This window comes from Heterocephalus glaber, unplaced genomic scaffold, assembly GCF_053883595.1.
Source record: "Heterocephalus glaber isolate CG9 unplaced genomic scaffold, H.glaber_assembly_v1.0 deba00000896, whole genome shotgun sequence".
NCBI classification, from domain to species: Eukaryota; Metazoa; Chordata; class Mammalia; order Rodentia; family Bathyergidae; genus Heterocephalus; species Heterocephalus glaber.
The window spans coordinates 2,108,182-2,180,270 of record NW_028258170.1 but is presented as its reverse complement, the minus strand read 5'-3'; the positions used below and the strand labels follow the sequence as shown (position 1 = coordinate 2,180,270).

The following is a 72,089-nucleotide window of genomic DNA, read 5'->3' as shown; positions in this document are numbered from 1 at the left end:
GGGGGCACTGGCTCCCTAGTGAGAAATGGCTTTAGAGTCCCATAGATAGAAACATGTGGGGGCTTTCTCTTCTACTCTATCTACCTCATTAGAGATGCTGAATTTGGCTCTCAGCAAGGCCCCTGCTGAAGTGCTGTTCCTCCTGGTTCTCTGAAGGCCCATGAAGAGGAGACTTCTGAGATGGTTGCTGACCCCAGGCTGTCCCTATCCAGAGAAAAATACTGGGAATTGAAAGTATTGCCCCTGCTCATGGGACTGAACTCCAGGCTCTGTTCTTGTAGCCATAGTTCTCTGTCCTGTCATTAAGTCAGCACTCAAAGAATGTGCTGAAGTGTCTCTGGTGGGGATGGAGGATGGAACTCTCCCTCCCCACACCAAGCAAATCTTCATTCATTGCCATGGATTCCTTCTGCTACTTTACTCATCTTTCTAAATGCCAATAGATCTAGGTTTGACCTGGTTGCTGCTCACCCAAGATACAATGCAGTGACTTCTTTTGGTTCCTTTATCTGCTGAAGGAGCTGTGTATTTGTGGTGTGCACAAATGTCCTGGAATTCATGGTGTCTCTTATGTGAATGACACTTTGTGTAAATAATTTAATGAAGATAATGATTTAGAGATGGTAGGAAATAGGAAGGTAGTTTTGAAGGGGGAGGGGAGCTCAGGAATAGAAGAGCAGAGAGGCCTAAGAGGAGAGAGGTGATTAAAAATGTCCAAGAACAACATGTGCATGTACCGATCCCCCAACTTGAACGTAATCATTTGCATCATATGCACAAATGAATAAAATCTGTTTTAAATGTTCTAGGAGAGCTTGTGAGTGCTGCCTGCCTGTGGTCTGGCATTTTTAAGTCCCTGTCATCTAAAATTTTACAAAATGAATTTTCATGATCCATGAGTTAAACTCTCTTTGACAGTTTTATTTTCACTGGCAGAAACTTTAGAATGATTGTGGAAGGATTCCTCTCTTATCAGAGTAATAATCCACACTGACATAGTTTATTAGGTAGTGGATAATTACATTAATATTTTACATGTATTAATTCATGTAATTTCTGTGGTAACATCTCTAACAAAATATGTTATTTCCTTTCATCACAACTGACAAAACTGTCCAAAAGTTTAAGTACAGATAATTTGCTCAATGGCACATAGCTCTTCCCAATGAGACCTGAATCTGATCTTAAATTGTGATTGTGCAGAGCTCCTACTTTTAAGCTTGCTATGCATGCAAAAATGCCAGAGTTTCTTGATATTTTTCAAATACCAATTTTATTATTCAATTTCCATAAAAAGTAGAAAGCATTGATGACCTTCATAAAGTCAGTGGTAGAAATCAAAGAGCAAAAAAGAACATACGAAAAGGCTTCGAAGGAATGATTTCTCCTGCATCTGGTAATTGCTTCCATTCCTTTAGACATGTAGTAACAGATTTGGTGCTTGAGTTTCTAATAAGACAAAGTCATAAAAAGAAAGAAAAATGAAAGGAAGAATAAATCAAGGCAGGAGTGAAGAAACAATGCCATAGCCTGAGAGCAGCCTAGTTGGGCACAGTTTAAACTGCACTGATGGTGAGGCACCCTCACACTTCAGAAGTGCAGCAGATGCTCCCCCACTGTTACATGTGAAGTTGTCTGTAAGAGAGAGCTCAGCTATGGTTAGGATTTAAAGGAGTGAAGAATTTCCCTTTCCACATAGAATGTGAAAAGCTGCAGTGAACCTTCCACTCCCCTGTTTTTTAAAAAATCCTGTTAAACTAGAAATCATACACTTTTTTCTGAGTCTTTCCCAGGTCTGAGTTCATATTCATCAACAATTCCAATTCCAAAGACAAGAGAAAAAGGACCATGAGGAACACATGGAATACCTCACTCTGACAAAGGATGGAGAAAGGAATAACCATGACAAGCACGTGGGGAGGTCAGCAACACATTCAGACATGGTAAACACCCTGGGCAGGTGGAAAGAGCAGAGAATCCAGAAATGAAGGAAGTAACATTTAATCCCAGAGTTTTCTTGGCTCCTGTAATATCAAGCATATATGAGCATGATAAATAAAAATTTGATCAAATACAGGCATTCCTGTTAAATTCATCTAGAGGTCTTCATAATAGCTTCAATAAGAAGTATAATAAAGACAAAACAGCATGCAAGAATATGCCAGAATTGTCATTAGGTATACGGACACTATAAAATTTATCCAGTAATATAGTTTTGGAAACATTAGCCACAGCAATTAAACAAGAGAAAGAAATAAAAGGAATAAAGATAGGAAATGAAGAAGTCAAATTGTTACTATTTGCAGATGACATGATACTGTGTATCAAAGACCAGAAAAACTACACCAAAGGTCTTTTAGACTTAACCAAATTCAGTAATGTAGCTGCATACAAAGTCACACATAAAAATCAATAGCTTTCCTCTATATGAACAACAGACTCACTGAGAGAGAAATAGGGCAAATAATTCCTTTCACAATACCATCCAAAAAACTGAAATACCTAGGAATCAACCTAACAAAAGAAATCAAAGACCTTTTCTGTGAAAACTACAGTACTTTGTAAAAGTAGATTGAAGATGATATCAGAAAATGTAAAGACATCCATTGGTCCTGGGTAGGAAGGATAAACATAGTGAAAATGGCCATGCTTCCAAAATTTCTATATAGATTCAATGCAATCACAATTGAAATCCCAACAGCACACTTCATGGACCTTGAGAAAACAAACCAAAAATTCATTTGGAACAAGAAGAGACCCAGAATAGCAAAAGAATTCTGAGTAACAGAGACATGGCATGGGGTATTACAATCCCCAACTTGCAACTATACTATAAAGCTACTGTGATAAAAATAGCATGGTACTGGCAAAGAAACAGACCTGAAGACCACTGGAACAGATTAGAAGATGCTGAAACAACTCAAGACACACTCAGCCACCTCATCTTCAATAAAGCAGCCAAACACGCTCACTAGAGGAAAGATAGCCTCTTTAATAAATGGTGCTGGAGAAATTGGGTTTCAACTTGCCAAATACTAAAACTAGACCTATATCTCTCACCATGTACTAAACTAAAATCTAAATGGATTAAAGATCTAAGTATTAAAACAGAAATGCTGAACTGAGTGGAACAGAGGTTAGGTAGGACTCTTGAAGACATTGGTGAAGGAAAAGACTTTATGAACAAAACATGAGTTGCCTGTGAATTAGCACAATCAACAAGCGGGATCTCTTCTTACTAAAAAGGTTCTGCATAGCAAGAGAAACCACCAGTAGTGTGAAAAGATGACCCACAATGTGGCAAAAAATCTTCACCTGCTGTTCCTCAGACAAAGGTCTACTATCTCGAATCTATATAGAACTTAAAAAAAAAAATCAGACCTCCCAAATTTAAAGACCCAATCCAAAAATGGGCATCTGAAATGAACAGACATTTCTCAGACAAAGAAGTAAAAATGGCAAGTAAACATATGAAAAAATGTTCAATATCACTGGTAATTCAAGAGATGCAAATGAAAACAATGCTGAGATTCCACCTCACTCCAGAAAGAATGGCTGCTGTCATGAAATCAACCAATAACAAATTCTAGTGAGGCTGTGGGGAAAGAGGTACCCTTCTCCACTGCTGGTGTGGGAGTGCAGATTGGTGCAACTTCTGTGGAAATCAGTATGGAGATACCTCAAAGAACTAGTATTGGAAGGGACTAGGTCCCATTTGATGCCACTATTCCCCTGCTGGATATCTTCCCCAAAGAGTTAAAAGAATCATACCACTGTGATATATGTGCACCCATGTTCAAAACATCACAGTTTGTAATAGCTAAAGCTTGGAAACAGCCCAGATGCCCAACAACTGTAGACTGGATCAAGAAGATATGGACTGGGGATTTAGCTCAGTGGTTTCGCCACATGCTGCACAAGTGCAAGGACCTGACTTTGATCCCTGCTACCTAAAAAATAAAAAAGAAGATTTTTTATATAAAATGGAGTACTACTCAGCCATCAAAATGAGAAATTAGAGACATTTATTGCTAAATGGATGCACATTGAGCTGATACTTTTAAGTGAAATAAATAGGATACACATGTGTAAATATTGAATAGTTCCTCTAGTGTGTGAAACTGAAAGTGTAAATAAGGACTAAAAGGTATAATAGATAATGTGAAATAGGAAGAAAATAAACGGGCAAAGGGGAAGTGGAAGTGGGAGGGGTAGGGGAAAGGAAAGAAGGGAATGTAATTAATATGAGAAAATGAAAAAAGAAAAGAAAGTCTTTGTAAATAGGGAGGGATGGAGGGTCTGAAGGGAGGGCAGGAGAAGGGGAAAAAAATAAGAACCAGGAGAGTATGTAAATGTGCATATCTCCAATGATGAATGCCATTATATTGTACACCTAAAACATACCATTAAAAGGATATACCAAAAAAATTGTCCAGTAAAATATAGGAAATACACATGTGTGCACACACACACACACTCATAAAATCAGATACATAGACTTGTTTTCATAAAGTGACCAAAGAATTTCCATAAAATGAAAAGAGAAAGGACAACTTTATTTATTATCACTGTTATTTTCACAGAATGTAGTCCTCTCTCTTCTGCAGGACTCTAACAGCAGCATTTTTCACTTCCTTGTGTCTGAGACTGTAAATGACAGGGATCAGCATGGGGATCACAATCCTGTAAAACACAGAAGCCACATAATCCCTTCCCAAGGAGTAGGATGTCTTCGGTTTTAAACGAGTAAAGATCATAGTGCCATAAAAATGGTGACTCCCAGGAGATGGAAGGCATAGGTGGAGAAGGCTTTGTTCTTTCCAGCAGTGGAATTTATTTTTAGGATAGTGGAGAGGATGGACACATGGGATCCAATATGGCGAGGAGGGACAGCAATAGGGTGGAGCCAGCAAAAATGAATATTGTGATTTCAAGGTCATGTATATCCGTGCAAGACAGTGATAAAACTGGGAATGTGTCACAGAAAAAGTGATGGATTACATTAGACTTGCAAAAGTGCGGTATTCTCATGTAAACCACATTGACAGAGGAATCTATAAACCCAAACATATAAATTCACAGGACACAGTGCTGTGGCCATAATTACTGGATAGTGTAGGGGGCTGCAGATAGCTACATAGTGATCATAGGCCATCAAGGAGAGAATGAAACATTCTGCAGCACCAGACTATAAAAGTACATCTGGGTGAAGCAGCCCAGGAAAGAGATGCTCTTGGTGGAAGTCAGTAAGTTCTGTAAGGTTTTAGGGGTGATGATACTTGAGAAGCTGAGGTTGAGATATGACAGGTGAGTGAGAAAAAGTACATGTGGGTGTGAAGCTGGTTATCCGGGCAAATGATCAGTATCATCCCTGAGTTCCTCAGCACCATGACCAAGTAAATCAGGAGAAAGATCATGGAGAGGACCAGCTAAGTCTCAGCAGAGTCTGTCAGCCCCATGAGGATGAAGCCAGGCACACTGGTGGAATTCCATCTTCCCAAGGTGTCTTTTGCACTTATCTGGTGAATAATCATATCTGATACTTACCCTGAGTTACTGCAATAGAATTTCAGTGTGTGAATAACAAAACTGCCATTAATAAAGTTTAATATTTCTAGAAATTATAAGAATTCTAGTGAGTAGAATGAAAATGTAATTTCCATATATGGATATGGATATAAATTGACATTTGCTGCTAATATTTTAAAATATTACAGGCTAGGTAATTAGAATGAACCTGTTAAATTGTAAATGCATTGATTATTTAACACAATCAATCCATGTGAAGATAATGTGCTCTAATCACTAGTACATATCTGTATAATCTATATCAGAGCAAAGGCACAGAAAGCAACATCTGAAATATGAGCCATTTCACATTCACAGTGTGCTGCCAACCAGATACTTTTATTGCAAAGAAAACTTTGACAGCCTTAGAAAATTTTCTTTCTGCTTGTAAGATTTTTTTTTTTTACCAAATCAGAGGATATGTAATAAAGTAGTTTTAAAACAGTTTAAATGTGTTAGCAAATGTGCCTTATTTTTCAAAGCTCTTCGATATTAATTACAAATTAAATTTACTACTAGAGACCTAAGTCTGTCATATTAAGATTACATCCATACATTATAATTGTTTAAAATAGCAAAACTGGAATGAATTTTTGAACATCAGGGTTTTGTAAAGGTGAGCTGCTTCTCCAGCATCCTCCTGCAGAGAGCAGCCCTCTGAACCCCTGCAGCTCCTCCTCTCAGAGAAGTCAGACAGAGGTCCTGCTGTCCAGGAAGACATCGAGTCCCTCTGTGCAGGGCACCCAGGGCTGCAGGGAGGTCAGCATCTGCTGTAATCTGGACATGGGAGGGAGGGAGCCCAGAAGGATCTGGTGTCACAGCCCCTGTGACCCTGAGCACAGGAAGGTCCAGGTCAGAGATGCTAAGAGCCCCCACCCATCTCCTTCACAGTAGCTGTGAATAAACCCTTGTCTTTCCACCAAAAGAAATTTCCTGCCACTTTTTGTGGGACAAGGGGCAATACAGACCTGCAGCTCTGTTAAAACAGTATCTTCTCCCAACTTGATCAAACTCAAATTTACTTTAAAAATAAATTTTCAAATTATGTACATGTGCTGAAGACTTTGATTCTATCCACTCTATGTTTAGTTTCACAAATCTTAATGTTACTCAAGGTAAGGCCTAAGTGATACACATATGCCAAATTTCCTGGCAAAATTTCCATTTCATTTTATATAATCTAATCCCCTCTACTTTGAAGAATGATACTTCTGTGAGACAAAGTGGCTGAAAACAATTTTTTCCAGTGTTATCTCTATAGAATCTTGTTGGTTTCAAATTATTCTCAGAAATAAAATACTTAAAAAAATAAGCAACTGAAAATTTCTAATAGATTTGCTTCTTGATGTAATTGATTTTTATGCTTTTGTGCATTCATTTTTCTATTCTGAGGTAAATTATATTCAGTTCAGCTCTTGATGAAATGCAAACTCTATGAGGAGGTTTTATCCAGAGAGCTTCTGAGGGCAGACACATATATATGAACATGACAGTGTGCTCCTTCCTTCCCGCTAATAACTCCAGGTGCTCACATAATGGACACTCAGAGTAATGTGACATTGGTCATTCTTGGGGTATAATTTCCAGGGAAGGTTGCTTGGCCTGATTCCAAGGACAAAAGTTCAAGGACTAAATTCACATAAGATGTTTTGTTCCCTTGGAAGACCCATAAACAATTCATCTCTTTTTTTAATCCTTGAAACTGTTGCTGAAAATCATTTTTCCTTTTCAAAGTGACAAATAATATATAGATTTACAGAGAATAGCATTTGCATTCAAGTGATCAGTCAGGAATTTTTGACTAAGTTGCTGGAGAAGATATTTCCAGAGGTATATTTATGACTAGCAATATAAAGAATGCAATATAAAAATCTCACCAGGAAACATTCTATACTTAAAAGTATGACTGGACCATAGAAGTAAGTCATCATTATTTTAAAAAATAGAAAATAATTCAAGGAAAAACATGAAACAATTCAATACTCCTTAATATTTTGCTTACACAATAATTTCTCCAAAGTATTTGCCTTTGTGCCTGTCAAGATTATTTGGATACATAATTCTATATTTACCTAATTATTATAATCCTGTGTCTTCAATGTCATCCTAATTAAATAGCTGAAATATCATGATATCCCATGTCTATAGTAGGCTGACATCTTATTAACCAACACATTCATGTGTTACATATTCTATGGTGTCCTATCCCTCATTGAGTAAACTGAGTGCTCCTAGCTGATAAATTGACATCTTAAGGTGTCACTGAAATGGGTCAGAATTTCCATCCAGGTTTGTCTGTGTCACCTGATCCATCTATATAGTCCATGCTGTGCAATGCAGGTTATTGTCCTAGTGTGTTTTGCTTTGTTTCTATTTTGTAAAAGGAAAGTGAACAGAAAGAGTCAATCAGCCCTGAAGCTAACATAAAATTTTTCAATGAGTTAAGTAGACAAACACTTTTTTTATTGAAATAGGTTAAATGACTTACAAAGAATAAGAAGAAATAATAGTGAAGCTGAAATGTTTCATTCAGCATTATTTATCTTAAAAGAGGAAGCAAAGAGTCAATAAAATAAGGCACAGTTTGAATCTGAGAAAAATTATTGTGAATTTTGCATTAATTTATGAACAAATATATATTAGAATCTCCCAGGAAAATGTGCTCATGCCTAGAAGTATGCGGTGGTGTATAAGGAGTATTTCTGGCAAGTATTATATTCCCAATGTTTTTATTTAGACAAAACTCTATTCATTGATATTTTAGATTCTACTGAGACAGGTAGATTTAGAAGTTTAGAAGTCAGTATCACACTATGTGCCTACCACACAACGTTGGCATTTAATCCAAATGAAAGACTAAGGGTGAATTTCTATGCCAATAACACCTCAGTATGCATGCAATTGAAAGATGCCATGAGATAGGTTTTCTTATGCAAGATTTTCAATCATTGAAACACATTTGGGCCATGTGTTGAGCTATTTATGATGTGAGAGAAGTACTTGTAACAACTGTTTCACAATAGCAACCAAAGTGAACCCAGGGTTGTATAATCCCTTTCAGTTTAAACCATGATATATTTTAGCTACTTAGTCATCATGTTTTTTTCCAGATTTTATTTTCTTAGTAGGAAATATGGACATAGATCTTTTACAAATGGGAGAGAGTTATCATATTTTAAATTATTCCTTCTTTAAACTCTTTTTTCTCTTTCCCTTCTTACACTGTCTCCTGGATTATTCTTACTATATATTTTTTCTCATTCATCTTTGGTTGATTAAATATTTGAACATTCTTTTTATTTTCTTTATTTTTAAATGACATAATAGTTACACAGCTTTATGAAGCAAAGTTTGACATTTTGATTCATGCATATAAGCAGCAATCAATTCAGATTAATTAGCTAGTCCAACAAGGTTGAAACTTACACCTTTGTAATTTCTTCATGATGAATACATTGGTTATCTTCAGTCTTTGACAGGTGCTATTTTAAAAAGTTGTAATAGAGCCAGGAATTTAGCTCAGCAGTACCTCACCTACATTGCAAGCACAAGATTTTGAATTTCATACCCAGTAACAATAAATAAATAAGTAAATAAAAATGAAAAATAAGGTTATAATACTTTGATTGCTCTATTTTATCTTGTTTACATAACTTTATTCAGTTTAATTAACTTTTCTCTCTCACATTTAGTAGTAGTAGCTACTTATCTTACATTTTCTCCATTCAATCACACTGAAATGTAATATTTGCATTTGTCTTGTGTCATTTTATTTTTCACTCGGATATATTGTTCTGGAATATTACTATTCTTGTATATCTTATAGATAATCTTTTTCTAACAATATTCTAAAATGTTTTATTTTAAAGATATTAGTTAACAGCTGGTGTTTTAGTTTTTAAATATTAATTTCATAGTCCATTATACTGTGATCAGAAAATAAAATAGGACTTCTTTTAATTAAATTTAGTAAACTTATAGAAATGCATTGAACATTTATAATCAAGTACAATAACTCATAGAATCTGAGGATGATGAAGAAGTAGATGTGGGTATCTGAGTGTAACAACTGTAGATTATGCATACCCATCAAGGAAAAAGAAAACTAAAAAACTAAGTGGTATGACAATATATTGTCATAAAATGGACTCTAAATGAGGAAATAGTTGGAAAAGAACACAGTCAATGGAGGCTCAGTAGTTGGAGGTGGAGGCAGCAATGAGAAATCATGTGGTCAAGGTCAACTTCAATAAAACTATGGCTATGAAGCAGAGACTTGAAGGAGGAGGGCTATAGGAACTTGGGAGGAGTCTGCTCTAGGCAGTGGCCCACCAGGGGAAAACCATGTACAGATGCAAGTGTGCAGAGTTTGATTAAGATCAAGGAGGTCCACAGAGTGCAAGTACAGTTCTTTGGTGGTGTTGGGGGTGAGGAGGCTGATTGTGTTGCCAACGAAACTAGGGGTCCTTTGGTCAAATTAAGATGGAAATTCTGAACTGGCAAAAGAACTTCTGCTTGCTGTTCTGCCGGCACATGATGACACCAGATAATGCTGGCTGGTGCAATGTGACCTAGGGACTGCCTCTCAGGCCTGCTGTTGGCCATCACCATCCACTGAAGACTTGTTCTGACCATTGTCATCCACCTGGGTGCTAGTCTTAGCTGCTGCTTTCCTCCTTGTGTGCCAGCTCTGGCTCAACAAGGTTCGGTGGGTGACTCTATCAAGTGCTGGCTCCTACAGCTGCCAGTCATTGCCTTCCAGAGCTGGTTTGTGCCAAACACTGTCTGTGAACACTGCTGGGTGCTGGTCTCCACTGCTGAGATTTGTTTGCTGCTGTTTTCTGCAGCCCCCCACCCCAGAGCTAACTTCCCCTACTGCTTTTGCTCTTTGGACTCCACCCCTCTGGATACCCTACTCATGAACATGAGTTCTGAGCAGACAGACAGGAATTCTTGAGGCCACATTATGCAAAAGATAAACCAGGAGCTTCTTTACAGGACCACCAAAGCCAGTCTAATTTATGGGGAGCTGTGCTATAGCACAGCTGTTCAGTCCACTGGAGGAGCCTCCTAGACTGACCCAGGAAGTGGTGGGCAGTGCTGGTTATATAGCAACTGAAGGCCTGTGATTGGTAAGTACCTGGCTCCACAGAGCATCTGGATTCACAGCTGTGATCCAGTGAGGAGGCCTTGCTGAAACCAGTGAATCTTCTGTAAGTCCATCCCTGGGACTGGATGTTAGCAGTGGGCCCAGGACTCTCCCTCTCTGTTCTCAGCTATATCATGTGGCTCTGCCAACCTCCACAACACAGCACCAGCTTCTCAAGGGGAGGGTGCCACACTGACAGGAGAGTTGTGGGCTTGTTGGTGTCTGTTGGTGGATGATGCCTTGTAAAAGAATGAACGGCACAGTTATCTTTACTTTCTTCTTCCCTGTCTCCTTCTCAGCCTCTGCTCAAATACAAGAAGTATTTTAGGTGCATCTGGAGCTGAGCTCTGCCCTCCATGGTGACTTCTGTCCTCTGCCAGGTTTACCCAGTCAGGGGAATTAAAATGATCAGTATGCAGTATGTAGATATACTGACTCCCCAAAACAAATGTAACAATTTTGAATGGTGAACATATGTGGATTTTTTTAATATCATGAAATATTTTGTGGGTGTTTCCTCTTGTCTGCCATTTTTCAGCCCTCCTGTATGTAAAATTTTATCGAATAAATTTTCATGTTCATTCTAGGTAAACTCTCTTTGCCTGTTTTATTTTCACTGGCAGAAAACCTAGAATTGTTAAGGAAATATTCTTCCCATGCAAAAGTAATAACATGCATTTATAAGAAGCTTATTAGGTACATGACAATTGTGCTAATACTTTACATATTTTAATGTATCTCTTTACTGTATTAACATCTCCAAGAAATTACTATACTATTTCCTTTTGTCACAGATAAGAAAACTGTACAAAAGTTTTAAATACTTTGCTCTTTTTTTTTTTTTTTTTTTTTGAGTCAGGGTCTCACTATGCACTTCTAACTGGCCTAAAATCACTACTTAACCAAACCTGGCCTTGAACTGAATGTTAACTATGAGCACATAGAAGAAGTGGAGAATGTGGAGCTTGTTTAATCTCAAAGTCTTCTTTTCAGGTCACTGTCAAAAACATATCAGAATAACTAATAAAGTTAGCTAATTCAAATACTGCCATTCCTGTAGTATTTGTCTACAGACATCCACAGTGGCTTGAAAAACAATTTTCCTGGAGAAGATAAACAATAAATGTATGAATATACCAGTATTATCACTATGGAAGCTGCCAGAGCCCAGTGAAATAGGGAAATACACACATCCAGGAGACAGGAGAAGGGCCTCTGGCTGGGAAGAAAGGCATGTCAGGATCCCAGAGTCTACACAGCACCTCACTCTCAGGACCTTCTATGTAGAAGTCCTCAGAGATTCCCATCAGGTATGGGTGGCATAAAAGCACACAGCCATGGTGTCTGCCCTTCATTCCTCAGGGTGTAAGTTTTCTTCCTTCTGTTATTCAGCCCAAGTTCTCTGTGTACAGCCCATGTCTCCTTATCATTCACTTTTACTTCTTCAAACAAACATTGTCACCAGTTGTGCTTGTCTTCTTCCATGCATTGCTCCAAACTAGGAGAAGCTAGACACCTGCTCCAGAAGAAGACTCCAGGCTCCAGAAGCCACTCCCCCTCCCCCCCACACACAAGTAATCAGAAATCAGATACTTAGGGCTTTCCTACAGGCTCATCAGTAGAGTCAGTGCAGATTGTGAAATCATTGTGAAATGGAAAATAAACCAATAGACACTGACTAAACAATAAGAATGTTAAGGAAATGGCAGTAATAAAAGTGTACGATAATTATGGAGCAATACTAAGGAATCCAATGTAGAAAAAACATTAAACAGGAAAAAATTTGAGGAAAGACTAGCCAGTATTTTTTTTTGGTACTGGGACTCAAACTCAGGAACTTTTGCTTGTGAGGAAGGTGGCAGAACCACTGGGCTAAATCCATGGCCCTAGTCAGTATTTTTAAAACAAGAAATGCATAAAATCATTTGTGGAGCAAGTCAGAGGAGGCTAGAAGAATGAATATGAAGAAAGTTTTATGAAAATCTCTATGAAAATTAAATAAGATTAAAACTATAAAATACATATAAAGATTTGAAAAATTAATTACAATTACTTAAAGAATAAAGGACTGTATATTAAATTATACTAATATATTATGTATTTAAACCCATCATAGAAAGAAATCCTTCTCAAAAATCACAGAGTTGGAAAGAAAAATTTCATCTGTACTACTCAAAAGGTTTTATTTTAAAGGTGATTTTAAAAATCATTTATGTAGAAATTAATACATTGTGGATTTTATGATCAAATATTGTTATATCATGAATGAAATAAAATTCTTACTATAGAAATAAAAAATATCAAAATGGAAAGTAAAACATGTTGTAAACCAAATTTTGCTAATAAATTTGGGAATTAAGAAGTACAATTCTTTGAAGGTACATTAGAAGAAACAGGTCATCTGGATAGTCCTATATTTATCTTAATGAATTACGTTGTCATATGAGAGCCATTCATTCATCTGAATGGAAATTGTAATAGTTTTTCCTTTGTAAAATAATTCTCACCTGTTCCTCACATGGAAATTGTGGACAGGTAATGTTTTAACTATTTAACCATGGGTAAGAGGGTAACAGTTAAAAAGTAATAGAGCAAAAGCAGAAGAGAACCTGGGTTCCAGAATTAGCTTACCAAATATAGCCATCCCAAAATTATAATTAAAGGGAGAAGAATAAATAATTAACCACCAAATAAGCTACAGATTTTATCCAGGCAAATTTCTCTGTGTTGAGCCAGTCTTCCTGAGTCCTGTTGTTATTCTAGGAAAGCCTACCTTCTAACTAACACAATTAACCTTCCCATCACCAACCATCATATATTCATTCTCTGCTTTACCAAGTTAATTTTTCTGTAAATAAGTTTATACCTGTGTACTTCAAAAAAATTAACTACTAGTACCAAATAACTATATTTTATATCAGAAATTCCACAAAATATTTCACAATGTATGATTTTCAATGACCTCTATTGTATTGTTTTTGTCAATGTATTAAGAAATTCAACCTGATTTTCACAGACTATTATTATAAATAATGTCATGGAATAGGATAATCATTGATATTATTCCTCTAAGTTAAAATGAGCATGGCTGTAACCAGTGGAGAGACCACAAGTGAATTATTTAACTTTTCTGTGCTCCGATCAGTGGCATTCTCTATAAATTCAGCCTCCAAATACACTTACTGAAACCCTGCTCTAAGTTCTGAGGAAATATCTAGGCCCAAAGAAAGCCTTCCATGATCACATGGAAAAAGATACATGACAGAAGGCAAAGGATACAGAATGAAAGATGGGAAAAAAAACTGCTATGGAAAAGAGAGCGCAGAGAAGGATTCAGACAGATTCATTTATAAATAAGGTGGTAAGGGGTAGAATTGTTTTTGATTGCTGATATTTGACAGCAGAAATTTCGAAGATGGACCACTGAAAGTGTTCTGGGTCATTTGGGGACCTATGTTTCCAGGGAAGAATGAGGAGATCCCTCGGTGGAAACTAGGAGAGGGAGAACACTGTATAGCAAGAGTTAGAGGTGTAGGGAGAGTGAACAGTATCTTTTCTTAGCAGCGGGTCCTTATAAAGGCTTAGATGTGTACGTCTCATGTGAAGTCTTGTAGGGTTTCAGAAAAGGATATACTACCATGAAACAATATCACTGTCCAGTGATAGAGATGAGACTGTGCTTAGACTCTGTGTTTTACCTTCATTCCCCGAGAGTCTTTTTCAGTGTGCTTCATAATTGACTAAGTAAAGCCAGAGAGAAGCTAAGGCGCTACTGCAATAATTTTAAAAGTGAAATGATTGTTCCTCATTCCAGAACAGTTAACAGAAAAAGTGTTGAAGTAGACTCCAAATATGTCCTATCTTAAGAATCAAATTATTCTGATGAAAAGTATATGAACTGGGTTAGATAAAAGAAAATTCCAGGAAACCATATTAAGCCTTTGCTTGGACCAAGAAAGGATGATTTTCTATTACATGACCCTCAATCTGTGTAGCACCAGTACTTACCTAAGAGTTACTCTGTGAAGATAAAATATGTGAATTGGACTTCCTTAGCCTGTTCAGTTATGTCTGAAACATGTTTAGTGTTTAGCAAGATAGAACATTACTGGTATCTCTACATGGACTGTGGAGAAGTAAGAGCAGCTGTTCACATATTGCTGTGCTGTACTATATTCTTTTAAAAATTTTATTTATATTGTATAACATTCTGACCTGGAACTGTGTAACACCTGATAATAAATTATTTCAAAAAATAACTTCCATTATGTGCGCTATGAAGTGCTCTAATAAAGTAACTGGGCAATTGTAAGCAATTGTAAGTCATTTAAATATTTGTTTCTGATTGGCATCAAATTACATTATGCTTATTTATTACTATGATAAAATTGCTTTCTAGTGTACATTTTAAAGAAATGTGTTAGTCTCAATTTAATAAAAATTTGAGTTTTTTCAACATAAATATCATTTATGAAGCCATAATATTAATTGAGTGTTTTGTCAAAAATCCCAGCATAATCTGTCTAAATCATAGAAATGTATACAAAGTAGAACAATATAAAATCATATCTTATAAAAATGACGGGAAAGTGGCAAGAGATCATAAATATATGAATACAATTATGAAGATATATATGTGATGAAAGATGAGCCCAGACAGCAAGCATATTGAACAATAAAAGCTTATGAAAATCTTGATTCAAATTGCAAAGAAAAATAACCAGGAATACCTATAAAATGGAGTCTAAAATCATAGATACAAAAGAAAAAAATAATTTGAGGTAATGTTGATTCATGAGAAGAAATAACTGTGAATGTTTCTGAAATTTGAATAATACACTACATGTTTACATGATATTTACAAACTAGTTTTTTGAATTAGTAATACATCAATAAATTCATAACTTTTAAAATAGAGATTTTGCACATTAGACAATTCAAATAAACAACTATAATTTTACAAGAAATAATACTTCAAAAAATGAATAATTTAGACAATTGCATCCTGGGATTAAAATAATATAATAAAAGATTAATAAGTTGAAATAAAATATTTACTTAGAAAACGAAACTATATAATATAAAGTAAACTGAAATAAAGAAGAGAAATTTAAATATGCAGTTATAGAAATGTAAATAAAATATTACAAATTAGGCTTTATTTCTCTATGATCTAAACTAATTCAATGCAACATATTCAAAATTCATTTTCAATCCTTTTTTTTACCAAATTATTATCATTACAATGTAATGTAAATGATACTCACCATGAGTTCTATAATTTATTTTTACATAACATTAAAACTCTAAAGACATCTGTCTGGTGAAAGGCAAAGAAACAGGAGGCTGAATGTTCTTTGCATGTCACATAAAGTTATGGTTTTAGCATTGTTAGCAAATATGCAGCTAAAAGATGCAGATTTTTACCTTGGTGAATTCACAGTATTTTAGGTTCAAAGCAATGCACAATGACAGTATTAATTTTGCTCATATACTGAGAATATATTTATCTATTGACTTCAATTACAAAGAAATTATTTGACGATAAACTAAAATGAATACAGAAAGCAGCAAAGATCACAAAGAAAATGTCAGAACTCATACTAAATAATGTATGCTAATAACCAGTTATCTAGAGGAATATGCACAACACTTTCAACAATTGATATGGTGTATCTCTTTGCTTGAATTGTTCTCATTATTTTTGAAATTGTCTATAACATTAACTTGTATCACTTTCTTATAATTAACTTGTATTTCAGTATATTGTTTTATTCTGAATACAAAATTGGGAACTAATGGCTTCTGTTTTTTTCTTCTACCTATTAGTGTGTTGGTGTATTAAATTAATCAAGAGAAACTAATAAAATATGAATGAATACTCTTCAAAAAATTATTATGCACTAAAATATGGTAAAAAATCCCAGTCTTCTGAAGATAATTCCAGGATTTTTATTATTGCCTCATAGGTTTTACATCTATCTTCTGATGAGGTGGAGGTGGGATTGTTATGTATCTTGTGCAAGTGGATGGAGTGAGCCATAGGATTTCGGTAAATTAATGAGGGTTACAAAATGAAAAGGTGGCAGACCCAGGATCTGAATGCCAGAATATTTGTTTTGAAAGTCATTGATCCTCAGTAATCTGCCCTTCTTCACTGTGCTATCAACACAATGAGTTATAGGAAAAGTAGAGCTCTGTTTTATTATAAGATTCTGTAAAGATAGAGTAAGGATGGATACTGTATGATATTAAAAATTTTTTAAATGACAAGCACATTTTCTTATTTTGCACATTAGTTCCTGTTAATATCACAGGAAATTCCACAATAGACTTGACACAGACTTCATTATTTCCAGTTAAAGTGAATTTCTAAAATAATGCTCATTAAAATGTCAAAGGATATGTTAAATAAAAGTTAAGTAAAACAGTTTCAGAAAAAAAAAATAAGAAATTAAATTGCTTTGAGATACCAAAGAATTTCTCAAAAGGAAAAAGAGAAAAGGCAAATATAAATATTTAGCATCACTATTATTTCAGTCCCTTTTTCTTCTGAATGATTCTAACAACATTCTTCATCTTTTTGTTTCTGAGACTGTAAATGAGAGGGTTCAGCATGGGGATCACAATCGTGTAAAACACAGAAGCCACCTGATCCTTTCCCAAGGAGTAGAACACCTTCAGTTTTAAATGAGTAAAGATTAGAGTGCCTAGAAAATGGTGATACCCAGGAGATGGGAGGCACCAATGGAGAAGGCTTTTTTCTTTTCAGAAGTGGAATTAATTTTGAGAATAGTGGAGAGGATGGGTACATAGGATCCAGATATGGTGAGGAGGGACAGCACTAGGGTGGAGCCAGCATAAATGAATACTGTGACTTCAACATCATAAGTGTCACTGCAGTACAGGGCTAAAATAGGGGATGTGTCACAGAGAAAGTGATGGATGATATTAGAGTTGCAGAAATGCAGACTGTTCATGCAAGCTGCACTAACAATGGAATCTATAAACCCAAACATATAGGATACAGTGAGCAGGACATGGCACAGTCTTGTAGACATAATTACTGGATAGTGCAGGGGGCTGCAGATAGCTACATAGCAATCATAGGCTACCAAGGAGAGAAGCAAACACCTAGTGCCAACCAAGAAGACAAACAAGTGCATCTGTGTGAAGCAGCCCAGGAAGGAGATGCTCTTGGTGGAAGTCAGTAAGTTCTGTAAGGTTTTAGGGTTGGTGACACTTAAGTAGTTGAGGTTGAGAAATGACAGGTGAATGAGAAAAAAGTACATAGGGGTGTGAAGCTGGGGATCCAGGCAAATGATCAGTATCATCCCCATGTTCCCGAGCACCATGACCAGGTAAATCAAGATAAAGAGCAGTGAGAGAACCTTGTGTGTCTCTGCAGAGTCCATCAGCCCCATGAGGATGAAATCAGGCAAACTGGTGGAGTTCCTTCTACTCATGTTCCTTTGCCATTAACTGTTGAATAATTAAATTTAGTACTTGGCTTGAGTACGATATTCTTGGTGTGAGGGCCAAATGAAATTTTAAGCTTTCTTACTTTTTTTTTTGGTACCAGGGATTGAACTCAGTACTTTGTGCTTGTACAGCAGGTGGCAAAACCATTGAGCTAAATCCCCAGCCCCAGCATTACTACTTTTTAATGCTAGGTTGCTTCTGCAAATTTCTCCCACTCAGATTTCAAATATTCAAAATGCCTGACCTCAGCTCAGAGGAGCAGACAAAGGGATGCTGTCAGAAAATTATCAGATCCCTTTGAAAATCATGTGCAGATCCACATATCAGGAAGTCACAGTCTGCATTAATTTGGACAAGAGAGGAAGTGAGCTTGTAGTGACCTGGATATAAAACCCCTGGGAGCCATGGCACAGGGATGTAGAGATCTGAAGCATAATGGGCCCCATTGCCTCCTTTGAGCTGACCAAAGAAAAATACATTTTTTCCCATTTTTGTGAGGGTTGGGAATGGGAGTGAGGGCAGTATGGATATCTGTCTCCTACCATCTTTCCCTAACTTGATGGTCCAAAGTGACATTTCTTCAAAATATTACATTTTCAAAATATGTACATTGTTTCCATATTTTGAAACCAGCAACTACATATTCTTGCTTTACAGATCTAGCCATTGCTCATAGTAAGGCCTAAATGATATTTGAATGGAAATTTTTCTGATGAAGTACCTATTTTATTTTGTACATTGTAATCCACTCCAATGTAAGGAATGATACTTACTGTGACCCAAAGTTGCAGAAAAATAAAACTTCTTCCAAGTTTTTCTGGGTAGAAAGTATTCAACCTCAACTTACTCTGAGAAATAAAATATGAAGACCTTATAAGAAGCTGAAAATTTCTGACATATTTGTTTTTGTTGATATAACTTATTGCTATATTATAATGAATTCATTTTTAATGAGATAAATTATATCATGGGAGAATTTTTTTTGCAGGGCCTGGTCACATGGAAACTTCACCAGGAAGTCTTGTCTGAAAAAAATGGAGGAAGGAGCAGTGAATATACATCAAAGAGTGTACACCTTCTCTCCTACCTGCTGACCTCAGGGCACATTTAATAGGCATTCAGAATTCTGGATCATTTGGTCATCCTCAGGGCACAGTTTCCTAGGAAGGAGTACGTGGCCTGGTTTCAAGGATAAAAGTTGAAGGACTATGTAAACAAAGACTTTGCCTATTCCATCAGAAGCCACACCCTGAAATCAAAATCACTTCATGTTCTCTTGAGATACTCTAAACATTGGCTGAACTTCATTTTCTTTAATTCTTATAATGACACACAACTGCATTAATTTTCAGAGAATAATGTTTTCATTCAAGTGATCAATGAGGAATTTTTAGGATTAACATGATAGAGAGCACTTTTCCAGAGACATATTTACTTAATGACAGACTCTAAAGGACGGAAGAATACAATTTTCACCAGAAAGCTTCTTGTACTTTGAAGTATGACATGCTGCTAGAAGGTAGACATATTCATTAGAAAAAAATAGAAAACAGAAAATTCACAGATGAAAATGAGGGATGTAAGACTTGTTAACCTTTTGTTTACATACTAGTAATTCCCATTATTTTCATTTGTGCCCACAGAGCTTATTTGGATGTATACTTATACCTCTATAGAATTATAATACTGTGTATTCTGTCTCATACTAATATTATAACTAAAACATCATAATCTAACATGACATATGGTCAGCCTTTGATTTACCAATGCCCCATGTGTTACATATTCTCTGGTGCCTCATCTTCCATTGAGTGAACCATCTATTCACAGGTGATAAATGCACATTTTTAGGTCCCACAGGAATGAGAGAGAAACTCCATTACCTTTGGCCAGTGTCACCTGCTTCAAGGACAATCTGTACATGTGGAATGTGTTTTCCTATTTTATAGCACTTGATTTTGTTTTTTATTTTACAAAAGTAAAATGATCAGAAATACAAAATGAGCCTGGAATCTAACATAAATTTTGTAATGAATTCAATGGACAAAAACTTGCTTTTGTACATATAATAAAGTCAATGTTTTGAAAAGATAAAAATAAATTAAAATATAATAAAACTGAAATATTTCATTAAATATTTTCAATCCAAGAAGAGGTATCAAACATAGGATTGGAAAAATAGTGAGAATCAAGGAACATAGATATTGTGAATCTTGCATTAAATCCCATGAAATCAACTGTGATTTATAGAAAAAAAAGTGACCCTTTTAGGAGACAAGTGTTCTGGAAATTTTAAGAGAAAATTTGTCATGGCGAATAAGAGCTCTTCTGTTGAGTATTATATTGTTTACGGACTTGTAGAAAGGCAATGTTGTTCATCCATATTTTAACCCTAACAATCTTAATCCTAAACCTAATCATGACCCTAACAACCTTAACCCTAACCATAACCATAACCTTAACATTCCTAACACTTACCCTAATCCTAATGATGAGGTTTAAGCCAAATGAGAGGCTGAGGGTGAATAAGCCAATATCACCTCAATAGTTATGAGATTGCAAGGACCCAGGGGGAAGATTTTTTGACTCAAGATTTTCTATCATTGAAAGACATTGGGGTCATGTGTACAGCTGCTGAAGACAGAGGAGCAATTCTTATAACTGTTGTTTCACAGCAGCAACCAAAGTCACACTAAGGATTTATAAGTCCTTTCAGTGTAAACATTCCTGTAGTTTAACTGCAAATTCATCACCACTTAAATTCCTTCTCTTATTGACTTCCTTATTTTCTCATTCTGTCTTTCCCTCATTCTCTTTAATATTTTCATGGTGGTTTTGTTTTCCTTTCAGCTTTGACTGATTACAAAATCAAATGTTTCTTTATCTTGTTTTCATTTCTGCATGACAATATTTACACCAATCTATGAAGTAGATTGTGATAAATTGATTTATACATATGAATAGCAATGTACTCAACTGTATTAGCATACCCATAAAAATACACCTTTTTTAATACACCTTTATCATTTCTTTGTGATTAATAATTTGCAACCATTTTCATTTTTTTATAAGTAATATGTAAAATATGGACAAATTATAGTATTTTCATTGCTATATTTTATTTCCCCAATTTTTCTAGGTTAAATTTAATTTTCTCTCTAGCATCTAGTACTAGGAGCTGCTTTTCTTAGTTTTTCTGTATTCCATGGTACTAAAATGAATTCATTTACCATGTGCCTGTCACTGTATTTTTCATTTATGTGTTTTCCTTTTGCTCTCTATGATTCTTCTACATTACCTACGTAAAGTGTTTTGTATTTTAATGGCAAATTAGATTATGAAATTCTGAATTTATTTTTAAATTACATATTAGTTAACTGTTTTCTATCTCTGAAATATTAATTTTATATTCTATTTCACTGTGGGTAGAAAATATGACTCATTTTATTTAAGCTTTCCCAACTTATAGAAATCTATGGAACACTTTTAATCAACTGGTATAAATAACTGATAGATCAGGAAAGGATTCAAAGGGTGATGTGGGGATCTGGTTTTGAAAACAGTAGTAGTTATAGATGACAGATACCCCTCAATGCAGAAAAATGCAAAAATAAGTGATACAGCATATCAGATCATGAAATGTAGTATAATTGAAGAAACAACATGTGAAAGGACACAGTAGTAAATGGGGTTCAGTAGTTGCAGCCATAGGAAGCAATGAGCAACAGTGTGGTCAAGGTAGAATTCAATGGAAAGGTGTCAAGGAAGCAAGCAATTGATAGAGGTGTCTTATAAGTAACTGGGAGGAAGATGTTCCAGATGGACACCCCTCAGTTGAAAAGACTGCACAGATGTTGGGGTACAGAGTTTGAGGAAATCCAAGGAGGAATATATAGTAAGGATAAAATGATCTGGACTTACAGTAGTATGCACTATGAAAATGGATTCACACATCTTTATTAGAAGAAGCAAAGTTAGACAGCAGAATCTCTGTGCAAAATTTCTCTAAAACTAAAGCAACTTGGTTTTCAGGCACATAACACTGCCTACTTTACAGGCACAATTCTGTAACCTACCTCATGTGGAAGTAGGTCATCTAACCCCAACTCTAGAAGTGTCTTGAAGTGTACTCAAGGGAAAGAAATGCTGTAAAAAGGGTCCAGGGAGAACATGGAAAGCGAGACCATGTGAGGTCCTCTGTCCTCAGAGGGGAACATTATGCCAGCAATCCCTGTTTTCTAATGTCCATTCTATAGGCCAGTCCATTCTTAATTTTACATTTAGATAAAAATGATTAACTTTCCTTCTATCATTGGATCTTCCTTTCAGAAGTCACATATACCATGTAAATTTTTTTACATTGTAGCAAAATTAGTAATACAGTATAGTGAGATTTGTTTGGGTATACAGATATATGCATATGATGTATTTTCATCTAATTATGAAATTTACCTCCCCCAGTCCCAGATTCACTTCCTCAATTCAGCAAATTATTTTTTACTTCCTGTCATCTATTATTCATTTATTTTAAAATTCTAAATATAGGAGGAAACATGATATATAGTCTTCAGAGACTTGCCTGTTTTGTTAATATCATGGTTTCCTGTACCACCAATTTGACATTGTCTTACAGCTGGATCAAATGGCATTTTCCTTTTTGGTTTTCTTTTTATTTCTTTTCTTTTTTTTTTTTTTTTGAGAATGACCATACCAATTTCCGTACTGATTGTACTAGTTTACCTTTCTGTCAAAAGAGAGGACACATTTTACTCTCATTCTTGCCGACCTTTTTTTTTAAAAATTACCAATGTTGGACATTCTGATTGGTATGAGATGGAATCTCATTGTTTTAATTAGTATTTCCATAGTTGCTAAAGTTGGTAAGTATTTTTATAGAAATATTGGATATTTCTACTTCTCTTTTTAAGAATTATCTGCTAAATTAATTTACCCTTTTATTGTTTGGAATTTTTTCTTTTACTGGTGTTAATTTTTTTGATAAGACATAATTATCCACTACCAGAAGTGTAGCTAGCTCTGACTTCCTTCCATTCTGTGGGTTTCCTCTTCAGTTACTTGATTGTTTGATTTGCTGTGCAGAATTTTTAATTTGATATAGTCCCATTTGTTGACTCATTATATTACTTCCTCATGCTATTGGGTGCTATTTAGAAATTCTCTCTGTGCCTACAACTTCTAGGGTTTCCTATAAGTTTTCTTCCATCAGTTTTCAAATTTCCAGATTTACATCTAATCCATGATCATTTTTATTTTGGTACAGGATGAAAGATAGAGATCCTATATCTACCTTCTGGGTGTGGTTATCCAGGTTTCCACTGGCTTTTATTAAAGAGACTGTCATTTTTCCAGAATATGTTTTAGTTCCCTTTGCCAACAAGCATGTGTCTGCAGTGCATATGGTTGTTTCTGTGTTTTGTGTCTTATTCTACTGGTGTTCATATGTATTGTTGTATCAGTATTAAAAATATATGTTTCTTTTCACCATGGCATTGCATTTTAATTTGAAATGTAGTAGTGTGATCCCTTCAGAATCATTCTTTTGATTGCTTCTCGGCCTTTTGGCTAAGATCAAGTGCAGAATCATTCTTTTGGCTCAGGAACATTGCAGAATTTCTGTGTTTTTGAATTTCCATACAATTTTCAGGGTTGCTTTTTCTAGAATGGTGAAACATTAGTAGAAATTACATTCAAACTTCAGATCACTTTTGGTGATATGGTGTTTTGCAAAAAGCAAATTATGACAATCCATGAACAGTTGGGTTCTCTTCACTTCCAATATCATTTTCATTTTTCCCTAATTTTCATTTTTATAATTTTATTGGTACATATTTGTAGTACATAATGATTACCTTAATTGCAGGGAGCTGGTACACACACATGACATTTTGTGATTCTTTTATGTAAGCTCCTCCTCACCCCATCCCTGCATCTCTTCAACCTTGTTTCTCATATGTATATATTTCTTTCCATCCATTGAACTTAAGTTCAATTACTGCTTGTTATTCTAGGAACTTTAGTTACATCATTAGGTTCTTTATTTATGATCACTTATTTTCTAACAAAGGCATAGCTGTAAACTTTCTTCTGAACTTTTTTTATTGTGTCCTTCAGATTCTGATGTATTCCATTTCCATTATCACTTAATTATAAGCACTTTTAAATTTCTCCTTTTACACCTTCAGGGACCCATTGATTATTCAATAGTGTAATTTTCAATCACTGTGGTACTTTTTCTGTGGGTTTTTGCTGTTGATTTATAGATTCATCATGTTGCAATATTACAGGCCACCTGAAATTATTTTAATATCTTAAGTTCAATAACACTTACTTTATGGGCTTAAAATATTATCTATTTTGGAGAAACTTTCATGGGATGCTACAAAAAATGTGTACTATTCTGTTTTTATATAGTAGTCTCTGTATATTTTTGTTAAATCTTCTTGAATTGTATAGTATAGCCTAACTCTAATTTTTCTTTGTTGTGTTAATTCTAGTTGACCATCTATTTGTGAGAGTAGGATATTGAGGACACCCACAATTATTCCATTAAATTCTATGTGACTTTTTATATCAAGAAGTGTTTGTGAAACTGGGTACATCAATGTTGGGTACATGCGTATTTACAGTGGCTGTCTCTTGGTAAATTGCTCCTTTTAACAATAGGCAGTGGCCTTCTTTGTCTCTACTGAATCATTTCTCTTTGAAGTCTTCCTTGGTATATCTAAGCATAGATCCTCTGACTTGTTTTAGTCTTCAAGATGACTGAAGTCTCCTTTCCCTTTCAGTCAGTCTCTTTTTCGGCCACATATGATTCTTGCAGTCAACATATATCAAGGTGTGTTTTGATCCAATCTGTTATTTTATGTCACTTACTGAAGACATAAAACAATTTCCTTAAATATTGTTAAGTAGTTTTCATTATTTTAGTACATTTTGTTCTTTTTCTAGTGTTTGTTTCATATCTGGTATTTCTTTCTCTTTTTTATCTATTCCCACAATGAGATTCATTTTTTCCCTTAGTTTCATGATTGTGACTACCCTGTTTATTGGTTTTGAAAATTCTTTTTAGGATTTTGACATCACTTTTTATTCAGTAAGTGTTTCTTTGGACTTATCTTTGAAGATCTTTATTTTTCCTTCAATTTGACTAGGGACAGCAGTGTAAGTTTGTAATTATTTTCTTCAGGTCTTAAAGCACATCACTTCAAGCCCTTCTGGCTTTTAGATTTTCAATTGAAAAAATTCATTTTTGCCTTTGATTTAATACTTCTAAGGGATTCAGCATTTCTTTGTATCTACTTTTAACCTTCTATGTCTAAATTTTTATAGCATTTTGACTTGGACATGCCATGAGGAGTTTCTGTTTTGGCCATGTTTATTTGCCTCTGTTCTCTAGTAGAACATTCTCCTACAATTCCAGTGAATAGGTTTTCTATGCCATTGGCATGTACTCTATCTTCCTACTTGAATTTTCATTTATTCTTTCAGATTTTCAAATATTTCTCAATCTCCTCATCACTTCTCTTTCTCTATTTTTTAATTGGGCTGTTGTTGCAGCACATCCACTTTATCATTTAATTCTGGTATTCTTTCTGTTATTCATTTTAATTATTGTTGAGACTTTCAAATGATTTTTTCATTTGACTACTTAAGGATTGACTTCTAGGATCTTAATTCTTTTTCCAGAATTTCTATTTTTAGTAATACAGTCTATCATATATTGTACTGTGCTTTCCTCTTGGAATCATTCAGTTCTCTATTGTATCTTCTTTGCTCTCATTAAGTATTTATTTGATTAATTCAGCTTATTTCCATCATCTTTGCTGTCATTGATCATTTTCCCTATCAATTTTATACATTTGAAATTTCTTCCACTGCAATATCAGTGGGATCAATTTTTGAGAGGAAATTCTGAATTTGGAAAAATATTGTTTCCTTGTTTTCTGATGATTCTTGTGTGTGTGTGTGTGTGTGTGTGTGTGTGTGTGTGTGCGTGCTAAAGTTTGAAGATCACTGGGAATGGAGAATGGAAGACCTATTGTGTGGAGATCTTTTGAGTAAGTGGCTTTGTTGTTGTGATGTGTCTTAGGCTGTGGTGTCTCAATAAGAAAGCATACAATCTGCCCCTTGGTTCTCAAATTTGGCATGAGTTTGAGCTCTTAGCACTCTTTGGAGGACACAATAGTCACGAATAATATCAATATCTGATGAACACAACATATGTCAACATGTACATTAAAACTTCTTTGCAAAATTAACTACCCAGGAACACAAAGGGAGAGCATCAACATGGGAAAGGAGGAAAATAAGCCTTCATGAGAGTATTAATGTTTTCCACCTCATGTAACAAAAAGTAAATCAGCTTTAATTCAATTAAAACTAAACCATCTCTTAAACTAAAATGTAATTTGCAAGGTCATACATTCTATTCATCAGTTTGACAAAAAACTGATATATTTTCTAAATCATGAAAATACAAATGCATGAGTATAAGATAAAATTATGCCACATAAAAATACCTGGAGAGTGGAGAGTGTAAATAGTCCATAAACATGAAATTACTGACATTTATGTGATGAGAGAAGAGTCCTAACAACACATCAATTAATATTTATTAAATTCTTAATCCTAATCACAAAGAAAGACAACCATGAATATCTACAAATATGGATTCTAGAAAAGACAGATATTCAAGTTAAGTATAAAATGATTAAAAGTAATATGGATGTAATAAAAGGCACAATTTTGTCACTGATTTGCAAGTATGAGTAATATGTTACATTTTAATCTATTTGGATAAAATAATTTGAATTTCAAGGAGTATTTTTGTAATCACATGATTGGAGTAAGGCAATCAGTGTAATCATTTTTAAACAAGTTCAAATAAAATAGCTTACTTGGAAAATGGAACTATGCACTATACAATAACCTTAAGATATCAAACAGAATTTTTAAACTGACATAAATGCAGAGAAAAATATTCTTAAAAATAGGAGATTTTTCTCCATATTCTTGATCTAAGCTTCAGGACTGCCAAATATGGTAAATTCATTGCCAATTGTTTCCTTTACAACAAGTTTATTTTAAAAGTATAACATATGAGGCAAATGTGATGATTATTAATTTACTTTGAAAGAACACAGTAAGCCTGAAGACATCCAGAGAAAGGCAAAGAACCCAGTGGCTGATTGCTCATTGTCATGTCACACAAAGATTTGGTGTCCACATGGCTCACAGGAACACACCTAAAAGGTGTTATTGCTCACTGATTTTCCAATTGGTAAAGTCAGTCCATTTCAGGTTCAAAGCACTATACCATGAAAGTAGCAATTTTTCTCATATGTTGAGTACATTGTAATCTTACATGTTTAAATTATACAGAGTTTATTAGTTAGTAAATTTTAAGGTGAATACAGAAAGTGACAAATATTATACAAGAAATGACAGGAATTATGTTCAATATAGAGAGACATATAAATTTATAACTGCCAATATAGAAAACATGCACAAAGCAGGCAACATGGATATGTATTTCTCTGTTATACATAATCATTTTCTGAATTATTTACAAAATTAATATACATCAAATCCCTATAACTTTATTCTAATTCAATACGTTACTTAATCCTAAATAGGAAACTGCGGCCCAATTTCTTTTTTATTAAATTCTTTAATTGGTACATTGTAGGTATACAACACAATTACATTTCTCGTTGGGAATTGAACCTTTACATAATGCATCTTGGTTCTTATTTTTCCCCATCCCTAGCCCTCCCTTCACACCCTCCACCCTTCCCTATTTACAAAGATTTTATTTTCAGTTTTTCCATTTCTCATCATTTTTCATTTCCCTTCTTTCCTTTCCCCTGCCCCTCCCAATACTCCTACCCCTTTGGACATTTTCTTCCTATTTTACATTATCAATTATTCATTCTATTCATTTGTACATTTTAGGTATACAATATAATGACATTCATCATTGGAAATTTGCACCTTTACATAGTCTCTCTTGGTTCTTATTTTTCACCCTTGCCCAGCCCTCCCTTCAGCCCCTCCATTCCTCCCTATTTACAAAGATTTTGCTCCTATTTTTCCATTTTCTCATATTAATCCCATTCCCTTCTATCCTTTCCTCTAGCCCTCCCACTTCTTTCACCTTTACCCCTTTTCTTCCTATTTCACATTACCTATTATACATTTAGTCCTTATTTACACTTTCAGGTTCTCACACCAGAGAAACTATTTGGTATTTATTCATGTGTGTCCTATTTATTTCACTTAAGAGTATCACCTCAATGTGCATCCACTTAGCTATAAATGTCTCTAATTTCTCATTTTTTATGGCTGAGTAGCACTCCATTTTATAAAAAAAACCCCACATTTTCTTTATCCAGTCTCCAGTTGATGGGCATTTGGGCTGTTTCCAAGTTTTAGCTATTACAAACTGTGCTGCTATGAACATAGGTGCACATATATCACTGTGGTATGATACTTTGAATTCTTTGGGGAAGATACTCAGCAGTGGAATTGCGGGGTCAAATGGGATTTCCAGTCCTAGTTCTTTGAGGTATCTCCATACTGATTTCCACAGTGTTTGCACCAGTCTACACTCCACCAGCAGTGGAGCAGCATTCCTCTTTCCCCACTGCCCTGCCAGCATTTGTTATTGGTTGATTTCATGATAGCAGCCATTCTTTCTGGAGGGAAGTGGAATCTCAGCGTTGTTTTCATTTGCATCTCTCGAATGATCAGTGATGTTGAACATTTTTTCATGTATTTATTTGCTAGTTCCACTTCTTTGTCTGAGAAATGTCTGTTCATTTCAGATGCCCATTTTTGGATTGGGTCTTTAAATTTGGGAAGTCTGATATTTTTAAGTTCTTTATAGATTCGAGATAGTAGACCTTTGTTTGAGGAAGAGCAGGTGAAGATTTTTTCCCACATTGTGGATTGTCTCTTCACACTGCTGGTGGTTTCTCTTGCTGTGCAGAAGCCTATTAATAAGAAGAGATCCCACTTGTTGATTGTGCTAGTTCACGGGCAATTGAAGTTTTGTTCATAAAATCTCTTCCTACATTGATGTCTTCAAGGGTTTTACCTAACCTCTGTTCCAACTGGTTCAGAGTTTCTATTTTAATGTTTAGATCTTTAATTCATTTTGATTTTAGTTTAGTGCATGGTGAGAGATACAGGTCTAGTTTTAATCTTTGGCAAGTTGAAGCCCAATTTCTCCAGTACCATTTATTAAAAAGGCTATCTTTCTTCCAGTGAGGGTGTTTGGTTCCTTTATCGATGATGAGATGGCTGAGTGTGTCTGCCCTTGTTTCTGCATCTTCTAATCTGTTCCACTGGTCCTCACGTCTGTTTCTTTGCCAGTACCATGCTGTTTTTATCACAATAGCTTTGTAGTACAGTTGCAGGTTGGGGATTGTGATACGACCTGCCATGTCTCCGTTACCTAGAATTGCTTTTGCTCTTCTGGGTCTCTTCTTGCTCCAAATGAATTTTTGGATTGTTTTCTCAAGGTCTATGAAGTATGCTGGTGGGATCTCAATTGGAATTGCATTAAATCTATATAGCAGTTTCTGAAGTATGGCCATTTTCACTATATTAATCCTTCCTACCCAGGAGCAGGGGATGTCTGTCCATTTTCTGATATCATCTTCAATCTCTCTTTCCAGAGTTCCATAGTTTTCAGAGAAGAGGTCTTTGATTTCTTTCGTTAGGATGATTACTAGGTATTTCAGTTTTTTGGATGCTATTGGGAAAGGAATTATTTGACCTATTAACCACTCACTGAGTCTATCATTCGTGTAGAGGAAAGCTATTGATTTTTCTGTGTTGACCTTGTAACCAGCTACTTGACTGAATTTTGTTTTTAAGTCTACAAGACTTTTGGTGGAGTTCTTGGGGTCTTCTATATAGAGCATCATGTCATCTGCAAATAATGACAATTTGACTTCTTCATTTCCTATCTTTATTCCTTTGATTTCTTTCTCTTGTCTAATTGCCATGGCTAATGTTTTCAGAGCTATATTGAAGAAGAGTGGTGATAGTGGACATCCTTGTCTTGTTCCTGATTTTAGTGTGAAGGATTTCGTTTTTTGACTATTTAGTATGATATTGCCTGTTGGTTTTTCATAGATGGCTTCTATCAGTTTGAAGTAGAGACCATCTATTCCAATTTTTTGTAGGGTTTTTATCATGAATGCATGTTGGGTTTGTCAAAGGCTTTTTCTGCATCTATGGAAATAATCATATGGTTTTTGTCCTTGGCTCTATTGATATAGTGTATTACATTGATTGATTTTCACATATTGAACCATCCCTGCATCCCTGGGATGAATCCCAGTTGATCATGGTGTATGATCTTCTTGATGATCTTCAGCATCCTGTTTGCCATTATCTTATTAAGGATTTTTGCATCTATATTCATTAGTGAGGTTGGCCTATAGTTCTCTTTTTCGGTTGGGTCTTTCTCTGCTTTGGGGATCAAGGTGATGCTTGCTTCCAGGAATGAATTTGGGCGTATTGCTTCCCTTTCAATTTCATTGAAGACTTTAAACAGTAGTAGCAGCAGTTCCTTTCTAAATGTCTTGTAGAATTCAGCAGTGAAGCCATCAGGGCCTGGGCTTTTCTTAGTTGATTAGTTTTTAATTACATTTTCAATTTCATTGGTTGATATTGGGTTGTTCAGAATTTTGAGGTCTTCCTCGTTCAACTTTGGTAATTCATATGTATCTACGAACCTGTTCATTTCTTCTGTATTGTCCATCTTATTGGCATATAGGTTCTGGAAGTAGGTATTGATGATCGTCTGGATTTCTGCTGGGTCTGTTGTAATATCACCCTTTTCATTCCTAACTGCATGGATTTGGGCCTTTTCTTTCCTTTTTTCTGACAAGGTTGGCTAAAGGTTTGTCAATTTTGTTGATTCTTTCGAAGAATCAATTCGGCTTCATTGACTTTTTGTATCATTCTCTTAGTCTCCACTGCATTGATTTCTCCTCTGATCTTTAAATTTTCTCCATTGTATGAGCTTTGGGGTTGTCCTGCACTTCTTTTTCTAGAAGCTTGAGGTTCAGCATCAGGTTGTTTAATTGGGCTCATTCTGTTTTCCTAATATGCATATTCACTGCTATGAATTTCCCTCGTAAGACTGGTTTCATTGTGTCCCATAGATTCCGATATGTTGTATTGTCATTGTCATTTAATTGAAGGAACTGTCTGATTTCCTCTTTAATTTCCTCTGTGACCCACTGGTTATTCAGAAGTGTGTTGTTCAATTTCCACATGTTTATGAAATTTTTTGAGTTTCTTTTTCTATGGATCTCCAATTTCATTGCACTCTGGTCTAATAATATACAGAGGATAACTTCCATTCCTTTGCACTTACTTAAACATGTTCTATGTGTGAGTATGTGGTCTAGTTTGGAGAATGACCCATGTGCAGCTGAGAAGAATGTGTATTCTGATTTTGTGGGGTGGAACACTCTGTAAACATCTGTTAAGTTCATTTGCTCAAGAGTTCAATTGAGTTCTAGTACTTCATTACTTATTTGTAGTCTAGTTGATCTATCTATTTGTGACAGTGGGGTGTTGAGGTTCCCCACTACAATCGTATTAGTGCATATATGACTTTTCCTGTCCATTAGTGTTTGTTTTATATAGTTGGGTGCACTAGTGTTTGGTGCATAGATATTTATGATTGTCATCTCTTCCTCTTGGATTCTTCCCTTTCCAAGGATGTAGTGTCCTTCTTCATCTCTCTTAATCAGTTTTGGTTTGAAATCTACTTGATCTGCAAAGAGGATAGCTACTCCTGTTTTTTTTGGGTTCCTGTCACGTGGATTATTGTTTTCCACACTTTAACTTTCAGTCTATGAGTTTCCTTTCAAATTAAGTGTGTCTCTTGTATGCAGCATATTGTTAGATTTTGCTTCTTGACCCATTCTGCCAGCCTATTTCTTTTGATTGGTGAACTGAGGCCATTAACATTGATGGTTATAACTGAAACGTATTGACTTGTCATAGCCATGACTTTTTCTTTTTGTTGGGTTCTCCCCCTTTCCATTTAATTTCTTGTCATGCCAGATGGGTTTATTCTTCTTTGCTTCCTGGGGTTGTGATCCTCAATGTCTATTCCTAGCATATTGTGTAAAATTCTTTGTAGTGCTGGTTTGGTATTCACAAAGTTCCTAAGGTGCTCTCTGTCATGAAAGTGTCTTATTTCTACATCCATTTTGAAAGATCGTTTTTCAGGGTACATCAATCTGGGTTGGAGGCTGTTTTCTTTTAGGGCTTGGAATATTTCACTCCAAGCTCTTCTTGCCTTGATGGTTTTTGTTGAGAAGTCTGCTGTGATTCTGATGGGCTTTCCTTTGTATGTGATTTGTTTCTTTTCTCTGACTGCTTGTAGAACTTTGTTCTTCTGTTGTGTTTCTGGAATCTTAACAATTATATGCCTATGTGTAGTTTTTTTGATCAAGGCTATTTGGAGTCCTATATGCCTCACTTATCTGTATGTCAAGCTCTTTTCCCCTGCTTGGGAAGTTTTCTGCCATTATTTCTGTGAAGAGATTATTTATGTCATCTCCACTCTCTCCTGTTTCTTCTTTGAGCCCTGTCAGTCTTATGTTATTCTTCTTTGAATCATCTAACAGCTGCTGCATTGATTTCTCATGTTCCCTTGTAATTTTGAAGCAATTTTTCTTTTCCTGGTCACTAATTGCAATCTTATCTTCTATTTCTGAAATTCTGTACTGACATTTGTTCATTCTGCTGTGTAGACTTTCAATGAAGTTTTCATTTCCTGGAAATCTATTTGCATCTGTTTTATGGATTCCATTTGTTTCTTATGTTGGGATTTCATCATGCTCCTGAGCTCCTCTCTAAATTTATTAATCATGTCTTTCACTAGGAGCACAATTTCTCCTGTTATCTGAGAGATTATTTCTGATTTCATATCTTCCAGATCCCCTTTTGTTGCCAGTTCAGTGGGTCCAGGTGGTTGAATATCAGAGTGTTCCATCTCATTTCCCTTTGGGTTTGCTGTAGGTGATCTGGAAGTCTGGTTTTGAAACTTATTTACATGTTTTCTCATTTCGACTGGGGCGGAGTCTGTTAGCTCCTTCACAGATTACCTTTTCTGAGCTGGGAGAGGTAGGACAGGGGCCTGGAGCAGCAGTAGGGATGGTGACCCTAAACCCCTTTCCTGTGGGCTGGGAGCAGTGGGAGGGATCGTGGCCAGGAAGCCCCTTCTTCTGGACCAGGTGCAGTTGGATGGTGGCTCAGAAGCCCCTATCTCTGGGCTGGGAGTAGTGGGAAGGATGGTAGCCCAGAAGCCCCTTCTTCTTGGCCAAGAGCAGCGAGAGAGCAGGTGGCTCCAAATCCCTTTCCTCTGTGCTGGGAGTAGTGGGAGGGCTGGTGACAGGGAAGCCCCTTCCTCTGGACCAGGAGCAGTGGGACAGTGGCTCAGAAGCCCCTACCTCTAGGCCAGGAGCAGCAGGACTCAGTACCTTGGTCTGGTGGTCTGGTGTTCTCTGTGTCTTTGTAGTGTGGAACCAGGTGGCTGCCTCTCTGCAGCAGGGTGATTCAGCATCTTCCACGTGACTCGGGTCCTTGGTAGGGTGTGCATAGACCTGCCTGTCTGCAGCGGGCTGCTTTGGCATGTTCCATGCCATTCAGGACCTCAGTACAATGTGGGCAGTCCTGCTTCTCTGTAGTGGGGTGATTCTGCATCTTCTGCATGACTCGGGACCTCAGTAGGTCATGCCTAGTTCTTTAAATGAAATCAATATTCTTATATTTTCTCTCACTTTTCATTTGTATTCCCTTCCCTTTTCTCTCTCATTCTTTTTCCTCTCACACCCTCTCTGATCTCCCCTGCCTCCCTTTATCTTTCTATATGTAAATATTCATGAATTCTTATTTTCTACAAGCCTAGCCTAACTTATTGTCATCTTCTTTGTTTCCAGGTTAGTGAAAGGAGATATTTTCAAATAAGTTTTAAATTATCTCAATTCATCTGAAAATTAAAATTTCCTTACTTTGAGAAATAGCATAGAGATCCAGATAGTAGTGGGAAATAGTCATAAAGAGAGGAAAACCCCTATAACATGAGTTATTCAAGTTGTTGAAAACTCAGAACTAAGAATATTGAAAGTAGAAAGAAGTGCTAAACCACTTACAGTGCCAAACCTACCAGAATAAAAATGGATTTCTCAACAGAACCTTTACAATTGAAGAGGACTGGAAATGCTGTGTTTCATCCCCTGAAAGAAAATATTTACCAACCTATATTACTGTATCCTAAAAGCTTGTCCTTCAAATATGATGCAGAAATAAAACTTTCTAATAAAATATAATCTAATGATTTTTTTCCATCTGAAACTTGGAGACACATTTCACAAAGATTGAGAGTTGATCAGTGGGAGTGGACAGGAGTGGTGGGTTAGTAAAAGACTGATAAACTATCCATAAAGGGGTAAAAGGACAGATTAAAATGAGAATAAGTAAATAGAAAAGAACTAATCAAAGCACAGTGAACAATTAATCCTATAGGAACAAATATAGCTCATTCACTATTCATCTTAGGTTTTTAAAAGGAAATCACATGTTCCAGGTACATTTTAAAGCCTTAGAAATACAGCTTTGAGGCTAAACATACACAGTATCTATCTTATGAACATTACAGCAACATAATAGTGGATCTAATTTGTAGTCAAAACTCATAGCCAAAAATATTGAAATAGAAGTTCAAGGGGTTAGCTAGGAAAGGTGCTTAAGAACAGCAAAATTAAAGAACTATTTTTAAGGAGCAATAAATTATTTTTAAGGAGGTGTGCACAATGAAGTATTATTAAATTTAGTTTTATAAAATAGTATTTTATATTTTTATACTTTATACATTTTATATTGATCTGGAAACAGTAGATGGTAGGAAACTGATGTTTCCCAACATTTGATTTCTGTGGTACTGGTATATAAAAGGGGACCCCAGAATCTTATTGGGACTTAACTGAACATCATTTCTTCCTTAATTTTTTAACAATATGAACCAGCTAGATGTGGGTATCCATGAGGTCATTCCACTTTCCTGATCTCCTCTTTGTACTTCCCAAATTCTCTTTAATTTTCTTGCACTCAAACAGAAAACTGATGTCCCAAAAGTGAACCTTGAATAAAACATCTTTTCAACAAATTTGTAAGCCCAATGTGTATGAGAGAAACCTAAAGAGTGATTCTTGATTCTGGAAAATATTTGAATTTTAAAATATAAGAATACTAGACATAATGCAGAAGAAATTTATTCTTTTCTTCCAGAAAACTCTCCTAAAACATCACGATTGGGAAAATGGATTTGTTGGTTTTGAATAGCTTGATTTTTATAACATAGAATCTTGCCTACTATGTCTACTCACCAGTGCTGTGTCTGTGAAAAGTGGAATGTTTAATTTAAATTTTTTTCCAGTACTGGGAATTGAACTCAGTACTGCTCTAAATCCCCAGCCCATAATATTGAGTGTAGACTCTGCTTCCAAACAACTTCTATGTCCAATAAAGATGTGTGACTAACATTTGCACAAATAACCAGAAGAAATAAGAAACAGAAGTCCCCAAAACATTACTTTGAATCTCTAATGTGCATTTATAAATAAACTCTGGAAACAAATGTTATTTTGATTGCTGTAATCTGATGAAATGTTCTTGGGAAAATCACAGGACAATCACTTCTTTCATATTTATATATATATATTTTACATATATTTCATATGTGTATATATAAATAAATGAATCAGGAGGAGATGCACGTTAAAGAGAAATGAGAATGTTCCAATTTTCAGGCCATTGCTTATTGAATACAAATATTATGCTCCAAAAACAAACCCCAGGCCATTCCTCATATATATTTAGATCAAAAACAGTACAAGGATATGAGCAAGGACCCAAACTTTGGAGCAAGATTTCCATCATCTAAAGAACTCCACAGTCTTGGTAACAGCCATGTAGGAGCCACTTATACATTTCTCTCTAGGATATATGTTTTATTATTTGTTAGTATTCTTACAAACTCAATAAACATTGCTGTGTAGCATCAGTCTACTTGCTGAGATGTCAAGCAGATTTTATCACTTCCAGTGATTAGGCAGTAGAAAGGAAGAACTCTGCTAACAAAATATTTAGTATTTATTTATTTATTTATTTATTTATTTATTTATTTATTTATTTATTTTTGTACTGGAGATCAAACTTGGGAACTTCAGCAAGCAAGGCAGACCACAGAACCACTGAACTAAATCCTTGGTGCAAAATATTTAGTTTTTTTTAAAAAAATGGGGACAAAAACTCATACAGACATCTAGTTTTGTGTATGTTAGCATAAGTTGGGCAGTTGCAGTAATGTCTAGCAAAAGAGTAATTGAAAAATGAGGAATTCCATTCATACTGGGTGCTGGAAAGTTATAATGTATGTGAAGACATTTCAAGCCATAGAGTCCAGAAAACATTTTTGGTAATATTAATTTAAATTAAATTTATAAGAAGACTGACTTAAGCAATATATCCCCAAACATTATTTTTAATATAAATAAGTGTAAACATAGGTATATGTATATTTCTAATTAATATACAGACTTTTTCACATAACTGGATAAATAATTGATGTTTTCCTGGAAATATTTTGAAAATATAAGCACTAGGAAATAAAAACAAGAATTTTTTTCTAGATTCTGACCAGAGATATATGGATCTACAACCACTATTGCTTTAGGTTGAATAACTTTTTAAAATACACTTGAGTTAGAAACCAATTTCTTTAAAGAATTTTTGCATTGCCTCTTTTACCTCTTTATTCCTCAAACTATAGACGATGGGGTTCAACATGGGAATTACAATGGTGTAGAATGTGGACACCACCATATCACGCTCTGAGGCATAGCTGGAACTTGGTCTCACATATGTGAAGAGGATTGTCCCATGATAAATGGACACTCCTGCTAGATGAGAGCCACACGTGGAGAACACTTTCCTCCTCCCTTCAACAGAATGCATCCTCAGAATGGCCAACAGGATGAAGCCATAGGAGATGAGAACAATCAGGATAGTGACCACTTCAATGGCGCCCACAAAGTAGAAGAGTAGAAGCTGGTTTGTGTGAGTATCAGAACAGGAGATAGTGAGGAGAGGAGGGATATCACAGAACACATGTCTAATTTCTTTGGATCCACAGAAGGACAGGCTAAACGTGGCCACAGTATGTACCATGGCATGTACAATGCCAGCAGCATAGGAAGCAGTGATGAGTGGCACATAGACTTTGGGTGACATCCTTACTGAATATAGCAGTGGGTGGTAGATGGCCACATAGCGGTCATAAGCCATTGCTGCCAAGAGAAAACACTCTGTGCTCCCCAAAGCAACAAAGAGAAGCATCTGTGTTGCACATCCAAGAAATGAAATGGTTTTATCTTTTGTCAGAAAATTGACCAACATTTTGGGGGTGACAACTGTGGAGTAGCAGGCATCCAAGAATGATAATACACTGAGAAAATAGTACATGGGTTTGTGGAGCCGGATATCACTGATGACCAGTGCTACCAGACCCAAATTTCCTACCAGAGTGAAAAGATAGACTGCCAGGAATAGGGAAAACAGGAAGACTTGCAGGTCAAAATCATCTGTGAAACCGGTTAGGATAAACACGGTGACTTCGGTCATGTTCCTCAAATGAATCACTTGTGAATCCATGGTTTGTTTTTTTTAGCATTCCTGATATTTCAGTTATTATTTACATGTTGTAAATGCAATATCTGGTGAAGATAGAGTGTATTCCATCATATTTACCCATTTGTATTTGGGAAAGGCAACAGAAATACTTTTCATTGAGAGAAACATGCAGGTATAAAGAAGTCCAGACAAAATCATCAATTACTGTCTTCAGTTACTGAAGTGAAGAAATTATGTTATTCAGTTGTAAACTAAATGCATCTTATTAAAAGAATCTGTCCCTCTAATTTGCTGACTTTTCTGTTTTTTCTCTGAAACTTCTTCACCTGCTCTCACTTTAGCTTTTCTTAAGGTTCATAAAGAGGCCATAACTTTCTTGGTTTTCATTCACAGAATAATGTTCTTTATTGCTTAGCTTATTTTTGCAAAATATAAAAATTCAGTTTTCGAATTTCTTTTTTAGATTTTGTGTTTCACTTTTCTTTTTTGAATCAAGATATTCTGATTTTCATTTTGGGCCTCTGTATTTAATTTTTTAAGCCATTATATGCTTTCATGTTATAACAATACTAGTGGCAGGTATCCCAATTTCTACAATAAATATACATTTTATGTCTCATATTACATGCTTGAGATATACTTGTATATAAAATTCATAACCATTTCTTCAAAATATACATGGTTTGAAGTTCCTAAGATTATATTAATATTTCCAATTAAAATATATACAGAAGCTGTAAGAACAATGGATACTAGAAATGTGACATATGCAAAACTGACAAAAATACCCACATTGAAATTTCTTACAAAACATGAATAATTTGGAAAACCAATGAAAAATCATTCCCTCACTTCTCAAAATAAAAGAACATTAATTATTTTCTATGTTAAAAACACTGAGCTAGCAAAAAAAAGAGAAGTCTATATAGCAGCTACCACATTAGTGAGATTCTATCAAGGGTAAAAATTGTGTGTACATTACCTTGTGGAATTTGCACAACAACTTGAACCTAGCTGGTTCAGCATCCTTGTATCAATGAGAAAACTGGCCCAGGTAGATACAGAAATTAAGTGACACAGTTAGTAACAGAGCCATATTCAAGCTCTGGTTTCAGAGAGCACACAATGCTATTTTCTCTTCACCATACTGCAGACCCATTGTGATATACTGAAATTCAGAAATCATCACCTAAAAATAGTATGAAATCACATCTGCCTGTATTTGAATTTATTTAAAAGCAATCAAGTTTTAAAAGACTATGAGGTTAAAAAAATAAAAGCTAAACAATCTATGTGATAAATTTTCTAACTGGCAAATAAATTTAAGTCTCTTCATAAGAAAACACTCCAAAAATATCATCTAACCAATGACCTATTAAAATGTAATTTTATCTCCATTTTTTCATTTGCACAAATTATAATTCTTTTATTCTATTCTGCTTTTCTATTACCATTGTCTCAGATAAATTAAAGCAAATTCTTCATTCACTGCTCTATTGGCTGATATTTAGAGGAAATTCTCTATTTTCTCTGCTATATTTCCTGAAAGGAATGAGATTAATCTGTAGTATAATCTCAAGTTAAGTCCTTTCCATTTTATTAAAATAGTAACATGCTTTTAGATTCAAATTCACGACTATAGTTTATAAATATTTTACAAGCAAAGGAAAACACCTCCTATTATCACTGGAAATGAACTGCTCACTGAATTAAAGCTAGGTAATGTGGTATATGTTTGCTTTCTTATATCAGGATCTTGAGTTCCTTTTGAAGTCCATAGGGATGCTGCAAAGAGAATACACAGGAACTTCCTTTTGGAATACAAAGTTACCAAACTAGTATTATTTTTTTCTGCAGTAAATTATTGAAGGATCTGGAACAATGATTTGCATGATAAAAATGATTGCATGAATGTATATTTGTTTCTGATAGAATATGCAAAATGTATATGCATGGAGCTGGAAAGAAAGTACTTCCAGACTTGGTAGTAAATATGTACAATTGGAATGATTACAAAAATCCAGTTCCCTTTTCTTGGAAATATAACCTGCTGAATTCTCTTGTTATCTTAGAAGCATACATATTATCTGATAATATGAAAGCATAAGTTAGGATGAATAATCATTCCTCAATGATCATTGTACTTGTTTTAATTATTTATTCCTTTGTAAATGAAATGCAGTTTACGTTATTTTCTCTATCACACACACATTCTTTTTAATTAACATGATGTTTCATAATTTAGTCACATGTTCTTGAACTAAGAATCCTCTTAATTTGTAATATGAACATGTATAGAAACAATCTTTTTGACTTATTTAAGTTTTCTCTGTCCTCCTTAGTATTTTATTGACTGACTTTAAAGGAGATGTATAGGTTTTCCTAATGTGAGCCTATTTCTATCTCTGCTTTCATTTCTCTTGTTTGAGAAATTCCCTACTATGGTTTCTACATTACTTTTTTAACACACACTACTCATTATATAAGCCTTTATGTTAAATTAAATGAAATGATTGCATAATAATATTTTCTTTTATTTTAACATACTTTCACACATTCTGTATTTTTTTCATAAAATTTCAATCATTGTTTTCTTTTCTTATGTATTACCCAAGTGCTCTTTTTGCTCATTTTGCAACTTTCTGAAGTACTATATATTTACTTGACTTTTAAAATACTATACTGAGGAATGGAGTGGAGGATGATTTGGAGTAGGAAAATTTGCTAACAACTCCTGCATCTTCAAGAATATCAACTATGTATGCACATAGATACAGCTAAAGAATTTAAGTAGGAGCACAGTATCTGGCTGCAGCACAATAAAACAGAAAGCAAAAAAGAACACAGGAAGAACAGTTTTCCATTCCCTGCACCACATCTTGCACAACTTAAGGCAATACAGTGCACAGATAGAGGACAACCACTTGAGACAGGGAAGTTAGCATAGGACTTTGCCTTGTATCCCACCAGGGAGGCCTATCTCAGGAAAACCCAATATCAAAGAGAATTCCACAGCCCCAAAGTCTATGCCACCTGCAGACTGAGGCAGAAGACAGCCATGTCCTCCTGTAAGGAAATCTTCCTGTAAGAAGATGGGTCTTCTAGGACCCATTACTGGAACTTTCCTTCACTTTGATTTTGGCTTCTCATGTCCATGGAAGGCTCCAGAGAAGATGCACAAACTGTAACTCATGTAAAAGTGTGCTTTACTCTGAAAGAACTTCATGAGTTTCCTAACTTACAATTTAAATTTCAGAAAATATATGTGAGAATTTATACTAAGAGGGTGGGTTACAGTGGAAGTGATCCACTGTTAGGTCACAGTGAATATATTTACATGGGCCTACCAAGCAGAGATTCTGAACTTCATGCTGAAGCTCAAAACATTAGTAAAGTTGTAAAAGTATGCCTTGTCTGCCAAAACATTGACCAAGAGTTAGCCCACACCAAATGAGGTAGAAAGAATCTACCTGCTTTAAAAAAAATCCATAGAAAATGTGACTCAAAGGATTTGGGAGATTGGAAATTTAGATAGTGGAGCTGTCTTTCAAGCCTACTAACTCAAGCCAGGAGGTGCACTGTACATATCTCTAGTCCTAGTACTTGAGACGTTGAGGCAAGAGAAAGATGGGGAGTTAGAAGCCTGATTGGGTTACAGAGCAAGTTCAAAACCAGCCTGGATAACACAGAAAGATTCTGTTTCCAAAAAAAGCAAGCACATTAGCAAACATGATGGTAACAAACACATTTTTGAGAAGAATTCCATCCCCAGCATCCTTGAAAGTTTCTTTTGTCTTTCTTTTCTATAGGAACCCATGGTGGTGAATCTCACCATTCAGTAGAAAACTCTAAACTCAGGGAAAGTAATTAGGATATAAGTAGTAGTGGTCAAGTGTCACAAACTTCAAAGACAAAGTGGTTGTTGTTGCTGTGATGGGGACTGACATTAATGGAACAATCAATAACCAATCTATGTGCATCTACCATTTTGGCTAGGTGATCATGGCTTTCCTAGATAGGAAGAAGACTAAAGGCCTCCTCGATTATTTCTTGATGAGTATAACATGAGAATTCTGGGGCAAATGGACAAGAGTCTAACTTGGCACAGAAAGAGTGATATCTCCATACTTGATCCAGTTTATAAACCTAGACTATTATGAATGAAGAAGATTCCATGTGCCTGGAAGGAAGGGTCTCAATATTCTCAAAAATTTATACTGCTGATATTTTCCCAATATCCCCTCAAAATACCTAAAAACTTATAGCAGAAAATATAGATTGAGGAACAACATCTGTTAAGAGCTTCCAAACATTACTGAACAATGTCTCTAAAAAACCAGAAATGATAAGAAACCCAAAAGGTCCCCATGGTCCAATAATCAAAGTAGAGTCTTATGGAGTTTAGGTAGTAAATGACATTTTATCCAATTTAGTGTCACAATCAGTCTGATGTTTTTACGAATATACCCTGTGTTTATTTTCCAGGTCTGGGATCCATTATTGTAATAAATGATCTCTTCATTTTCAGCAGGAAGAGTCCTTACACTGTTTCCTGATTGTAGACTAAGTCCACAAGTACTATACTGGGAAATGCCAAATGGACTCCACTAGATATGTATCTTACTAGAAAATAGTAAATCAAAAGCAATATTTTGTTAGTGGGGGTCTTGTTGTGGTTATTGCCACTGTGCAGGACTTGAAATGTGAATGGGCAGTGTGATGTTTAATCTTAATTATGTCATCTAGATTGGCTTGGAATCTACACAAGGGATCAATAATGCACACTTCAGCATGTGCCTGTCTGGATTTTCTCTCCCTAAATGATAGTGAGAGCTCTGAAAGTGAGTAAAAGTTATTGATGTCAGGGTGAATCTCATACTTCAAATTTAACTTTTAAAAGAAAAATTTCCTTGAGTACTGTTTTCTAGTTGGATATTGCTAGTGAATACACAACAGATACTCTTGGAGGGCAGAGTGCAGTTTCATTGACTATGCTCATCCTGATCCCAGACCTTTCTCCCCTTGTCTAGATGAAATGTTTTATCCTTTGATATGAGCTCCCCATTCCCTTTCCCATGCACTGATGCTCGGACATTGGTAACCATCATTTCAGTCTCTACTCCTAAGAATTCAGCTTTCCTTAGATCCCACGTATAAATGAAGGCTTGAAATTTCCTGTGCCTGGCTAATTTCATTTAACATAATGTTCTTTAGATCAACCCATGTTGTCCCAATTACTATAACATTGTCCATTTTAAAGGATGAACAGTACTGATTATGTATATTTATCACCTTATTTTCATCCATTCATCCATTGTTGGACTCATAGGTTTTTTTAAAAAACAATATTTATACTTGTTGAATAATGCTGTGATGAGCATGAGACTAAGATTTCCATTCTTTCAGATATATCCAAAGCAAAGGTATGGCTGGATCATGTGGTAGCTTATTTATCCTTATTTTTTATTAAATTCTTTTATTGGTACATTTTAGGTAGACAACACAAATACATTTCTCATTGGGAACTGAACCTTTACATAATGCATCTTGGTTCTTATTTTTTCAGCATTCCTAGCCCTCCCATCACACCCTCAACCCGCCCTATTTACAAAGATTTTATTTCCATTTTTTCTATTTCTCATCATTTTTCCTTTCCCTTCTTTTCTTTCCCCTGCCGTTCCCACTACCCCTACCCCTTTGGAACTTTTCTTCCTATTTTACATTACCGATTATTCATTCTATTCATTTGTACATTTTAGGTATACAATATAATGTCATTCATCATTGGAAATTTACACCTTTACATAGTCTCTCTTCATTCTTATTTTTCACCCTTGCCCAGCACTCCATTCAATCCCTCCATTCCTTCCTATTTACAAAGATTTTGTTCCTATTTTTCCATTTTCTCATATTAATCCCATTCCCTTCTATCCTTTCCTCTAACCCCCCCACTTCCTTCCCCTTTGCCCCTTTTCTTCCTATTTCACATTACCTATTATACATTTAGTCCTTATTTACACTTTCAGGTTCTCACACCAGAGAAACTATTTAGAAATTATTCAAGTGTGTCCTATTTATTTCACTTAAGAGTATCTCCTCAATGTGCATCCACTTAGCTATAAATGTCTCTAATTTCTCATTTTTTATAGCTGAGTAGCACTCCATTTTATAAAAAAAACCCCACATTTTCTTTATCCAGTCTCCAGTTGATGGGCATTTGGGCTGTTTCCAAGTTTTAGCTATTACAAACTGTGCTGCTATGAACATAGGTGCACATATATCACTGTGGTATGATACTTTGAATTCTTTGGGGAAGATACTCAGCAGTGGAATTGCGGGGTCAAATGGGATTTCCAGTCCTAGTTCTTTGAGGTATCTCCATACTGATTTCCACAGTGTTTGCACCAGTCTACACTCCACCAGCAGTGGAGCAGCATTCCTCTTTCCCCACTGCCCTGCCAGCATTTGTTATTGGTTGATTTCATGATAGCAGCCATTCTTTCTGGAGGGAAGTGGAATCTCAGCGTTGTTTTCATTTGCATCTCTCGAATGATCAGTGATGTTGAACATTTTTTCATGTATTTATTTGCTAGTTCCACTTCTTTGTCTGAGAAATGTCTGTTCATTTCAGATGCCCATTTTTGGATTGGGTCTTTAAATTTGGGAAGTCTGATATTTTTAAGTTCTTTATAGATTCGAGATAGTAGACCTTTGTTTGAGGAAGAGCAGGTGAAGATTTTTTCCCACATTGTGGATTGTCTCTTCACACTGCTGGTGGTTTCTCTTGCTGTGCAGAAGCCTATTAATAAGAAGAGATCCCACTTGTTGATTGTGCTAGTTCACGGGCAATTGAAGTTTTGTTCATAAAATCTCTTCCTACATTGATGTCTTCAAGGGTTTTACCTAACCTCTGTTCCAACTGGTTCAGAGTTTCTATTTTAATGTTTAGATCTTTAATTCATTTTGATTTTAGTTTAGTGCATGGTGAGAGATACAGGTCTAGTTTTAATCTTTGGCAAGTTGAAGCCCAATTTCTCCAGTACCATTTATTAAAAAGGCTATCTTTCTTCCAGTGAGGGTGTTTGGTTCCTTTATCGATGATGAGATGGCTGAGTGTGTCTGCCCTTGTTTCTGCATCTTCTAATCTGTTCCACTGGTCCTCACGTCTGTTTCTTTGCCAGTACCATGCTGTTTTTATCACAATAGCTTTGTAGTACAGTTGCAGGTTGGGGATTGTGATACGACCTGCCATGTCTCCGTTACCTAGAATTGCTTTTGCTCTTCTGGGTCTCTTCTTGCTCCAAATGAATTTTTGGATTGTTTTCTCAAGGTCTATGAAGTATGCTGGTGGGATCTCAATTGGAATTGCATTAAATCTATATAGCAGTTTTTGAAGTATGGCCATTTTCACTATATTAATCCTTCCTACCCAGGAGCAGGGGATGTCTGTCCACTTTCTGATATCATCTTCAATCTCTCTTTCCAGAGTTCCATAGTTTTCAGAGAAGAGGTCTTTGATTTCTTTCGTTAGGATGATTACTAGGTATTTCAGTTTTTTGGATGCTATTGGGAAAGGAATTATTTGACCTATTAACCACTCACTGAGTCTATCATTCGTGTAGAGGAAAGCTATTGATTTTTCTGTGTTGACCTTGTAACCAGCTACTTGACTGAATTTTGTTTTTAAGTCTACAAGACTTTTGGTGGAGTTCTTGGGGTCTTCTATATAGAGCATCATGTCATCTGCAAATAATGACAATTTGACTTCTTCATTTCCTATCTTTATTCCTTTGATTTCTTTCTCTTGTCTAATTGCCATGGCTAATGTTTTCAGAGCTATATTGAAGAAGAGTGGTGATAGTGGACATCCTTGTCTTGTTCCTGATTTTAGTGTGAAGGATTTCGTTTTTTGACTATTTAGTATGATATTGCCTGTTGGTTTTTCATAGATGGCTTCTATCAGTTTGAAGTAGAGACCATCTATTCCAATTTTTTGTAGGGTTTTTATCATGAATGCATGTTGGGTTTGTCAAAGGCTTTTTCTGCATCTATGGAAATAATCATATGGTTTTTGTCCTTGGCTCTATTGATATAGTGTATTACATTGATTGATTTTCACATATTGAACCATCCCTGCATCCCTGGGATGAATCCCAGTTGATCATGGTGTATGATCTTCTTGATGATCTTCAGCATCCTGTTTGCCATTATCTTATTAAGGATTTTTGCATCTATATTCATTAGTGAGGTTGGCCTATAGTTCTCTTTTTCGGTTGGGTCTTTCTCTGCTTTGGGGATCAAGGTGATGCTTGCTTCCAGGAATGAATTTGGGCGTATTGCTTCCCTTTCAATTTCATTGAAGACTTTAAACAGTAGTAGCAGCAGTTCCTTTCTAAATGTCTTGTAGAATTCAGCAGTGAAGCCATCAGGGCCTGGGCTTTTCTTAGTTGATTAGTTTTTAATTACATTTTCAATTTCATTGGTTGATATTGGGTTGTTCAGAATTTTGAGGTCTTCTTCGTTCAACTTTGGTAATTCATATGTATCTACGAACCTGTTCATTTCTTCTGTATTGTCCATCTTATTGGCATATAGGTTCTGGAAGTAGGTATTGATGATCGTCTGGATTTCTGCTGGTCTGTTGTAATTTCACCCTTTTCATTCCTAACTGCATGGATTTGGGCCTTTTCTTTCCTTTTTTCTGATAAGGTTGGCTAAAGGTTTGTCAATTTTGTTGATTCTTTCGAAGAATCAATTTGGCTTCATTGACTTTTTGTATCATTCTCTTAGTCTCCACTGCATTGATTTCTCCTCTGATCTTTAAATTTCCTCCATTGTATGAGCTTTGGGGTTGTCCTGCACTTCTTTTTCTAGAAGCTTGAGGTTCAGCATCAGGTTGTTTAATTGGGCTCATTCTGTTTTCCTAATATGCATATTCACTGCTATGAATTTCCCTCATAAGACTGGTTTCATTGTGTCCCATAGATTCCGATATGTTGTATTGTCATTGTCATTTAATTGAAGGAACTGTCTGACTTCCTCTTTAATTTCCTCTGTGACCCATTGGTTATTCAGAAGTGTGTTGTTCAATTTCCACATGTTTATGAAATTTTTCGAGTTCCTTTTTCTATGGATCTCCAATTTCATTGCACTCTGGTCTAATAATATACAGAGGATAACTTCCATTCCTTTGCACTTACTTAAACATGTTCTATGTGTGAGTATGTGGTCTAGTTTGGAGAATGACCCATGTGCAGCTGAGAAGAATGTGTATTCTGATTTTGTGGGGTGGAACACTCTGTAAACATCTGTTAAGTTCATTTGCTCAAGAGTTCAATTGAGTTCTAGTACTTCATTACTTATTTGTAGTCTAGTTGATCTATCTATTTGTGACAGTGGGGTGTTGAGGTTCCCCACTACAATCGTATTAGTGCATATATGACTTTTCCTGTCCATTAGTGTTTGTTTCATATAGTTGGGTGCACTAGTGTTTGGTGCATAGATATTTATGACTGTCATCTCTTCCTCTTGGATTCTTCCCTTTCCAAGGATGTAGTGTCCTTCTTCATCTCTCCTAATCAGTGTTGGTTTGAAATCTACTTGATCTGCAAAGAGGATAGCTACTCCTGTTTTTTTGGGGTTCCTGTCACGTGGATTATTGTTTTCCACACTTTAACTTTCAGTCTATGAGTTTCCTTTCAAATTAAGTGTGTCTCTTGTATGCAGCATATTGTTAGATTTTGCTTCTTGACCCATTCTGCCAGCCTATTTCTTTTGATTGGTGAACTGAGGCCATTAACATTGATGGTTATAACTGAAACGTATTGACTTGTCATAGCCATGACTTTTCTTTTTGTTTGGTTTTCCCCCTTTCCACTTAATTTCTTGTCATGCCAGATGGGTTCATTCTTCTTTGCTTCCTGGGGTTGTGATCCTCAATGTCTATTCCTAGCATATTGTGTAAAATTCTTTGTAGTGCTGGTTTGGTATTCACAAAGTTCCTAAGGTGCTCTTTGTCATAAAAGTATCTTATTTCTCCATCCATTTTGAAAGATCGTTTTTCAGGGTACATCAATCTGGGTTGGAGGCTGTTTTCTTTTAGGGCTTGGAATATTTCACTCCAAGCTCTTCTTGCCTTGATGGTTTTTGTTGAGAAGTCTGCTGTGATTCTGATGGGCTTTCCTTTGTATGTGATTTGTTTCTTTTCTCTGACTGCTTGTAGAACTTTGTTCTTCTGTTGTGTTTCTGGATTCTTAACAATTATATGCCTATGTGTAGATTTTTTTTGATCAAGGCTATTTGGAGTCCTATATGCCTCACTTTTCTGTATGTCCAGCTCTTTTCCCCTGCTTGGGAAGTTTTCTGCCATTATTTCTGTGAAGAGATTTTTTATGTCATCTTTACTCTCTCCTGTTTCTTCATTGAGCCCAATTAGTATTATGTTATTCTTCTTTGCATCATCTAGCAGCTGCTGGATTGATTTCTCATGTTCCCTTTTAATTTTGAAGCAATTTTTCTTTACCTGGTCACTAATTGCAGTCTTATCTTCTATATCTAAAATTCTGTCCTCACATTGGCTCATTCTGCTGTGTAGACTTTCAATGAAGTTTTCATGTCCTGGAAATCTATTTGCATCTGTTTTATGGATTCCATTTGTTTCTTATGTTGGGATTCCATCATGTTCCTCAGCTCCTCTCTAGATTTATTAATCATGTCTTGCAATAGGGGCCCAATTTCTCCTGTTAACTGAGAAATTATTTCTGATTTCATTTTTTCCAGATCCCCTTTTGTTACCAGTTCAGTGGGTCCAGGTGGTTTAGTATCAGAGTGTTCCATATCATTTCCCTTTGGGGTCGCTGTAGGTGATCTGGAAGTCTGGCTTTGAGACTTATTTATGTGTTTTCTCATTTCTACTGGGATGGGGGTCTGTTAGCCCCTTCACAGATTACCTCCTCTGAGCTGGTAGAGGTGGGACAGGGGCTGGGAGTAGCAGTAGGGATGGTGACCCAAAAGCCCTTTCCTGTGATCTGGGAACATTGGGATGGATGGTGAGCGGGAAGCCCCTTTCTCTTCCAGGAACAGTGGGATGGCAGCTCAGAAGCCCCTACCTCTGGGCCCAGAGAAGGGGGATTCTGTACCTTGGTCTGGTTGTCTGGGGTCTTCTGCATCTTTGTAGTGTTGAACCAGGTGGCTGTCTGTCTACATTGGGGTGATTTGGCATCTTTTTTGACTTGGGACCTTGGGATGTTCTGTGAGACTTAGAACCTTGTTAGGATGTGGGCATACCTTCCTGTCTGCAGCGGGTTGATTTAGCATCTTCAGCAGGACTCAGAACCTCGGTAGTATTTGGGCATACCAGCTTGTCTACAGCAGGATGATTTAGCATCTTCTGTGGGATTCAGGACCTCGGTGGGGAAGCACAGACCTGCCTGTCTGCAGGGGGCTGTTTTGGTATGTTCTGTGAGACTCTATTTATCCTTTTTAATACATGTCAATAGTGTTCTCTATGATGGCTGAACTAAATTCATTTAGCTTATTTTCTAAGTTAAATTTTCAATACTTTTCCAGATTTTTTTTGTATTAAATTCTTTTATTGGTACATTGTAGGTATACAACACAATTACATTTCTAATTGGGAATTGTACCTTTATATAATGCATCTTGGTTCTTATTTTTTCCCCATTCCTAGCCCTCCCTTCATGCCCTCCACCCTTCCCTATTTACAAAGACTTTATTTCCATTTCTCACCATTTTTCCTTTCCCTTCTTTCCTTTCCCCTACCCCTCCCATTACCCCTACCCCTTTGGACCTTTTCTTCTTATTTTACATTATCAATTATTCATTCTATTCATTTGTACATTTTAGGTATACAACATAATGACATTCATCATTGGAAATTTGCACCTTTACATAGTCTCTCTTGGTTCTTGTTTTTCACCCTTGCCCAGACCTCCCTTCAACCCCTCCAGTCCTCCCTATTTACAAAGATTTTGTTCCTATTTTTCCATTTTCTCATATTAATCCCATTTCCTTCTATGCTTTCCCCTAGCCCTCCCACTTCCTTCCCCTTTGCCCCTTTTCTTCCTATTTCACATTACCTATTATACATTTAGTCCTTATTTACACTTTCAGGTTCTCACACCAGAGAAACTATTTGGTATTTATTCATGTGTGTCCTATTTATTTCACTTAAGAGTATCTCCTCAATGTGCATCCACTTAGCTATAAATGTCTCTAATTTCTCATTTTTTATAGCTGAGTAGTACTCCATTTTATATAAAAAAAAACAAAAAAAACACAGTTTCTTTATCCAGTCTCCAGTTTATGGGCATTTGGGCTGTTTCCAAGTTTTAGTTATTACAAACTGCGCTGCTATGAACATGGGTGCACATATATCACTGTGGTATGATTCTTTAGATTTTAAGTAATCTTGTGTAATACTGTAGACTTCTATCACTTTAAGGTGTGTGCAACACACATATAATCAATTTCTGTGATTGGTAAGTGGAAAAATTATGATAATTGAAAAAATTATATGCTATGGAGCAAAATAGAGCAACCAGCATGACCAAAAGCTTGGATGGTTCTTAGCATGTCAGGGTAGGAGGAGTAAAATAACATCTGGGGGGGTCAAATCCTTCACAAGGTCTCTAGAATGAGGTAATACAATTAAAATGAGTGATGAAGACTAAGTGTAAACAATGTGTGGATATATCAATACATGGAAAATAAAGTTACACAAGTAACAATTATATATTGACATCAAAGATTTTTAAATATGCATATCATTGAAGATAGTGATCAGGATATGGGTGTCACAATTAATTTACATTAAAAAAACTGCTGGGCTCCCTGGGGTTGTGATCCTCATTGTCTTTTCCTAGGATATTGTCTAAAATTTTTGGAGTGTTAGTTTGGTATTCATGAAGTTCCTAAGGTTCTCCTTATCATGAAAGTATCTTATTTCTCCATCAATTTTGAAAGATAGTTTTGCAGGGTACATCAGTCTGTGTTGGAGGCTGTTATCCTTTAGGGCTTGATATACATCACTCCAAGCTCTTCTTGCCTTGAGGGTTTGCACTGAAAACTCTGCTGTGATTCTGATGGGCTTTCCTTTGTATGTGTTTTGTTTCTTTTCTCTCACTCCTTGTAGAATTTTGTTCTTCTGTTGGATTTCTTGGATCCTAACTATTATATGCCTTTGTGTAGATTTTTTTTTTGATCAAGGCTAGTTAGAGTCCTATATGCCTCACTTATCTGTATGTCAACTTCTTTCCTCCTTGGGAAGTTTTCTGCCACCACTTCTGTGCACAGTTTTTTTATGTCATCTGCACTCTCTCCTGTTTCTTCATTAACTCCAATCAGCCTTAGGTTATTCTTCTTTGCATCATCTAGCAGCTGCTGGATTGATTTCTCATGTTCCCTTACAATTTTAAAGCAATTTTTCTTTTCCTGGTCACTAATTGCAATCTTATCTTCTATATCTGAAATTCTGTCTTCACATTGCTTCATGCTGCTGCGTAGACTTTCAATGGAGTTTTTAATCTCCTGCAAATCTGCATCTGTTTTATGGATTCCATTTGTTTCCTATATTGGGATTCCATCGTATTCCTCAGATTCTCTATTTTTTTTATCTGTGTCCTCTCTAGATTTATTAATCATGTCTTGCATTATGGGTACAATCTTTGCTGTTACATGAGAAATTATTTCTGATTTCATTTTTTCCAGATCCTCTTTGGTTGCCAGTTCAGGGAGTCCAGGTGGTTGAGTAATAGAGTGTTCCATCTCATTCCCCTTTGGGGTTGCTGTAGGTGATTTGGAAGTCTGTTTTTGAAGCTTGTTTATGTGTCTTCTCATTTCCATGTGAGGCGGGGGGTGATTGTGGTGCCTTCCTGGCTCATCTTCTCTGCCCTAGGAGCAGACTGGTGGCAGGGGAGCCCCCTGGGTGCTTGGACTGGCTCCCCTTCTCTGCCCTAGGAGCGTGGAATTAAAAAACTGTATTGGAGAATAGATAAATGCTTTATTTGGAAATTTTTGAGGTTATACAGCACAATTAAATTAGAACAGAAAACTTTTCAGTTTCAGGGTGAAGGATAATAGATTCAACATGAGGTCTATTCAATTCTAAATATTACATCATTTATAGAACAGTACCTTACAAAGAGTGTTTCCATCACCTCTTTGACTTCTTTGTTCCTCAAACTATAGATGATAGGATTAAGCATAGTAATGACAATGGTGTAGAATGTGGACACCACCATACCATGATCAAGGTGTAGGTGGAACTCGGTCTTAAGTACACAGAGTTGTCCCATGATAAATGGACACTCCATTTAGGGGTGAACCATACATGGAGAACACTTTCTTCCTCCCTTCGGCAGAATGCATCCTCAGAATGGCCAACAGGATGAAGCCACAGGAGATGCGGATGATCAGGATGGTGACCACCTCAATGGCACCCACAAAGTAGAAGAGTAGAAGCTTGTTTGTGTGAGTAGCCAAACAGGAGATAGTGAGGACAGGGGGGATATCACAGAACATGTGCCTAATTTCATTGTATCCACAGAAGGACAGGCTAAATGTGACCACAGTATGTATCATGGCATGTAAAATGCCACCAGCATAGGAAGCAGTGATGAGTGGCACATAGACTCTGGGTGACATCCTTACTGAATATAGCAGCAGGTGTTAGATGACCACATAGTGGTCATAAGCCATTGCCACCAAGAGAAATGATTCTGTGCTTTGGAAACTAACAAAGAGGGGCATCTGTGCTACACATCCATGGAATGAAACTGATTTATCTTCTCCCAGGAATTTAACCAACATTTTTGGAATGACGACAGTGGAATAGCAGGCATCCAGGAATGATAAAACACTCAGGAAATAGTATACTGAGTTGTGAAGTCGGGTGTTACCAATGAGCAGTACCACTAGACCCAGGTTTCCTGTCAGAGTAAAAACATAGATTGCAAGGAATACTAAAAATAACAGAACTTGCAAGTCCCCATCATCTGTGAAACCTAAAAGTAAAAACATGCTGACTTCAGTCATGTTCTTCAGATTAACCTTGCATATATGCAAATATGATGATGATCTTTTCACTTCAGTTTTTATTTCCAGGTTCTAATGGGAATTTCCCTTGTCTTTGGAGTCCATTCAGCCATATCTACATGTGTGTTTCTCAGAATGGCATAACAACTTCCTCAGTAGGCAGGGGATGATCAGTGGTAAAGAAATTGGACCCAAATGGATGCATTTTGCTGTATAAGGAAAAGAAAGAAATAATTTAATTCATTTGTTGGCTGAATTCATTATGCCATAACACTGTGATGCCTGTATGTATGGGTTTTGTGTCCATTTATTTTTGTTACATTTTCTACCATCTGCTGTGAGATAATTTTAAAATTCACAAAATTTAACATAAGTATATTTAAGCCTCAAAATATAGTGGAAAGCATGCTTCTGTATATTATCCTTGGTTTGCTCTGAAGTACAAAAAATTTTCCTTCTTTTTTATTGTTAAAATGGGAGCAAGTCAATTTATGTCAGAGACTGTGTGGGATCAAAATGAGAACAAATTCTCAAAATCACTTAATTTTCATTTTTTGGGGGGGTATCGGGGATCGAACTCGGGTCCTTGCGTTTGCGCAGCAGGCAGCAAAACCACTGAGCTAAATCCCTGGCCCCTTAAAATTACTTAATATAAAAATGCTTCCAAATAAGTGGAAAAAGGAATTTTACACTTCCATTTAGAGTTATCATATGAGATTGCAAGAGAAATCATTTTATGCACTGCTATGAAAACTGTTCCCATCAATAAAACATGACATCATAGCCTGGAGATAAATACATTTTATTTGCAAATGAAATCACTGCCATTTTATGTTTAGTTTTTTTCTCAAAATATATATCACAAGTTGCCCTTGTTCAACCTCACTAGCTTATTGCGTTCTTATATTCTTCATCTCCCTAATGAGTGTATAATTCAATCTTATTATTGTACTGATTAGTATTTTTCTGATTCAAGAGTTGCACACCATTCCTTGTGCTACACTGGCTATTTATTATCTTCTTTTGTCTACATTTTAATTGGGTTGTCTATTAATGAGCTCTGCAAATACGGTCTGTTTAAGGACTACTTTTCATTTTAATGATGTCATTTAAACTTCTAAATTTTGATGGAATCTCATTTATCAATTTTTTTCTTTTAGACATCATGTTTTTTGTATCCTAGGTAGTTCTTGCCTACCTTGAATTCATAAATATTTTCTCTTATAATTTCTTCTTAAAGTTTTATACTTTTAGGCTTTCTTATTTATGTTCATAGATCCCTTAAAGTTATTTTCATGTATGGAAAAAAAAGTGTTGAGATTAATTTTTTATATATTCTTTCAAATTTAACTTATCAACATGATCTTTTTTTTCAATTTATTTGCTCAGTTTACTTTCAAAATCTTTGAAATAATTCTGGGATATATTTTTCTTGAAAAAAATAAATTGTTGCTATCAATGATGTATTGCAATTTATTTTGGAATTTCTAAAATAACTATGAGATAAATTTCACTTGAAAATTTTACTTAGAAGAAGCCATTGCTAAAATTTAAAAAATTGCCAGATAGTGGTATTTGATGTCAGAGCTTTTTTCTTGATATCCTTATAATTTTTCTCATTACACAGGCACAATAAGGAACAATGCATAAATACAGAATTAACAACAAGAAAGTTATAGTCACCTGTTTCTTACTGAAAACTTCATTTCTAGAAATCCAATGAAATATTGGGTCCACTGTAGTTAGGGAGAAGTTCTTATCACGGAGCTGTTATTTTTCTTTCAGTATTTTACAGATGAAAAGACTTTTTAGAAGAAGTGAAAACCTTGATGTAGTGAGGTCCAGGATGATTTCATAAACTTGCAAATGTTTCACAGTCATGATCTAAAACACAGGAAGTCATGATGTAAAGTCGTGATCTAAAAAAGAGTAAGACAATAAACAATGAATTTACACTAATGTTAGAAGAAAGCCATGTATGTATATTATTGACTCCCAGGTCCAGTAGAAATATTCTTTGTAATATCTATAATAAATTGCTCCATAAGTGGGAGATAACAGAAAAAAGCAACAAAAACTATGCTCATTAGCTTCTTCACACAACCAATATATGATTCATAAGAAAACACAGACCTTTTATAATAATGTATAATTTTTTACTACAATGCTAAATCACCTTTTCAAAAACAATTGATAAATAATATACGTAAAAATCAGTGGCTCATTTAGATGTCACAAAAATACATTTCTGTTTAAAAACTTTTATTTTCACTTTCCAACTCATCTCTCAGCTTTGACACCCCATCTGAGTCTGAGTCTCTCTCTCTCTCTCTCTCTCTCTCTCTCTCTCTCTGTCTCATACACAATTAAGGATATATTTCCAAAATATTTATTACAGACATTGAGGACAAACAATAGTTAAGCAGATAGGGAAGAAAATTTGCAAACAAATTTGGAAGAATGTACTAATAGGTGATCTACTAATGGACTCCATTACAAAATACTTTTTGACAAAAGTACACAGGAGAAATTTCACATACATTAGAATCAAACATCAATTTCCTAATCCAAATTATATTTGGATCCTAAGATCCCATTTTAATAACTTAGAGACTAGTACCTTTGTAAGGTTAAAAAGTCTCCTCTTTTTTTTTATATTAGAGCGTCTAAATCTGTCAAAAATTATTATGTAGCTTGTTGAACTTTATAAAATTTAATTATATATGAGGGGCACAGATATGAAATAATACTTCAAAATTTTACTTATGCAATGAAATAAGTAGGGATTTATAAAATCAAACTTCTAATAAAGGCATTGAGAAGTTAACAGACTCCAAATCAGAAGAAAGGGATTTGTTCTTTTTCTTTATACATGCATTTGTTGTACAATGGCAAACATATTAAAATAATGTTTTCCTGAGGTTTAAATCCACTAACTCCCAATAATCTGATACACAAAATAGTTTAAAATTAAACTTTGTCACAGTAGTCTGCCTGTTGGCATGTTAGTAAAATAATAGTATATTTACTAATTTTCTCTGATCCTCATGTCTGTGAAATATTCTATGAAACACTTGACATCTGGGATCTTCTCTGTAAAACAGGTATGCAGCCTACATGTGAACGTTTATTTTATTGCAAATCACATCTCAATTAAGTGTTTATCCCTTTGACTGGGAAAACCAGATTCACAATAATGAAATGGGTCAAGGTTTAGCTCCTTGTCCAAAGTCCACTTCAAACAAGTTTTCCATTAAATAATATTTTAGGAAGTTAGAAATGGTTGTGTTTATGTCTAGCTCATTTCATTTTAAGAGAGTAGAGAGAGACTAGAAAGACTGAAGCACCGATCCAGATTTTTCATTTTAACAAAATTTTATTAGTCTGGAATACTAAAATAAAACCTATGGTCCAAAATTACAAACAATTAGAAGTCAGTGATACATGGTAATAGAGTTACTAACACTAGATTCTCTAAGGAAAAGCTGTGATGCAGCTGCCGCATATTATTAGGTGTTTTCAAAGTGTGGGAAATTTACTCTGCATTATTTCACAGCATCTACAAAGTAAATTACATTGACCAGAAAACTGAGGCTCAAATACAACTGTAGCTTTCTCAGCCACACAGTGCACACCACAATTCTGAAAATAGTGTCCCTTAGAAATCACAGAATTGGTGCCCTTGCACATTTCAATACTGGAAAGAAACACAGTTTAAGTAGCCCATGATATTTTTCCAAGAACATTTAAGTTGCATCTATCTCACTGAGCTGACTAGTAAATAAATGTAAATTTGTTTGTAATTTTTATTAAGGAATTAAGACAATAATCCCCAAATGAAATGTATTCAATGGCTGGTGTAGAGTTCACTTTCCATATAATTATTTTTCCTAAATTTCACATATAGTCCTTTATTCGATTGCTGCTCTTCTAAATGTTATCATTCATCAAGGAAATTAAATCAAATTTCTATTTTGCAGCCCTTTTGAACAAACTATGAATTTTTTTTCCAATTTTCTCTGTGAAGTTCTTTAGAAAGCCTGATACTCAGTTTTTATTTTATTAGAATCCTTTGTTAGATTCAAGTATTAAGGTTCATACTTTAGTTTCAAGTTGAAGGTTATAATTTCTGAAGTATTTTGTAAATGAAGAGATCCTCACTTCTTACCTGTGAAAATGAAAGGCTCACTCAGTTATGTCATGCAATGACTACATGTACTTGGGATTTTATTCACACTTCAGGAGCTCCTTTTTCATCCCCAAGGATGCCTTAAGGTTCTTTTCTGGACAGGAAATTAACAAGTTTTTCTTTTCCTCCCCAAAGTTAGCAAGTAACAGATACTAGGATAACAAACTACATGGTTAAAACTATTTCAAGAAGGAACTTTGGCTTCTGGTTAAAAAAGGATACCTCAGTGCAAAAGAAACTGGATGACTTAGGATATAGTTTCATCTTTGATTCCAACTATCCATTTGATATTAAGTTGATGGTTAAATTCTCTGCAACCCAGTTTCTTCTTCCTGGGAATATAAACTGTGAATTCTCCCAAAATACTGAAGCAGATACATAAATAAAATATAAGAAACAAATTATCAAATAATGCATGTTATTTAATAAGTGTACTGTGCTGATTTAAATTTCAGTGTTGTTTATTGTTTATTTCAGTGTTTTTATGTTGTTTATTGGTAAGAGAAATGAATTTAAGGTCATTGAGTATTTCATAGAAAAGGTGGAACATGTGAAGAAGTTGTATTGATAGGGGAGATGGAGCAGTGTGCAGATAAATGTGATATCAAATTTAACTAAACATTAGATATTAGAGCTCTGGCAGATATTAACATCAAAATTTTGACTGGGATAAAGACCTCTTTTAACTTAGGGAGCCCATCTACTAATATATAGAATGGTAGCTCATTAGATGCATAAACAAAAAAACAATCTTTTATGTAATTCCTTAATACTGACCTCTACATCCAGAGTTCTGAATTAGTGGAGCGAGACCACAAGAGAACAAGAGTGAGAGAGAGAGAGAGGGAGAGAGAGGGAGAGAGAGAGAGAGAGAGGGAGAGAGAGAGGAGAGAAAGAAACTGAGATAGCAACAGAGAGGAGTGAGAGGGAAGGAAAGGAGGGAAGGAGGAAAAGAAAGGAGGAGAACAAGAAAAAAGGGAAAGAAGGAAATAAGGGAGGAAGGAAGAATGGAAGAGGAGAGGCAGGAAAGGAAAGCAAGAAAGGAAGGAAGGAAAGAAAGAAGGAGAGAAAGAAAGAACTAAAGCATAAAAAAGGGGAAGGAAGGAAGAAAAAAAGGAGAGATGATACTAGCAATTAAACTGTGAACAACTGATCAAGTAAATCCAATCCTAGTCTATAGATTTATTGCTAATCAAAATTAAAATATTTTTGCATAGATGTGTAATTTGTTTTTTATTTGAAAATATAAATAATCTGAGTCCAAGAAATCATGAAAAAGATAAAAGTTGGAACATTCACACAGCCTGGGATTTCTTACAGCAAAGCTGAAATAATGAAGAGTGAGGTACTGGTTGGAGGTAGGCGTCCTGTTCAGTCAAGTGCAATAGTATTAAGAACAGATCTCGACCATGATTACTCAGTTGATTTTTGACATAACTGTGGCTAATGCATGTTGTCCCATTATTTTTAAGGGTGGATGAAGAAGAATTCTTTGTCATTTTGTGTTATTTAATTCAAATACTGGTTCTGACATCCCCCATAGAGTCATAGCCCACAGCATTTCTAAAATGTGTCTGAACTCTGCAACTTTCATACTTTCTCTCCTTTGTCTTTGCTTCTCTTCAAGGTGTTTATAACATAGAAATTAATTTCCTGTTTCTCTCTAACATAGTGTGTCATCAAAATTAATTGTAAAAATATAAAACACTAGTGATTGTCACAATTATTCAAGCACTCCACATTCAACTTGCTTATTTACGTGTTGAGAAATTGTTCACCAAATCTGGGGGTTCAATCCCAACTGACATTGAAGAGCATCCAGAGAAATGAAGCAAGTACTTGTTGACCTCCTTTGTCTACTACTGGAAACTAAGAGAGTCTGTGTTTACTGTATTCATGTACACACTTTAGATTTACTACATGAAGAAGAAATCTATATGTCCATCTCATCTGAATGACCTGTACTTTAGTTAATCTTTGAATAAGTGTCTCTGTTCTGGTTTAGATCTTGGATGCCTTCTTAGGACCTCCTGCCCTAGGTGGGGCCTTTGGAAGGTGATGGAGTCATGGGCCTTACTTGCAGTTAGGAGTCTGGCCATGGGGCACATGTCCTGGAGGAGTAAATATCCCTTCCTGGCTCCTCTTTCTCCTTTGCTTCCTGAGCTGCATGGCATGAGCAGCTTTTCCTCAACTGTGCCCCTCTGCTACACTGTTCCTGCCTTGGAGCAGGCCCACCATGGACTGAAACTGTGAATCATAATAAACTTCCTCCTTTGTGGTCTCAGGTATTTTGCCCCAGCAATGATGAAAGTGAGATACTCCTGATATATGTAGTCCTGCAGAACTGTACATTGTTGATGTCTCCTGGAAGTATGATATTTTGTACATTTCTTATGACTTTGTATAATAACCATTTCAATAAGTACACAATTTGAACACTTTCACATCGTAGGCTTTAAATCTGAACAAATTATAAGTATAATGAAATTGGATTACAGGAATTCCATTTGGTACATCCTGAAATTATTCCTTGTGATTTTACACATTATAATTTTTCCTTTATGCTTATTAGTTGTAACATAAAATAGGTTATCCTGAAAATGAGAGGGCTGATCCTCAGTGGAGTTCTAACCCAGTGTCAGACTGTAATATAAAAATGTCTCATGTCTTAACATTTCTTTTGCAGTGGTAAATCATTCGTTTCTTTTTTGAGCATGAGTTTTCAAATTTTGTTTTGCTTTTAGCTGGTATGATAATGAGGCAGGTGATTGGGCCATGGCAAGCTGGCTGCAGGATTAGGCATGAACTGTCAATCACCAAGACCTGTCAAATCATGGCTGGGACACATGCACGGAGCAGCTTTGTAGACATTTGGGACTCCCAGATCTGATGTCAGAAGAGTAAAACACATAAAACATGATGCTGTTGACTTCATCAGCCCTGTCCTCTGGCTCATTCAGTGGCCCACCTAGAGTGCAGGGCATATCTTCTCTTTCTTCACAGCACTTCTTCCACTTGAGCCATCTTTTTACACTCCTTCACCTTTTTTCTCCTTATTTTATCTTGAACTTTTACATTCATCAGTTGTGTCATTCAAAGCTTTGAATGAGGCAGCAAGAATCTGGAAAGGACTACTGGGCACCTCACTGTTAGATAACAATAAGAAACTTTAACAAGAGACCATCCTTCTCAGAAATGTTCAGTATGCAGTGCAGTATCGCTAACCACGAGAACAATGCTGCACACCACATCTCTGGATCTCATTCACCTTCCTAACTGAAATTTCACTCCTATTGAACATCAAATCCTGTTTTCTCCTCCTCCCAGCTCCTCCCAATATCATTCTACTTCTTGTTTAAGTATTTGATTATTTCAGTGAGGTAAACAATGATTTTCTTTCTGTTCCTGGTTTATATCTCTTGGTATAAAGTCCCTCAGATTGTATATGCTGTCAGATATTCAGGGTTTCTGCCTTTTCTTAGCTGAATAAGATCCCATTATATGTGTGAAACACTATTTTTTTGCCATACATCATCAATGAGAATAACATAATTTCTATATTTCGATATTTTGAATAATGCTGCAATGAACATGGTAATTCAGATGTTCCTTCAAGACTCTAAATTCAATTGTATTGAATAAATAGATATCAGATTGCTGTATGGTGTGGTAGGTAGATTTTTAATAGTTTGAAGCCTTTATACTCTTTCATGTAGTGGATGTTTTTACATTTTCACCAACAGTATGTAAATGATTCAGTTTCTCCATATTTATATGACTACTTATTGTCATTCTCCTTTTATTTATTTTCATAATGTCTGTGCTAACATGTGGAAGATAACTTTTTATTATGACTTTTATTTTCATTTTAACATTTCCATATTACTAAGAATTATCTTAATGTTCAATCTTTCCATAATCTCAGATCTCAGTTTAGTGTTTTGCAGAAATGGAGAAATCAATCCTAAATAGTCACAAGGAGGGCCAGGGATTTAGCTCAGTGGCTCCAGCCCCTTCCTCACAAGCACAAGGTCCTGAGTTTGATCTCCCATACCCAAAAAAAAAGAAGTCACAAGGAACCACAAAAGGTACCAAAGAACAAAATCAATCTTGAAAAACAACAAAGTGGGAGGTATCCTACTCTCTGTTTTCAAATATGTTACAAAGCTATGTAGTAAAAGTGAATAAACATTATGTTATTGGCATACAGAACAAATATATATATATATATATATATATATATATATGTATATCTACTCTTGGAGCACATTTGAGAGACTGGGATCAACCTCACTCACCTGTGTTCAATAAATCTTTAACATGAATATCAAGGCCAAGAATACACAATATACAAAGAGGAGAGGGTAATGTCTTCAGAGATGGGGCCAGGAAAGCCAAATATGGAGATGTGAATGTATGCAAATAGATCTTGGTCTCACACAATACAGAAAAGTCAGTCCAAAATATATTAAAGATTTGAACATAAGACCAAAAAGAATATTTCTGAAAAAAAATAGTAAGGAAAAAGATTCAGTCTTTGGGCTGAGCAATAAATTTTCTTAATACAACACCAAAAATCGGGAATATAAAAAACAATAGGTAGCTTTACCAAATACAACAATATTATGCCTAATAAAGAAACCAATCAGCAGAGGGAGTAGACAAACTAATGAAGTACAAGATAGGAAATATATTTGTAAACCAATTATTTAATGTGAGATTAATATTGACAAAAAAGAACTTAAATTAATAGCAAAAATATTTAATTTATAAATAGACAAATGACTTGAATATTATTTTCTTTAAAAAATAAAATGGCCAACAAGTCTATAAAAATATTCAACATACAAATCTAAAGTATTTTAAACAGATTCTAAAGAATATTGTTCATCCATTAAGTAGCACCACATAGGGCATTATTCCAGAGCTATTTACATTTTCATTAGGATGTCCACCATTATACTGCAATTTTGAACCAGCAGACAATTGGAGATTATTCTGCTTGGGTTTTGTCTTGTGAGCCACAGCATCTGCTGCATCTGTGGCTAGAAACAGCCTCAACTAGTCCTCATCACAGTGTAAACTAGTCCTCATCACAGTGTAAACAAGTCCTCATCAAAGTATACTCAACCCTGATTCTGCTGTTTCTTGGGAAAGACATAATTTGAAGAATATTTCAGAAGACAAAAAATAAAACTGTCAGGACTTTTTTTGTACTAAGCATTTTAATTACTAGACACCCTAGGCTAAAGTCTAGTTATTATTGTCTATTCCATGTGTAAATCACATGTATTTCTCAAACTCTGATTTATTCTGAGTTCTTTGTAGCAAGTAGTGACTATTTTCTGGAAAAGAAGGAAAAATACTGAACTTACGTGTGCGTGGGTAAATAAGAGAACTCCTAGCTGTGTGCATGTGTTCCTCCTCCTGATAGAATCAAAGTAGGGGCCAACACGAATCTAACAACAGAGTGTAAGAAAATGTTTGACATGGTCAGCTCTCTGGTGCATTATATTTCATGACTAAGAAAGTCATTTGGTAAAATTCATGTCATAGCTATGTAATCTCATAATCATTTCAGATATTACATATCTCATAGCATTTCTCTAGTTTTTATTTGTTTTTTGGTTCCAGGAATCGAACTCAGGACCTTGTGCTTGAGAGGCAGGTGGCTACACCACTGAGCTAAATCCCTGGCCCAATTCCTCTAGTTGTAATGGCTTAAAAATGTCCAAATAATCAAGACTCAGGTTTTGCTTTATTTCCCACCTGAAAGGGAAAAGTTTTCTTAGACTATTCTGTAGACAAACCTGTCAGCACATTCTTCAATTAAAGTTATTTGAAGCATTTAAATTTAAAGAAAGGGATTATGTAATTCCTTTAAGTTGTAGGTGTTGAGTATTTGTTCCAAGCAATGGCAAAATAACAAAATATATAAAGGCAATTGTAATATGCATTAGGAAATGAATATAATTGAATTTAAGAAAACATGCAGCTATCCTCTATTTATCAGAATTCATAAAGTTAGTAGAATTGCCTTAGGTTATGATATGTTTGACAAAATTGTATATTTTCTGAAATACGCTGCTGTGATCCCAGTAATTTGTAAACTTCTACAGAGCTGAAGTTATCATAGACTAATTTAAATAAATTGAAAATTTTATGCATGTAAGAGACAAAACATATTACCAAGAATCCCAGCAACTAGCCACACATGGTAGTGCACTACTGTTATCCCAGCACTCTGGAAGGCAAGGATATGAAGATCACAAGTTCTAGCCTAGCTAGGTAATGTAAAAACTTAGAGAGACCATGTCTCAAAACAAAAAATAAAAAGAAGGCTTACGATGTGGCCTTTTGTCAAGACCCTGAGTTAAATTTCCAGCCAAAAATATACAAATTAGATGGTAAAATATAAAATTAAGTACTTTAATTAAAAATAAGGCAAATGTGATAACCATTTCTAAGCACAATTAATGTATTTTATTAAGTTAAAATCCACATGCCTTACAATTTACTATTTAATTATTGATGCAACTATCAGATTCATGGTGTTGTCCAAGAACAAACTTTCTCCAGTTCTAAAACATTTCCATCAATACAAAACCTCAGCAAGTATTTTTTCTCTTTTCTTCACTTTCTTTAGCCCCTGTGTTACATCTCTATGTATTTTTTTAAATTCTGGGTATTACATGTAAAAATTCATATAAAATGTGACATTTGTATCCTGGATGATTTGAATTAAAAAATATTTTTGAGATTCATACTTCATATAGCATATTTAAAAAATTATTTTGTTTTGCTTAAATCTACATCCTTAATTTCAAACAGGTGAAACAGTAGAGTAAGTCCCTGACTTACAAACAAGTTCCCATTCAGAGAACATGTCCATAGGTAGGGTTTGTTTGTAAGTCCTACAAAGTGAGTCTTATACATCTTTGTCACAAATATACTATGTGAGGTATAAAAACACCAAAACAGATTCATAAATGCTGTAAATAAACTATCTTTACACTTAAACTTACCTTAAAATGGTAAGGTAGAAACATGGGCTACTTTCTCAGTTTTTCACGTCTGTGAATGTTCCTAATGTGATATCTCTTTGCATCCGTGCAAGTTTGAGACTGTAATGTTAGTAAATCAGGGACTTACTGTAGTTATAGACACAATGTTTCAAAGTACATTCCTGAAACTTATTCAGTTTTCCTGTGTCCTCATGACTATTTATGAACAACTTCTCATTTCTCCCAAGTCTCAGCCCTTTGCAACTTGTACCCTTCTATCTGCCTCTCTACCTTTCAGTATATTGGATACTTCATGCAATTGGAGTTGTCTCTAGTATCTGTCCTTCTGTAACTAATTTCATTTAACATCATGTTCTACAGATTCATCTATGTTATCACATATTGAAGGATTCGTACTGAAGACTAATTGATATTTCATTGTATTATAATCCACATTTTACTTATCCATTATGCTATCAACAAATATTTAAGGTTTTTTTTTTTCACGTCTTGGTTATGTTGAATTTTGGTAGAATAAACATGAAGATTCTAATATATTTTTAAGACTCTAGTAATAATTCTTTTAGATAAAACACAGAAGTTGTTTTGCTAGGCCATCCAGTCAATTAATACATAAGCTCACATGTATCCAGACTGTCCCTGACAATTAGAGGACCATCTCCAGGCATTTCATTAAGCTCTCAGTTGCTTTAGGGATAATCAACCAATTGCTTGGCATCTCCTCAGGGATAGTCTCAAAAGGTAAAAAAAAAAAACCTACAAATTTTCTTCAAAACTCATTGTTAAGAAACACATGGGAAAACTAGGAGAGAGTTTTAATTACAGGATACAGATAGAAGCTTGCAGGCATTGCTATATATTATGAATATCTACACAAATGGTCACAGTTTGATAATCCTTTGCCATCTAAGGTAGGTGACCATGTGTGACTCCAATTGTGTGCTTTTTACAGGTCCTGAGAATCAGTAGGAACTCTCCTTTTGGTTCTTAAATATTTTCAAATACTTTGAGAGTATAAGTACCTGAAAAACACATTATGTTTGCATATAAAACATCTAGTTTTCTACATTATGAGTATGTATATAGAGGCATATATATTTGTTTAAGGTCCTATCTGCAGGAGACCAAAAGTGATATGAGATGAAGCATAAATAAAAGGCCACAGAGATTTTTCTCCAAGGCAGAATTTGAAACTCTAGGGAATTCAATATCTCATTCTGATTTCCTTCCAACAAAACTCACTTCTAAGTGAGTTTTTTGGGGGTAATCTTATAGAAATAAATAAAAATGTAATGATTAGATAAGTAACTATATAAACATGATAGATTTTTGAAGCTTGAAAGAAGAAGTTTCTCCTTCACATTAAAAAGCGAAAAAGGGCCAGGGATTTAGCTCAGTGCTTTTGCTGCCTGCTGCGCAAGTACAAGGACATGAGTTCAATCCCTGGTACAAAAAAAAAAAGTGAAAAACAGTGGAGGATTAAGACTTTTCAGGAACCCAAATTTATTGCAATCATAAAATGTTTCCCATTTTGCAAAGGGGTCTGAATAAATTTAATATTTAAAAAATAAAATTCAAATATTCAATAAAGGTAATTATTTATGAAAAAGCAATTTCCCTATTCCATGGTCTCCAAGGGAGGTGAGAGGAAATGTTTTTCATTTTTCTTTGCTGAAAGATAGATAGTTAACTTTTCATTGTTTTACCCTTCTTAACTTTTCACAATTACAAATTAAGAAAAAACAACAAAACAAAATTTATCTCTGAGTGGTTTTATTAAAAGCAATTTTCTAGTGTTGTGATTGGTAAATATTTTCCTAAATCTAAATTATGAATGGTGTGTGATCAGGTAAGACAGCAGGTAGCTACAACATTACCAGCAATATTCTACATAAGACAACAACTTTTACAAGTAAATGATATTTTTTTGGATTTATGTTTAATTTTTGAAATTGTGTAATTTCATTTCTTTACACCTAACAGAATATTGTTACTACAATTTTAATTATAAAGCATATCAGTTCTCTTTCTTTTCTTTAGTTTTACTTTGGGAAACAATGGTACAATTTTTTACAGCAGTAATTATCTTACCTTAAATATCACACCTTTGTTTGTATGTTACTCTTTGCAATCTCTGGGCCTTTAAAGATATCTGGATATATTTCATTTTATTACACATGTATTTCTATACATTATGTTCTATCATATTTATTTCTTATGACTATGATGTACAGAAAGATTTCATATCACATCCAGAAATCCACATATATCGCAGAATTAGTGTATGCAGCGAGTCTGTATAGTACTGTGTGTCATAATAAAAGTTTTGTGTGCAGTCTTTTATTCATACATCTATGATATATGTTAAAAATTTCATTTGTAATGCCTATCAGTGTATGTATTTTAAAGGACTAAGTTTTGAAATAGTAGCTTCAACAATCTAAGCAACAATGTATTCATTTTGGAATTTATTGTTAAAAATTTTGATATGTCATGGGTGTATGTATCATGTCATTTCATTAACTATAATGAATAAGTACCACAGTGTGATTCTAAGCATATAAATGAATGCCAGTAATTATAGAACAGGACTATCATTACACATTTAGCTACCATGCACAGATTTCACAATATTTAAGCCTCATAATTTTGTCCCATGTATCTGCATCTGTATCTCTATCTGCATCCTTGTTTATCTATTATTTCAGTTTCATTTCCATTTAGAACAAGGTTATTGCTTTGGCTAAAGTGTAGGGCTGCACACTGGATATAGTCTGATGGATGGTAGCTTCACTACCCTCTAAACATTAGATGCCAGAAGTGCATGTCCTGTCATTGAAAACCAAGCTATCTCTAAATATGGAAAGTGTTCTTTGGTGACTCAAACCAACTTTCTTGAGAACTAGTCTAACTAGACATCTACTTCTGTATTATCTCCTTGTAATTATATACCAATATCACAAAATCTACCCTTGAAAGATAAGATACACCTTAATTATACTAGATCGGCATAATTAATCTCCCATGTGAAAATACTTGAAATATATTACTTTTTCTACTATGTCTACCTAGAATATGTTTTATGGCAATTGTGGATGGAGGGGCCCAACCTCACAGCATGACCAAGTTCATTCTGATGGCATTACAATTCACCCTGAGCTGCAGGCTCCACTATTCCTCATCGTCTACCTGACCTCACTGCTGGGCAACCTGGGCCTGATCATCCTCACCCAGGTGGACCCCAGGCTGCAAACATCCATGTACTTTTTCCTCAGACACCTGGATCTCACAGATCTTGGCTATTCTACAGTTGTGGGACCCAAAATGGTGGTAAATTTTATGGTGGATCAAAATACAATTTCCTATTATTTTTGTGCTACACAGATATCTTTCTCTCTTGTGTTCATTATTAGTGTCTGCAATGTCCTATGACCATTATGTGGCCATCTGTTACCTTCTCCTATACACTATCCTCATGTTACCAAGGGTGTGTTAGGTACCAGTGGTAATTCCCTACCTTTACTGCACATTTGTTTCTCTTCTGGTCACCATGAGGATTTTTACTTTGTTCTTCTGTGGATACAATGTCATCAGTCATTTCTACTGTGACAGTCTCCTCTTGTTAACATTGCTCTGCTCAGATACTTATGAAATTGAGGTGATAATTGCAATCTTAGCTGCTTTTAACTTGATTTCCTCTTTTCTGGTGGTCCTTATGTCCTACCTTGTCATTTTTGTGACCATTCTCAAGATGAACTCCACAGAGTGTAAGCGCAAGGCCTTCTCCACCTCTGGGTCCCACCTGAACATGGTCACCATGGTCTATGGGATGCTTATATTTATGTACATGCAACCCAAGTCTAGTCATTTCTTCGACACTGAAAAAGTGCCTTCTATGTTTTACACCCTGATCATCCCCATGTTGAATCCCTTGATCTACAGTTTGAAGAACAAAGATGTAAAATATGCTCTTCATAGGACATGGAAAAACATACACCAATATTTTTCTTTAAGGGCACATACAGTATAATTCATGCAATACCATTGGTCTCCTACATAAACTGGCTTCATTTATCTTCAAAGTTTGGACTTTGTGGTAATACTTAAACTTCAATATGTTATAAATGCAGGGCTGGGGATTTTTCTCAGTGGTTCTGGTGCCTGCCTTGCAAGCACAAGGTCCCGATTTCAATCCCCAGTTCCAAAAAAAAAAAAGTTATAAATACATAAATGCATCAGTGAACAAAACATTTAAAAACTGTGCCTTTCTTGAGGTAGAGAGGTAAATTTTAGTGTAATATTCAAAGTTTTTCTAGTACATTACAATCATGTGGTCTATCAGTAAAGCTGAAATGCTATGTGGGAGTGTAAAGAAGTAGTTGGCACAGAAGATGAGAAAAAAGCCTTTTTATTCTTTGAGGTACTAGGGATTAGTCCTACAGCCTTCACACTAACATACATCCACAGCATTTATCTATGTATTTGTTTACTCATTTATTTTGAGACAGGTTATTCAAATGTCTTTAATTTGTTCAGGTGGGTGTTGAATTTATGATCCTTTTGCAGTCTCTCATAGTGCAAAAAATTTTTTTGGTATTCTTATTAATTACAATAAACTTCCTGTATCCATGTGTGATTTTGTGTCTGTGCTTCCGTGTCGGCATGAGATCAATTTTACTATTTTAGGCTTTGTATACTCCTAGGTGCTTGTATTACAATTAGACTTGATTGTATTTTCAAGAGGTTCATTTTAGCAGAATGGTCACAAAAAAGATGTCATATGAACATAATCAAGTGCTCTAAGTAGATATCCTAATATTGTGATCTTAGCATGAAATGGTTTTCTCACGAACGACTTTATGTTCATATATTAACCCAATAGAGTCTATTCACTCAACAAAATGTGCTATTCAGCAAGCCATTGGTCCAGCACAGCAGGCAGTTTTGTGTAATTCAGTGTAAATATATATGTGAGGGAATACACAGAGAGACTATGTATTAAAATATGAATAAAAATATTATTTGAAGAATAAAAGCCCTTGTATATTGTCATCTGGTAAAAAATTATTATTTGGATTAGGCAGTAGATATCTAATTCATTTTGATGAAAATATGTAGTGTAGTTGAATTTATTTGTTAGTATATACAACACAATATTATAATTTCCTACAAAATCCATCCTGCAATGACAGAATTGAAATGTTAATATTACTTGTTGGTGGGGATGAAAATACATAAATTAAATATTTTAAATTACTTTTCATTTTCCCAAATTACTTCCACCAGTTATATTTTTAGAATAGTTTTTTGCTAGTACTTTAATTTGAAAAGTTAAACTGTGAGTTAATGTACCCTAATATACTATTTCTAAAGCATATGTTGTTCATAATTTCAATAGATCTCAAATAATGGGCATAAACAAAATGAAATATGCTTAGATAAAATATTATATCATATTTATTTGATTTTAGAAATCAGTATCCATTTTATAATTTATATGTTGTATTTAAAAGTTTAAAATTTTTGCTCTCCCATGTATAGTTTGCAAAATCCAGATTGGCAAATAAGTGCAATAATTGCTAAGATAATAGGAGAAAATAGAATGTATTATTTTATAAAATGCTTCATCAATTTCAATAAAATTTAGAATAAGAAATTAAATAAAAAGTGCTGGGACTCTATGAATACTGTAATAATCCAATGCATAGTTGAGCTTAGGCTCATAAGCACTGCTGTACCAAGCACTTCAGTTGAGCCTCAGAAACTCATTTGGATGAATTGTATGAACACAGAGGATCTAACAATTGAAATTTATATTAAAATCACATTCTACCTGACCCCCAATTTGCCCCCAGGCAGACTGACTCATGAATTCTACTCAAGGCTTAAGGCAAAAGAAATAAACAATGCCTACAAATTCCTGGAGAAAACTAAACAGGAGATATAATTTCCACTTTTTGAAAAGTACTCACGAAGACGGAGAAGGCATCTTGTAAGTGAAAATTCTGAACGTAATACAAACTGATGAACATAGCAATACACAAAAACAGCAAGATTCCATGTTAAAATTTAACCCAGGAATTTATGTTTGAGCTAAGATTTGAAGAACAAAATATTATACATCACTTAGGATACTAAAAATTTAAAATATATAACATCATTTGGTATAAAAAATATAAAGTTCCAAGATGCATTAATTACAAAAATTGTCCCCAAACTAATATTAAAATAGAACTCCGCTTGGGTGTTCAGAACAGATGTGTCTCCCTGGTACTTTTGGATCAGAGACCTTATTTTTTTGGCTGCGTAGGCTTTTGATTGATATGCGACCATCTGCGTCAGCCTCCGAGTGCGGGGCTTATAGGCATGTGCCACCATGCATGGTTGCGGAATTTGTAAAGAAAGACAATGGGCAATGTCCCTTGTGTTGTTTTAGCACAGAAATAACTATATCACCTATTTGCTTTCTGCAGTAAGTATGCACACTGATATCTTTAATACATAACAGGAAAATTGATGCTAATACCAAATTAAATACCCAAAGTACACACAGACCTCTATTTATGCCATAGTTAATATGCTGTTTTCTTTAATTTAAATAGTATGTTTTAGACTCTCATATTTAAAATAGTAATTAATTCTATATCTATATCTGATAGACTTGGTGAAACACAATGTATTTATCCAAAGAGTAAGAAAACTTTCTTGCATTAGGCTGGAACATTTTCCCCAGCATCTCAGCTCCTGATTCTAACTCAGAGCCTTATCTTTCTTTCTTGAGTCTATACAGCCAACTGCCTGATCATGACCTGTGGCATAGAAGTGCAGTGTGTGCAGATTACAGGGTATCACCACTGGGCTGGCTTCTGAGGGCAGGTTGCCTCCTCCTTCATTGTGTCTTCCACAGTACAGGCATAAAACCTATTCTCTAATTCCTCCCTGGCCTCCAAACATCAAGGTTATTATGTTTCTACACAGGAATAAAAGAGAGAGAGAGAGAGAGAGAGAGAGAGAGAGAGAGAGAGAGAGAGAGAGAGAGAGAGAGAGAGAGAGAGTATAATTTATAGAATAAAATAGAACTGGGTAGGCTAAGTGCTTCCTCCCAGAACTGGCTTGAGCTCCCTTCCATCATTCTAGTTTTCCTACAAATGTGGTCTCCTCTTTGCTCTGTCTCTTGGCTTTTCTTGACCCCATGGGTCTGGGCGGCTTCTAAAGATGTCACCTTCTTTAGTGCCCTGTTTAGAAGCTACAGAGAGTGACAGAGATAGAGAGATAGAAAAAGAGACAAAGACAGACACAGAGAGGGACAGAGAGAGGAATCTCTATTGAGTTCATAATTTGCCCTACTTAGCACACACATTTTCATAGAAAATAAGTCTTCTTCAAAGATCATTTTCAATTGTATTTTCCCTTTTATCCCTATATCTCTATTTCTTATCTTACATTATTATATTTGCAAACTAACTTTTTGTCAAGATTTTCATTAACACTTTAATAATGGGAGAACAATAGACTTAGAACACACAGTATGACCAAGGAATATTTTCTAAAATATGATTAAGTAATGTACACATAGTATTTCACCTGTAAAAATATACAGTATCTCTTATGACAATGCACTACTACATAATATATTTGAATTTCCTTCATTCTATTAGGCAAGCACTGCCCTGTGGTATCACACAATACTTTCCTTCACATGCCAAACTAATTCCTGATCAGGAATATCTATTATTGATTCATAGCCAAATAATAAAAATTAGGAATAAATTTGTGGATATATGTGTGTGTCTATATTGTAATAAGCATGGAAGAATCTCTTAAGCACAACACAGAAGTTACAAAAAATGTGACTATTACACTTTACTTCAGT

The 72,089-nt window shown here is 35.2% G+C and overlaps 1 protein-coding gene, 1 non-coding gene and 2 pseudogenes across 2 annotated transcripts; 2 read left to right on the top strand and 2 right to left on the bottom strand.

Moving 5' to 3' along the window:
- The first annotated feature begins 23,762 nt into the window (after positions 1-23,762).
- LOC147828876 (U2 spliceosomal RNA) lies at positions 23,763-23,947 on the top strand. The gene has a single exon (XR_015450033.1). It is a non-coding gene; the product is annotated as a U2 spliceosomal RNA (small nuclear RNA).
- A 13,074-nt stretch (positions 23,948-37,021) lies between these two features.
- On the bottom strand, positions 37,022-37,942 carry LOC147828875 (olfactory receptor 5T3-like). The gene has a single exon (XM_087207872.1). The coding sequence runs from the start codon at positions 37,937-37,939 to the stop codon at positions 37,022-37,024; it is 918 nt and encodes a 305-aa protein (XP_087063998.1). The 5' UTR covers positions 37,940-37,942.
- A 14,120-nt stretch (positions 37,943-52,062) lies between these two features.
- On the bottom strand, positions 52,063-53,014 carry LOC101725402 (olfactory receptor 5T9-like; annotated as a pseudogene).
- A 14,277-nt stretch (positions 53,015-67,291) lies between these two features.
- Positions 67,292-68,246, top strand: LOC101725795 (olfactory receptor 8K3-like; annotated as a pseudogene).
- Positions 68,247-72,089: the final 3,843 nt, after the last annotated feature.

Coding starts and splice junctions, on each gene's coding strand:
- LOC147828875 (XM_087207872.1), bottom strand. CDS start 37,939: ATGACCGAAGTCACCGTGTTTATCCTAACCGGTTTCACAGATGATTTT.